Genomic DNA, 61,485 nt, shown 5'->3' on the forward strand with positions numbered 1-61,485 from the left:
TGCATGTGGGTGTGCATATACCTGTGTGTGTGCCTGTGTATGTGCATCTGCACATGCCTGTGCGTGTGCTTGTGTGTGTGCCTGTGTGTATGCCTCTGTGTGCATGTGCATGTACCTGTGAGTGTGCCTCTGTGTGTGCATGTGCGCATGCCTGTGAGTGTGCATGTTTGTGTGCCTGTGCATGTGCTTGTGTGTGTGCATGTGTGTGTGCATGTGTGTGTACCTGTGTGTGTGCCTCTGGGTGTGCCTGTGTGTGCCTGTGCGTATGTGTGTGTGCCTGTGTGTGTGTGCACATGTAGCTCACAGCCATTGCTGTGAATTCTGGACCTTGGTGACTTTGTCATGCCCTTTGCTGTGCCCAGCGGTGATCTCTGTCTCTGTTTTCCTAAATTTCATCTCTCACTAAGTTAGTAAGTGCTTCGAGTGCTTCTTTTCCATGTCTATGTGTTTTCATGCTCATTCTACCACCTGTTATCACTCCTCACTGCTCTCAGCAGATCCCAAATCGTCATCTTTTTCAGGAAATCCTAGATCTAGAAATTCCTAGAATGCACCATTTTAAACAATTCCAACAGTGCTCAAAATAGTTTCAGAGGCTTGCTTTCCAGTCAATACATGTGGATTTTTTGCTCTCATTGTTCATCCTGCTGAATAGACAAGAGCTTACAGCCAAGGAAGCTGCCAGCCTTAGCCATTCGAGAATGCCTTTGTTCACTTTATTTTTGAAAAGTTGAGCAACCCACGTATATAAATCCCACTCAAGAGCCCCATGTTGTGAAGGCAATGGAACAATTGACTACTTGAAGCACAGTTGCTTATCTTAGTTGAAAATGTCCTTTCCTGCCTCCTGTCACAGTAAAGAAAGAATGGGCTCTGCCAGCTGGATTGGAAGAGAGTGTGTGTCCAAAGAATAATCCCCATACAGGAGCAAATCCAGTCTTCATGGTGGAGAGGGATAAAGCCACTTTACTTGAAATGGGAGTAAGGATCCTTGTATTTTTGTGCAACCTCTGTTGTTCCTGGACCAAACTGAGGGTCGGGCTGCTATTTCTCGCTGCGCAATAACGAGATGCAGATGAACTGAGGAGGAAAAGAGTTTTTATTTCTGTAACTGGTTCCAGGGAGAAGTCCAGGAAAATATTACCAGACAAACTCAAAATTGCAAAGTTTCCCAGAGCTTATATGCCTTCTAAGTTATATGTCTATGTGTAAGTGTGCATTCATCTAAAGACATAGGTGATTCACTTCTTTTCATCTGTAACTAAGATCTGAGTCTTGAAGACCTTCCTCTGGAGCCTCAGTAAATTATACTTATTCTAAATGGGTCCAGGTGCTGGGGTGATTACCCTTATCTTGTCTCCTGCTAAGTCATAGAGGTTTGGGGAGTTCCTTAAAGATTGTTTGTGGAGACCTGGGGAGTTTCTTCAGACCCCCAATAAAACTTGTTTAATCCTAAGCAGGTCCTGTTAAGAATTCTTTCATTATCTTGTCATGCTTCAAGGCCCGGAAAAGACGGAGGCAAAACTCTTGGGGGGGCTTTTGTTACATTCCAGCCTTTGTATAAGGACACTGGTTCTTTCAGCTTTTAATATTTAACTTAACCACTCAGTCTGTGCTGAAACAATTGTGATGGAGGCCTGCATTAGTGAGACCTGGCCTGACAAACTGTCACATGGACCTTGGGTTAGATGCCTCCAACTCTCTAGGCCTGAATTTCCCCAGGTACAAGAAGAGAGCAACAATGCTGCCTGTCTGCACTTGAGGCCAGGTGGAGAGGAGGGAAAGATGCACGGGTATTTTCCAGGAATATTGTTTGGTCTTGAGCTGTCTGCTAGCAACTCAGTGTTTGAGCTTCTTTTGCCCGTGAGACTGAGATCCTGCTTTTCACAGGTAATTTATGTCTAAAGGCTTCCAAAACTCTACCATGTTTCTATCCGCCCCAAATAATTAGCCACCACTGGACAATCTGTGTTCTGATTCTGATGTCACTACCAACATGCTCTGCAATTCAGGTTTTTGGCTTCCAGACTTTGCATGCAACTTTATCAGCAGTGAACTGACACCTGTCTTCCCTGGCATGATTCTTAGGTGACTGAGCTCCCGGAAACATGTGGTATCTGTTAGGAAATGGGCAGGTAGGGGCACTTCAGAAAAGCACTGCATATATTACACATGTGAAGTCGTCATACGTTCTCAGAGATCATCCTCTCTAGTGGCTCCTCTTATAAATACCCGTCCTAAATGTTGCCATTCCACTTCTCCTTACTCATGGAAGACTAGTCTAATCATTCCTAACAGCCTTCCACTGCCCCTCCTCTAGTTTGAATCCTGGGACCTGCTTATTACCTGGAAAAAGAAATATAACATCTTTCAAACCACAGTTCTCTCTTCTGTAAATTGGAGTAGTAATACCCACATCCTAGAGTTGCTGTGAAGGTAAAATGAGTTGATACATGAGATGCAAGTCATCAGAGGGAGGGACAGACACATAAAAATGGCTCCACAAAGGATAGCTGTTATTTTTTATACTTTAAACTTCTTGAGATCTGGAATAGCATTTGTTTTTTTCTGGTTTGTAGTCTTACTACTGATGTCTTAATGAAGTTACAGATTTAAACAAGTTAAATATGCACTTTACCAAAGACTGTTTAATGACTGTCTTTCTCAGACACCAGAGGCCCAGACACTTGCTGTTTTGTTACTCAGCCATGCCTAGGGGGAGGCTGTGATGCCACTGGTTCAAGATGTTCAATTATTGCAGCAGAGGGCAGCATGGGGAAGAGTAGGCCCTGCCCCTTCCTTTTCAATGCACATCCCAGATAATATACACTTCATTTAGTGTACACTCAAGTGGCCACAACTCAGTCACATGACCACACTTAATTAATTGCAAAGTATCCAGAAAAATAGTCTTTATCCTGGTCATCTGGTTTAAAACACGTGTTCTATTACAAAATAAAGACGGTGAAAGTATATTTGGGAACAACTGACCATCCCTATCACAACCATACAGTAATGGCAAACACAGTGACACAGGTCAAGAGATACATGGTGGACACATTATTATTATTGTGTTTTTTTAAGATTAATATGTGATACTTGCAGATATTCTCTTATTTGAAATATCTCCATCTCATTAATCCAGCATTATCCAGGGTCAATGATTTTTTTAATTGGTAAATTCACAGTGTTGTAAAATTACCACCTCTATCTAGTTCCAAAATATTTCATCACCCAGCTGGGCACGGTGGCTCACGCCTGTAATCCCATCACTTTGGGAGGCTGAGGTGAGTGAATTACCTGAGGTCAGGAGTTTGAGACCAGCCTGGCCAACATAGTGAAACCCCATCTCTACTAAAAATGCAAAAATTAGCCAGGCATGGTGATGTGCACCAGTAATCCCAGCTACGTGGCAGGCTGAGGCCGGAGAATTGCTTGAACCTGGGAGGCAAAGGTTGCAGTGAGCTGGGATCATGCCACTGCATTTCAGGCTGGATGCAAGAGTGAGACTCTGTCTCAAAAAAAAAAAAAAAAAAAAAAAGAAGAGAAAAAGAAAAAAGTGCATCATCCAAAAGGAAACCCTGTTAACAGCCACTCCCCAACAAGCAGCTACTTGCGAATGACCTCTCCCCACAGCCCCTGATAATTAGGAATCTGCCTTTTTTTCTCTGCAGATATACCTATTCTGGATGTTTCATATAAATGAATCATAAATATGTGACATTTGGTGTCTGGGTTCTGTGTCTTAGCATAAAAATATATTTAAAAGCAAACAAAAAATTGTTACTACTCAGTAAGACAAATAACACAATTAAAAAGCAGATAAAAGACTTGAACAGATATTTCTCCAAACAAAATGACCAATGAGCATGGTAAAGAATGTTCAACATCTTTAGTCCTTAGGGAAATGCAAATCAAGACCAATGATTATTGGAATAAAGTGAGTCGTTGTGCTTCAAGGTTTGATTTGCAAATATAGGTAAAGAATGACCCTTGTTTCTGGACAGCTGCATCATGATTGCTTGGGCAGTGTTAAGAGACGGCTCTCCAAGACATGGTCCAATAGAACGAGCAGAGTTGGAAATGAGTTAATAGGATTTCATTGCGTAAGAACTCCCCCTCCTTACCCAGCCATTTTCACACACTCTCAACGTGGCTACCACTAGGCTATATTCCCCTATTCAAAAATGATGCAATTTCAGAAACCAACTAAGTACAACTCATTCAAGTTATTGAAAAAACTTTCTTCAAACTGCAAAACTGCAAGCAAGGAGGAAGTCAAACATGAAAGATGATGCATCACAGAACAAAAGAAGCAGCTGCAAATGTTCTAAGCCCTGGCTCCCATGTGACTTTCCTGTCAACTTTGCTTTCTTAAATGGTCAGGAAAGCTACTTCGTGGGGAAAAATGTATTTTCTGCAAATAATTTCATGCTTCTATGTGATTCATATTACTTTTTATTTTGTTATCAATGCAACATCTGTTTTTTCCATATTATTAATAGTGATGTCTCTAAGTTAAGAAAAATGAGTTTGAAAATTAGAGATAATATCTGGTGCAATATAGCACCATTTAAATGAGCATGAAATCATTCTTGTAAACAAAAATATCTGTCACTAGGTAACTGAATTGTTCATCTGTCACTCACATGTGATGCAGGCTCTGTTTATGCCTGTTGTGCCAGCTGATTATTTATAGCACTCTCCTATCACTCTTAGAAATGCCCTAATGTGGATAATACATTATTTTACCATTCTAATTAGAAACTTCTTTCAGGTCCTTTACTTTCTTGGTGTATTAATAAATCACTTAATTTAAGATGCTTTTCCGAGTCCTGTTGGCTGAAGAGGATAAGGACTGCATCTCCTGGCCATGTGCCCATGTTCCCATGGATTTGTGCTTGGGTGTAGAAGGGAGATGGGGCAAGGCTGGGATGGTGGTGCAATGGAGGCAGCACCCTTTAGGTCTGCAGTTCACATATGGGGCTAAGTGCTGGGGTGACTTCAAGCTGGCCAGGTCACTGTGCTTAGAGTCCTGGAAACACATAACATATGTTTTTATCCATGTCAATGTTCATATATAGTTTTCCATTTTTCTTAAAGAAAACAAACAATAACAACAAAGATGAATATTTTTATTCTTTAAAACCTGGGCAAGCTATTTGCTACCACTGCAAAATAACATATACCTTCAAGGATTTAGTGTTGAGATTCTGCTACCTCCTTAGCCACAGGAAGAAGGAAATCTCCTGGGCATTACAATTGAAGCCTGTTTAGAGCAGTTAAACTGCTTCCTGAAAGCCCAGGATCCCCCATCTCCACCAGTCCTTAAGGCAGAGGAAGCCCCTGTAAGAGTTAAAGAAAAAGGAAATAAACATGAAACGTGGCCTGGCGGTTAAATACAGGTTTACTTTAGGTAAAACCTGACAGGGGCTTCTGGATAATTTCAGTCAGGAGTGCTTTCTCTTGCAGACTAGTGTATATGTTGGTTTTAGGGTGAGGGGCTTACTACAAGCTTGGAATGTTCCTGCGTGAGGGAGAAGTTTTATGGTGGGGTTGTAATGTCTCTGGGAGGAAGGGAGTTTGTCTAGGGCAGACATCTTTTGGGCAGGAGGGAGATTATTTTGGGGCTGGCATCTTCCCGATCAGAGAGGGGTTATCTTGGGGCTAGCATGTCTTTGTTTGTGGGGGCAGTTTGGAATGTTTCTAGTCAGAGATGTTATTTGTGGATTATGGTGATGCTGACCTTAGCCATTAGGCTGATGCCCTTTGGATTTAGGTGGTTTTTTATTAAGGTGAACTTTAGAATGAGGTGCTTGTCCAAGATGGCAATGCTCCCACTCTGTCAGTCCCTAACCCTGCAGAAGCCCCAAAAGAAACAGATCTGCCTCTGTTGCCTCTGAGAGTGGAATGCCCTGCCTTAAGCACCACCCATCTGGGCAAGTCACATCAGCACCACTTCCCTCTAGGCCTCTTGAGGGTCACGGAGTCTGTGTTCCATGCCTGCTGCTCATGAGACATGGAGGACTCAACATAGTTGATGTTCTAGAGGGTCAACCCTGGAGGAACATGCGCAAGAAGGGAAAGAACAGCATCTGAAACTGGGCCAGTCTGTCTGCTCTGACTTTTGTCCTGTCCTATTCATTCCAGAGGCCTCTTAGAAAGAACCACGCAGACCCTGAGGTTCCCAGCTTAAAACCCTTCGGTGTTCTCCACCACCATTACTCTGTGTACCAGCCCTGCCCAACTCTCCAGCCACATGCCCACCCTCTGTCCCTCATCCCTTACCTGCCATGCTGGCCTTTCTCCTCTTCCTTAAACACATCAGGCTTTTACCTAATCCATACCCCCACTGATATGCCCTTCTCTTTGCTTGGAGAACCGTTTAATCCTCTGTCCTGTTTAACTTCTTTCACCTGGCTAACCCCTATTCATCTTTCTGGTCTCAGCTTAAGTGTTTCTTCCTTAGAGATCCCCTCCTTGACCATTCCTACCCTAAAAAGTGATCAAGTTGGTTGGGAGAGCACAAAGGGTGTTTAGGTCAGTGAAACCACAATGTGTGGCACTATCATGCTATATACATGGCACTCGACATTTGTCCCAACCCACAATGTACAACATCAAGAGTGAACCCTAATATATCAACAGTGGACTTTGGGTGACAGTGATGTCTTACTATAGGTTCATTCACTGTAACAAGTGTACTACCCTGGTGTGGATGTTGATAGCGGGGGAGGCGGTGCATATGTGGGGGCAGGGAGTATTGAAGAAATCTGTGTACCTTCATCTAAATTTTGCACTGAGCCTAAAACTGCTGTAAAAAAAAATTCTATTTCAATGAAATAAATAAACAAAAAATCCACCACCACCACCAACAAAAACTGGTCCAATCTGCTGTTTTGTTGGGGCAGGATGCTTTGTCATCAAATCACCCAGTGCTGGGCATAGAGTAGAAACCCATGGAGTTAGGCTTCAAAAGTGGCCACAAACTTTTACCCTCACTTAGTCACACTCCTTTGCAAATGATTTTCCCCTTCCTTCTAACCAAAGGGGAAATCTATTCATTCACATCTCCAGTCTCAAGTTGGAACTGGGAATAGATCTAGTCAATAGTAATTTAGTAAATGGATCTAGTCAATAGTAATTTAGTAAATGTCACTTAAATGGAGTTAAAAAAGTGCTTCCTTTTTGAAGCCTGCCCTCTCTTGCTGCTCTTGGGAAACCTGTGATGGCCACCTCTGAACAGGCTTCAGCTAACCTGTTGGGTGATGGACACATTTCCTGTGATCCCCTATTACCTCTGCCTGGAGCCAGTACCTACTGCCTGACACATAACTACACTTCTGAACCCCCAGTGACTGTAAACACATGAGTGAACCCATCTCAGCTGAAGCTAGACCAAATTCCCAACCTACAATATTGTGAGCAATCAAATAATTCTATTTAAAGCTACTTTGTTTGTACACAGGAAAACCTAACTGACATACACAATAAATGTTTGTGGAAAGAAAGAATGAATGAATAATGGTCTCTGAACTTACAAAAAACAAGACATCTGTGTCTGTGTATTTATTTTTACACATAAAAGGCAACATAGATATTTTACATATGCATTCCCTTCTGGTAAAAATTAAGAAAGTACCACTCTCTCTGTTAAAACACTCATTTTGTCAGTAGGTTTCTATAGCTGTTGCCTTACTAAAATTATTAGCATAGGTATTTCCAGTTGGAAAGAACCTGAAATATTGCCAACTCCAGCATCCAGAATTTAGTGGTGAAGAAACTGAGGCCAAGAAAGGATTGAAGACATGCCTTAGGTCATGCAGTCATCAGCAATCACTGGAGCTTAAATGCAGAGCCTGGAACATGCAGTCAGCAAGACTCCAAGAGTTGAGGAACTGGGTAACTTTCCAGAAGTCCATAGGATACAAAGTTAGCACAACTCATTCTTGCAGAAATGCATTTCTGGGTGACTTCAGGAAGCCTTGGAGGAAGTTTGCATACTAAAAGGGTGAATATGGTGGAAATAATTGTGGTGGTCTCAGTGAGGGTAGTGATGGTGACTTTGTTCATGCTCTTACCTGGAAACTTGTGGAACCCGGTGCAGCATGTGGTATTATTCAGGAGAGAGGAAATGGACATCTCTGCTGCCACTGGATTGCAGGCAAAGCCACTTATTCCATTTACCTGTATTCTTATCACCTTCTACAAATGTAGAGTTGATGTCAGGTGCAGATGAATCAATATCATTGCAAGAGAAAAAAAAGTATTATGATAAAAAGAAAAACAAATGGTCACTAGAACACAGTTGATTTCATGAGGTTTTTGTATACATGCAATATTATCAAGTCATGTAATGTTTTGTTAACTTCTTTCATCTGCCTTCATCTCATTCTCTAGAAGTTTTACATTTGATCTCCACTTTCTTTCAGGAGAAAGAATTCTGATAACTCATGTCCTGAAAAATAAAATTACAGAAGCATATGGTATGAAATTGGAATTTGTCCATGCGCATAATTTCCACAAGTTCTCTACTTAGATATATATTCTGTTAATAAAAATATTTTTTCTGCTCTTTACCCTCTTGATAGACTTTTACATTTCTAATTTTAATGTTTTATATAAAAGGCATAACAGAATATGGACATGGAAAAGTCAAACTATAACTACTCAAACATCAACATGTTTGTTTATAAGTTGTCACGATTTAAAAATAAAGATAAAAAACTTTTACAATAAACTAAAAATTTAATTAATATAAATTGCAGCCAGCTGCTTATTCGAATCCCTTCCTTCCAGAAATAGAGAGAGAGGAGGGAGTGGGAGAGAATGAGTGAGAGATTTAAACTTTTCTTTTCAAAAACGTTATCTTAATTTTTATTTCAATAGTTTCTTGGGAACAGGTGGTGTTTGGTTACATGGATAAGTTCTTTAGTGGTGATTTCTGAGATTTTGATGCACCCATCACCCAAGCAGTGTACACTGGCTAGAATGTGTAGTCCTTTATCTCCCACCTCCCCACACTCTTTCCCCCAAGTTCCCAAAGTCCATTGTATCATTCTTATGCCTTTGCATCCTCATAGCTTAGATCCCACTTAAGAGTGAAAACACACGATATTTGGTTTTCCATTCCTGAGTTACTTCACTTAGAATAATGTTCTCCAACTCCATCCAGGTTGCTGCAAATGCCATTATTTTGTTCATTTAAAAAATTTCCACAAGACACTTCCTTTGCGGGGGGGGATAAGTTGCTTTATATCCTTAGTTATTAAACATTTTACTCTCACTCCGGCCTGCCTGGCCCACCTTTTGTTTATTCAGCAAAAGGTCATCTTAAATTACCCATCTGGGTCAGATGCAGTGGCTCATGCTTGCAATCCCAGCACTTTGGGAGACTGAGTTGGGCGAATCACAAGGTCAGGAGATTGAGACCATCCTGGCTTACATGATGAAACCCCATCTCTACTAAAAATACAAAAAAATTAGCTGGATGTGGTGGCAGGCACATGTAATCACAACTACTCGGGAGACTGAGGCAGGCGAATCGCTTGAACCCGAGAGGCGGAGGTTGCAGTGAGCTGAGATCGCGCCATTGCACTCCAGCCTGGGAGGCAGAGCAAGACTCCATCTAAAAAGAAAAGAAAAGAAAAAAAAAATAGCCATCTGTAGGAGTCAGGAGGCATTGAGTCCTAAATAACAATGTAATGTCCAGATTGAAAGCAACTGCAGACTCTATGCGCTAATGGATTACTGGTCTCAACGGAAGAGTCAGATTTAGAAGATAAAGGTTTGGCCCGTGGAAATTTTTAAAGTGGCTTCTAAGGCTATATTAGAGAGAAAGAGCACCAGAAAGAGCCATATGCTGAATATTGCTTTCACTGGGACATGGCAGAGTGCAGGCACAAAAGGTATTAACAGGTGGCCACAGAGGCAAGTCTGTAATACAGAACAATGCCTTCAACTCCATCAGGAGTGGATCAGAGAAACCTTGTCTGACTCATTACTTTTGCATGTTATAGTTGGGCTGAAATTCTACATTTCTGTACCTGGCAAATGTTCTTTGAAATTAATTTTACATTTTTGTAAAATACAGGACAATGCCTTAAACTCTATCAGGAGTGAATCAGAGAAATCTTGTCTGACTCATTGCTTTTGCATGCTATAGTTAGGCTGAAATTTTACATTTCTGTATCTGGCAAATACTCTTTGAAATTAATTTTACATTTTTGAAATTTTACATATTTGTATCTGGCAAATATTCTTTGAAATTTCACATTTCTTAGAAACTAAAGGCATTGTTGTTGGAGAAAATACTATAGAACTCTGCATTGTTAGGTTTGTATTTGTTTGAGAAATGTTGCTTAAATGTAAACTGGTTTTGTCTCTTGATGGTAGGGGATATGGGTGACTGTATTTGGCCACTCTTGTTGCTATAAGAGAATACCTAAGGCTGGGTAATTTATGAAGCAAAGAGGTTTAATTGGCGCATGTTTCTTCAGGCTGTACAAGCATGGCACCAACATTTGTTCAGCTTCTGGGGAGGCATCAGGAAGCTTATGATCATGGTGGAAGGTAAAGCAGGAGCAGGCACATTGTATGGCAAGAGCAGAAACAAGAGAGTGAGGGGTGGGGATATCCCAGACTTTTTTTTTTTTTTTTTTTTTTTGAGACGGAGTCCCACTCTGTCGCCCAGGCTGGAGTGCAGTGGCGCGATCTTGGCTCACTGCAAGCTCCGCCTCCCGGGTTCCCGCCATTCTCCTGCCTCGGCCTCCCGAATAGCTGGGACTACAGGCCCCGCCACCACTCCCGGCTAATGTTTTTTGTATTTTTAGTAGAGACGGGGTTTCACTGTGTTCGCCAGGATGGTCTCCATCTCCTGACCTCGTGATCCGCCTGCCTCAGCCTCCCAAAGTGCTGGGATTACAGGCGTGAGCCACCGGGCCCGGCCATATCCCAGACTTTTAAACAACCAGATCTCACGTGAATTAATGGAGTGTGAACTCACTTATCACCAAGGGGATGGCGCTAAACTATTCATGAGGGATCGGGGCTCCATGATTCCATCACCTTCCAGTCCATGATTTGGGCCTCCACGATTCAGTCACCTCCAGATCTCATGCTGAAATGCCATTCCCAGGGTTGCAGGTTCAACATGAGATCTGGAGAGGACAGACATCCAAATCAAAACAGTGAGTTTAATTTTTATTTATGTTTTTAAAAATAATCTGTATGTTCTGATTATTTTAAAGTGATTGTACCAGTTCTGATGATTCTAAAGTGATTGTATGATTGTAGTTCGCATAATCAAGTACATCTATAACAAAAATGGAATGCTTTTAAAACGAAAAATGTCATTAGCTTGAAAATGGGGCTGCAGGGTTGTCCTCTGGCAGGGGAATGTTCTCACACATACCTTGTTACTGTGCTTGTTATCATGATTCGGTCTGATGGGAAAATGACGCGTTTCACTATGGTGATTAGCTCGTTGTTTTATCCTCACCCTGGCTCAGACACATAACTCACAGAGACATGTCTTTTTTTCCCCTTAAAATCACTGAAGGCGTGAATCATAGCTACGTACCTTCTTGATTTGGGGCATATTTGTAGCAGAAATGCATGAATGAATATGATGATTATTTACTTATGAACCTAATCAGAGATTCAGGCATCAGTCTTCCAGGATGAATTCAGATGGACTTGGTTCAGAAGGGATAAATTACAGGGCATGTCCATTTGTGATGCACCTGCATAATATGCAGATGTTGTTTTCACATGATTATGACTGCCATGATACATGCATTTTGCATGGTTCTATTTTAAAGGATATAGTTGTTAAATTGCCAAATTTATACTTTTAGATATTTTTCCAATTTTTGGTTTTGGTTTTGGTTTTGGTTTTGAGACAGAATTTCCCTCTATCACCCAGGCTGGAGTGCAGTGGTATGATCTCGACTCACTGCAACCTCTGCCTCCCGGGTTCAAGTGATTCTCCTGCCTCAGCCTCCCGCATAGCTGGGATTACAGGTACACCCCACTATGCTCAGCTAATTTTTGTATTTTTAGCAGAGACAGGGTTTCACCATGTTGACCAGGCTGGTCTTGAACTCCTGACCTCAAGTGATCCAACACCTCGGCCTCCCAAAATGTTGGGATGACAGGCGTGAGCCACGGTGCCCAGCTGTTTTTCCAATTTGAAACGACCACCTGAAACTTTTTTTAATGACTGCGAAATATGACTTGTCATTAAATGGTCAGATTTTAAAAGACCTAGAAAACTCAAAAGAGGTAACAATGAAGTAACTATTTTTAACATAAAATAATTTCCTCCTCACCCACCTTGCTCAGATTTCCTAGGTCAACTTGAAAGGATCTGTGCTTTAGAAGCAAACCTTAACAACAATGTTCCTATCATTTAACACTTTTAAAAACCTACCTTTTGATTCTAATGAACTGATGTATCTTTTTGATGGTTGTTTCTAACAGAGATGAGGAACTCTATTCTTCTGGCAAGATAAAATGCGGATAATTAACCTCTAGGAAAAATAGGGGCACAGTTTTAAAATGCATAAAAAACAATTCTTTTTTTTTTTTTTTTTTTTTGAGATAGGGTGTTACTGTGTTGCCCAGGTTGGAGTGCAGTGGTGTGATCTCTGCTCCCTGCAGTCTTGACCTCCTGTGCTCAAGTGATCCTCCCACCACAGCCTCCTCAGTAGCTGGAACTATAGGTGTGTACCACCATGCCCAGCTAATTTTTGTATTTTTGTAGAGATGGGGTCTTGCTATGTTGCCCAGGCTGGTCTCGAACTCCTGGGCTCAAGTGATTCACCCACTTTAGCCTCTCAAAGTGCTGGGACTACAGACGTGAGCCACAGTGGCCTAGCAATTATTCTTAACTGCAATGTACTTTCTTTTTGAGGGCAAAGTCAGTTTTGGGCTTACTTTATGTTTATTTAAAAAGGATATTTTTCTACTTTTTTCTTTCTCACCTTAAGTGCCAGCAAACTAGAGCTGAAAAGTCTTCAGATCTATTGCCCTCCTGTGTTTGTCACTGTTTATTGTCTCTTCAACAGGCACTCTCCCCCTTCTTTCTATGACAAGGACCCTGATTTGACACGGCTGCCCGTGTTCCCAGCGCCAGGGCATAAATGAAGTCAAACCTAAGCTACTCATGACGAATTTGTCTCCTATGTAATTGATCTAGGCACAAGCACATGAGCCATTTATAGACAATGAGACAGGACGGGAAGTCTTAAAGCACGGGAAATATTTTTTTCCTTGATACATAGAAAGTAGTCACACCTAGTAAAGACCTTCAACTGCGCTCACATTCCGTCCTGCTTTGTGGGGACCACATGATGGTGCCTGAATCTGAGGCAGCCACCTAGGGACCGTGAACGACTAAGCCTTAAATAAGCTAAGGCTCCGTCTCCAAAAAAAAAAAAAAAAGAAGGCAGGAGAGGATGGAAAAAGACCTCCAGGAATTTCCAAGTCAACCCTGGGAGTGCCCACCATGGTAGGCTAAACGATGGTCTATCAAAGATGCCTGTGTTCTAATTCCCAGAACTGCTAGGTCAGTCCCTCCATATAATTGAACCTCTGTGGAATTGAAGGATCCATGGAAGAAAGATGAAAACCGTTTGTAAAAGACAGAGCAAGTATATTAAAATCACAGAGCAGTCACTTAATAGTAGGTTTTGAAAAACTAATTTGCACGGGAAAATACTATACATAGTTTTAAAATCAAATTGATACTGTCTTGGTGCCATTTAAAAAAATCAGAACAGAATTCTAAATTTGCAGATCTGGTAACTCTGTAAGTATGGTTTTATGGTAGAGTATGGTATTTCTTTATTCCATACTTTTGAAGCAATAGATAAATACAGTTTCTGTAGTCTATATGGTGAATTATATTAATAGGCATGTATATGTTGTTTACATTATTATATTTCCCATATATTATGTCATTGAATCTTTACAAAAACCTGTGTTAAGTATTATATTTCCCAGTGAATTCTAATGCTTAAATGCTTAGTATCTAGAAAAGTTCAGGAAACTTTTTCCGTAAAGAGCCAGAGAGTAAATATTTTATGGTCTCTATTACGACTACTCAACTCTGCTCTTGTAGCAACAAGGCAGCCTAAAAAATATGTAAATGAATGAATGTGGCTGTGTTCTAATAAAAACTATATTTGTAAAAATAAGCAGCTCCCCTAGGCCATCGTTTGCCCAACTCTGACCGAGATAATTTATTCCACACTGATTTGTGTTTGGTGATCTTGTAGGTATGGTGATCTTGTATTCTGCCACCTTGCTGAACTCACTTAGTAGTTTTCATCTTTTTTTGTACATTTCTTGGGATTTTCTACATAGACAATTAAATACACACTCCTAAGTGAAATAAACCAAATTCAAAAGGTCAAATGCTGTGTGACTTCACTGCAAAAGGCAAAACTATGGGAACAGGAAATAGATTCGTGGTTGTCAGGAGGTAAAGTAGGGTATGCGGTAGATTACTAAGGGGGATGAGGGAGGTTTTGGAGGGATGAAACTAACCCCATGTCTTTGTAGAGGTGGTTAATTTACATATGGTGAAAATCACTGTTTTAATGTATGGTTCTGGAAAATATATCAAATTTGTCAAATTTTGTAGAACCAAACATTAAAACGATAAATTTCACCATATGTAAATTATATTCTGATTGAAAATTAATTCAAAAATCAGATCTCTTGACTTGTTCTGTTCTATTCTTGGATAAAATCACAGGCACAGTTCAGAGTCTTGTTGATTCTTTTTATTACATAAAAAATCTCATTGTAGTAATTGGAGTCTTGTGCAGTATAATACCAAAATTCTGCCTTTTCATTCAATTTAACGTTTCTTTTTTTTTTTTCCATTTCAGGCCCTTGTTGAATTAGAACACTGCTGCTAAAATCGAAAGCATGGTAAGTTTTTCTCTTTCTCATTCCTTCTCCATGTCCCCTTCCTATAAAATTGGATAAGAGGAGAGAAAAGGAGGTAAGTGACACCTCCTAGCTAAAGTGAACTCACCTTTTCTCTTGTTATATGCTTTTGTGAGTTTCTGGAAGAGCATTATGCAATCTGTGGACGTTTTGAGAAAAGTCAATCAACATGTGTTTAGGGGAATCCCACTGTGGTGGGTCATCCTCAAAGGCGGCTCCAACCTCTCCTCCTGCCATGTATGCTCACCCCGCTCCTCTGATCGAGAGAGGGAGTCTCGTTCCCCTCCCATAAAACTTATACTGTCAATCTTCAAATTTAAATTGTATTTAATTAGAGTTACAAATTAAGTGTCTCAATTGCACTAGCATCATTTCCAGTGCACCATTTCCGGTATTCAATCTACCTTATAAATATAGATGTTCAGTGTCTACGTTATTGAGGCAGATGTACCAACATCCTCCTGGAAGAGCAGGAACTCACAAAAGTAGTTTTGTGTCTAGGAGGATCACAAGTAATACCTTGGAGTTCCAGTAGAGAGGCTCCTTGGAGTTTCTAGTGTGGTGGCCACACACAGCATTCGACTAGCATTGTTGATGGAGGTTTTTCCATAAGGCAGTTCCTCTTCTTCAAACTCACTTCACAGAACTCCAGTTATTTTGAAAATTTCTGCAGCCCAGGGTTCAAGCTGGCTCTCTCTGATTTGGGGTCCTACCCCATAATACTTACTTGGCTTGTAAAATCCCTCGGTTCCTTGTCACCATCAAAGTGGAGTGGCTGCAGAGCAGTGACAGTTGTGAGACCTATGAATAGGGGCATTCTGTTGGCAAAGGCAAATGCTGTGTGGTGGAGATGAGCACAGGTTTCTCATGGAATCCAGATGTCCAGCCTCGCAGAGGGATGACTTCCCACAAGACTACCCTTGTAGGGTAGTCTATGTGCAAGGCTTGCTCTATCATCCTCTTCTCCCTGGACATTTGAGCCTTAACCACATCCTCCTTATGAACAGTTAAGTCCTGAGCTAACTTTAGAGAAACTTCATGCTTCTCTCCTGAGCAGCCCATGCCTGCCTTGCTCTGTGGACCCAGATGCATTATAGCACTTGGTACTCAAGGAGCACATTCTGGGCCACGGGCCGTGGGTCACTCATTCAGTTTCTCGGTTGCACTGGTATCATTTCCAACGCATTGCTTCTGGTGTGTTCAACATCTACGTTCTTGGACAACGCCTGGTTGGAGAGTCACTCATGCTTCTTACAAGTAATGCTATTTAGGTGCTTCCAAGACAGCCATGCCTTGGTCACTCTGCATGGGCTGAGGAGACAGGAGCCTGCCAATTACAGAGAGTTTACTTTTGGCAAAAGAAAGTCTATTTTTGTCTTTCCTCTTTCAGTGTGTCTCAGTGTTGACATTTGTTCACCCTAAATACATGTAATATGTAGGCAGTTTAGCTCATTTTCATCATTGTCTCATGATTTAAAATGCCTTCCTTGATTGACCAAGTTTGAAAGGGAGAGGCGAAGCAATGCTGTTTGTGTTTGGTTTGTTTTTAGCTCTGAGAAGTAGAACCTTTAGAAAGTTAGTGGGTGCTAAACCTTCATATGTTCATATTGTTTCTGTAAACTAAAAGTAAAATCCTAAGCCCTCAAACTGACCAAGCAGTCTTGGCCAAGAGGACCCCAGAGAAATCTGAAAAACATAGTTCTGTGTGTGTGATGGAGGGTCGGACACACCTCTCTATATCCCCTTTTGGAGTTTAGACAAAACTGACCAGCATTAATGTTAAAATAGAGATCATATGACCGACAAAACAGACTGTTTGTGGCAATAAGATACCAGATCATAAACAAGACGTAAGGCCCTGCAAAGTAAGAGTTAATTTGTGCCTGCAGACCATCAGTCTTGCTATGTATCATCTTTATCTTACAACATTTCCTCTTTGGGAGGCCAAGCGGTGGATGGGTTGAGCCTAGGAGTTTGAGACCAGTCTGAGCAACATAGTACAACCCTGTCTTTATAAAAAAAAAAAACTGGCTTGGGGTGGTGGCACATGCCTGTAGTCCTAGCTGCTTGGGAGGCGTAGGTGGGAGGATTCCTTCAGCCCAGGAGGTCAAGGCTGCCATGAACTGTGATTGCACCACTGCACTCCAGCCTGAGCGACATAGCAAGACCTTGTCTTAAAGACAAAATGAACAAACAACAACAAAAATCTTTTTTTCAGACCTCTCTTTCTAAAAAGAGCCTTACTCCTTTAACCCATTGCAAACTGAAGAATCTCTGAATCCACCCTATAACCTGTAACCACCCCCCACTTCAAGCTATCCTATCTTTTTGGGCAGAACAAATGTATACCTTCCAGGTATTGATTTATGTCTTTGCCTGTAACTCCTGCCTCCTTGAAATGTAAAAAATATACTGTAATCCAGGCAGGGCATTGTGGCTCATGCCTGTAATCCCAGCACTTTGGGAGGCTGAGGTGGTCAGATCACCTGAGGTATGGAGTTTGATACCAGCCTGGCCAACGTGGTGAAACTACTTCTCTACTAAAAATACAAAAATTAGCCAGGGGTGGTGGCACTCACCTGTAATCTCAGCTACTCAGAAGGCTGAGGATGAGAATAGCTTGAACCCAGGAAGCAGAGTTGCAGTGAGCCGAGAATGTGCCACTGCACTCCAGCCTGGGTGACAGAGCAAGACTCTGTAAAAGAACAAAAACAAAAACAAAAAAACTGTAAAATGACTGCCTCCATTGAGACTGTGGTTCCCAGGGCCATAGTCACTCATACTGGCTCAGAATAAACCTCTTTAAAACATTTTACAAAGTTTGTTTTTTCTTTAATATTTTCATTCTCAGAGGATCCCCAGGAGCCTATGTCAGTAATTCCCTGAAGCCTGTTCTGAAGTTTTATGGAATCACCCCTGCTGGGTCCATGTAGGAGAATGACACAAGGGCAACTACGTAAAACAGAGACATAGAGTCTTCTCTCTACCTGGGATGCAGCCCCACACCCATCAAGGCTCCCCTTGGGGAACGAAGCCAGGCAAATATGCAACAACCTGCTTTGTGAGTTTAGATGAATGACATAGGTCAGTCTCCTTCTGCCTGGCTAAAACCAGAGAGTCATTTACTTGTTTGGAGCAGTAGAAGCAAAGGCAATTTTGAGCTACTGGAGTGTGAGATTTTGACTTCCTGTTAACACCAATCTCTTCCCAAGTTGCATCCCCATGCTCCTGTTAAGATGCTTAGATTGATCTCTGAGAGGAAGGCACAGCAGGTCCTTCATTTCATTTTCGCAGAGCGACTTGAGAGCACTGTTGTGAGTGGATGAGGAGGTAAGAGTGAGTTTGGCTCTCATTCCCATGGGCTATGTTTGTGTGTGACTATAGAGGCTGGATGTGTGCAGTTGCCCTTGCTGGAACATAAACCTACCCAGGGGTGGTCAATTCTTCAAGTGCAATCAACTCAGACTGATCTGACACAGGGTTGTTAGAGTTCTAATTAAGAAAATGTATAAAGTGGAGAAACTTGGAAAACTGAATGTTTGAAACTAGATACATGTTGGTTTCATTGAATTTTCCTTTGCTCTTTTTTTTGGAGAAATTTAGATTTTTAAAGCAAAGCAGAACAGAAAATGGCTGTCATGGAGAAGAAAAATAAGAGAGAAGTTCAAAATAAAGTGATGGGGAAAGGGTCAACTTCTGCAGCACAATGGCCAGGATTATCACTGAGAGAAGGCAGTGAAGGTGGATGTGAAGGTCTCTCCCTTTGACCTCTATTACACAGACAGCATCCAGAGGGACAGTCAGTAAGGAAAGGTGAAAAGCTGAGAGACACGATTGGGCTAAGTACAACGATCTCTGCAACTGAAGGTTAGGAACACGATTTCACTGACACTCTTATGAGGACTGGAACAAGTAGATGAGGTACCACCATTTTGGAAAACTATGTGTCACTATTAACTAACAGCAAAGCAATATTATCCAACACCTGCAGTTAGAATCTATTCATCAGTACTACTCGCGATTATCGGCCAAGGAAAATGGGTGCATATGCCCATCAAAACGCATGCACAAAACATGTTTATAGCAGCCATATTCATAACACCTAAACCTAGAAATAATCCAAATCACCACTTAAAGTTGAATGGATAAAAAATGTTGTGGTGTAATACTATGGTGGAATACTGTGCTGGAATTAAAAGTAAAAAGTAAAAAATATGTTATTGATATACACATAGCAACACAGAAATAATGTGCAAAAGATGTCACCCAAGGGCCAGGATTTGTATTGTTTCATAAATAAGAGATTTAAGAACAGGTAACAATAGAAAACATGGCTATAGAAGTGAGTGCTGAGAAGATAGAGTGCTGAGTATTTAAAAGGGCAATAAGGAGCCTTCTGGGGTGTTTGTGTGTGTGGCTGTGTATATATATGTATGTGTGTATACATGTATGTATATGTATATATTTGTATATATGCATGTGTGTATATATGTGTGTATACATGTGCGCATGTGTACATATGTATGTGTGTGCATATATGCATGTGCACATGTGTATACATATGTGTGTATATGTATGTATATATGTGTATATGTATATGTGTGTATGTGTGCATATGTGTGCACATATGTACATGTTTTGTATTTGTGTACATATGTGTGTATGTATATGTGTATATATGCATATGTGTATTATGTATATGTACACGTCTATGTTTATACGTAAGTATATATAAATATATACATAATATATACACATATATTTAGAAATACACTTGAGATTCCACCATACATATATTATACTTTTATACATTAATAACTTTGTTAAATAGTGAATTTTCTTTTGAATTAGAAAAATAAGCAACAATAAAAATAGACCATAGCTAAGAATTATTGAACCTTTATGATGTCAGGCATTTTATATTTATTTGCTCATTTTCTCCAAACAATAAACTTATAATGTACTGAATTTTAATCCCTATTGTATAACAAGGAGACCATGGCTCATGAAGGCTAGTAAAGAATTTGTCCAAGACTCATCCACAGCAGATGAAGTAGCAATGTTGACACTTGAACTAGCACTTTACAGCAGAGTTTGAGAAGGAAAGAGACTGAAGCAGAGGGAATACTAGGAAGGATATTATATAGAGGAAAAAAGACGAAAAGGAAAGTGGAAGGAGGGTGTCAACTCTGCTCCCGTGTTTGCAAATCTCTTCTAAGGTGCTTTAAAAATCCCGTTCTAGGATGGCCAGCCATCAAGGTGCGGCATTGAAAGTTCTGCATTCTTGGAAATCCTCCTCAGGCTGTGAACAATCCTGAATTTTACTAATGGGTGTAAAAGACTTTGGAGGACAGTATAAGACTCATATGGCAGCCCCCAAACGGGTGAATGAACAGTACCGATTTGAGTATCAAAGGGTCTCAGCATGGCTTATCTACCTCTGCCCGTGGCTGTCTCTTTTCTTTCGCCAGACCACCTTGGATGCTGGCAACCATCATCTGAGGGTCACACTAAAGGATCACTCATTATTCCATTTCTCTCTCTCCCTGTGATGCAACTTCAGTGCATCAAAGTCGTCAGCACTAATGGTTCTCTTTAACTTTGCCTGTGGATTAACTACTGTGCTTTTTATAGAAATAGTGCTCATTTATTTTTTTAACATTGTGACTATTGTGACCATGTTTTGTAAAAGTACAGATCATAAAAATGAGAATGAGTATGATACTAACACCATCATGGCCCAGGCACAATGCTTTAAAAAGGTGCTATTTCAATGGCAGACACATAAAAATAGATAGGGAGATAAGTCACCAAAACAAAGCACCCTGTACATTATGCAGAAAAGGACTGGACATGGGCATTGTAGAAAAGAGGATGTGATCCCATATATGGAGACTGAGTCTCACAAGTCTTGGATGGGATAGGTAAGCACTTGTAAATCAATCACATTTTCTCATCTCCTCAAAAGACACTAATGTCAATTAAAAATAGTGGCTACTGAATGAGCCTGGCAGATGCCACAAATGAACATACCTGGTTTTATGGTTCCCTTGTCCTAAGAAACTGACTAATGTTCCATATCTCAATCCAATGGTTGAGACTACAATGGCTTACAGGCAAACGAACAGGGGAGTCTGATGACCAACGTATGGGCCCTCACCTATAGAGTCAATTCTGTCAGCTCTCATCAAAGGTCCTGCTTTCTAAGCTATGTCAAGAGATGTGGCCAATCACAAAGATGAAAAAATGTTCCCCTTAGCTCTTAGGTACATTGCTTTGAAAAATGGAAGCTCAGATGTCTTTTTGATTCCACAAAGATTTTTTTAAAACTGTGGAAGATATTAAATATATGTATTACATACATACATACACACATACATCATGTTCAGATGCAAACTAGAATTTCCTAACTTAACTACATATTTGCACAAGAGTGCAAATGTAAATCTTGGCGAATCCCATTCCATCTATAAAGATCTTACGGTAAATATCCAGTATGTTCCATGCACACTGATACGTAGGGATGTGCTTTGCCTACCTATAATATGAGGTTTCCAAAATGAAAGTGTCAGTCTATTTTTCTGTTTCTTTAAAATGTGCTGAAGGACTTAAGGAGCTTATTTGACTTTATAGAAACGGAAGGACACAGCCTTCTTAGATATTTACCTACAAGATGGCTATTAGGCTTGCTCTGGAAAAGGTGTGAAAATTTTGGCTTGCCATGAAATAATATTATCAAAATGTAGGAGAAAAAGTATGTTTTTCTCCAATGTGGAAATACGTAGGGATGAGAACAGAGAGAACTATCATTTAAACAATCTATATGTTGTTTCTCTAAAGCTGTTTGATGCGATTTAAGAAAGCCGTGGAAGCCTAGAAAAAATGAATTGATCCACCTGAAATATTTTTGTTCTATTTGTAGCTTGCAACAAAACTCATACAGTGAAATAAATGTCGCCTATTTTTGGAAATAAGCATGATTCAGAACTACAGATTAAATAAAAGAGCAAAGCATAAAAGGTCATCTGTAGTATACTACCATCATGTAAGAAGTGGATATAAGAAAATATGCAAGAATATGTCATTTGTACAAAAGAACTACAGGAAGGAACAACTCGAAATAAATGAGGTTGCCTGCAGCGTGAGGGTAGAAGCAGAACGTGATGAATGGAGGATGAGGATGAGATTGCAGGTATCAGGAGAAGTGGCGTTCCTCTGAGTACACTGTTTTTTAATTGCTGCCCTGTGGAACAATGGTCATGTTTTACGTACTTCCTAAATAAACAAAAAAATAAAATCAACCAAAATGTGTGTGGTTGGTGGGGAAGGGCAGAAAGAAAGGAATGCAAACAGTACATAGAGGCATCCATATTACAAATGAAAAACATCAACCTACTGAGAGTAAGAATGCAAAGAGCTAACCTAAGCAACCTGGAAAACAGCATTTTCGCAGTGCACTAAAAGGCTGAAGACTAAAAGAACTGTACACAGATGTTTTCATATAGCAGTACATTTGTTTCTTACAAAGGTGTAAGTTAGCAATTCTGAAAACTATGAATTCTGAAGCAACTTTATATGTATACTAGGATTGCACACACGTGTAAATATATGGTAGAGCCAGGTTTCTCAACAATGGAGGAAAACCACACATATGGAAATGGAGAAGGCTAGAGTGAACCCAGGCACGTTAGATCAGAATGTGAGGTATTAGAGCAATTGCCCTTGAACCTGTGTGGGTTCACTCATATGCAGAATTTTTTCAACCAAAGATAAAAACAATATTCATGGGATGTGAAATTCAGGTATGTGGAGGGTTGACTTTTCCTATATGTAGGTTTCATGGAGCCAATCGCAGGACTTGAGTATGTGGAAATGTAGTATATGCAGGAGTCCTGGATCCAATTCCTCACCTATATCTAAAGGCAACTGTATTAACTCACACACATACACACAAACACACACCCACGTGCAGATGAATAGATACATAAATAAAGATGCATATACACATGACTTAATATACACGCATATATTCCCTAGCCCTGTCTTTTAAGAGGACCTAAGAAATGGCACCCCAGTAACAATGAGACCTCCTATTTCCCAGATCTTGGTCTCTAATACCATATTCCAATAACAGAAATCAGAGTTTCCTGGAAAAAAAAAAAAAAAAAAAAAAAAGGTGATTATTGGGCTGAGACAGAGGAATTACTGGATGAGCCTAGAGCATCTTATGGTGCCCAAAAATAAGAAAAAACTCAACTGTGATGAAGGCCTATTGAAAGGTCATAGAAACCAAATTGGAGGAGATCAAGATATTCGAAGCTGGAACAATTTGAACAAAATGTGGTAGTATTGAATAACTCAAGAAGAAAATATGATATTAATGTTAATCAATAAATCAATAGTGGAGAAAATAGAGCTTTTTAAGGAGTAGTATTCACTATGAAAATGCAGAAAAAATATGTGAAATGGGAAATCATCTTGAGACCAATTCTACAGTAACAAAATTATTGGCTAATGCCAGTATACTTTTGACTTTTAAAGGTGAAAGTTTGAAGAGAAACGTAGTATTTGCCAAGGCTCAAAGTATCTGTCTACAAGACACTTATTCATTACAAAGAGAGGCCAGTAATTTCAAATGAAGACACTTGGCAGATACCAATTTAAGCAATACAACTTAGCATCACTGATAAAACAAAATATTGGCTGGGCATGATGGCTCAGGCCTATAATCCCAGCACTTTGGAAGGCTAAGGTGGGGCGGATCACTTGAGGTCAGAAGTTCAAGACCAGCCTGGCCAATATGGTGAAACCTCATCTCTACTAAAAATACAGAAATGAGCTGGGCATGGTGGTGGGTGCCTGTAATCCCATCTACTTGGGAGGCTGAGGCAGCAGCATTGCCTGGACCCGGGAGGTGGAGGTTGTAGTGAGCTGGGATCGTGCCACCGCTCTCCAGCCTGGGCGACAGAGAGAGACTCCGTCTAAAAAAAAAAAAAAATCAATGCCCTGCACCACCGGCTGTGATGCACTGAGAATGGCACAGCCTCTGTTACGTGGATTTATATCAAGTTAAACAAGACATGGGAAAAATGCAAATTGAGGGCCATTCTTCAAAGCAATTGACCAGTACTCTTCAATAGTGGCAGGTCAGGAAAGATAAAGCAGTGTGTGGAACTACCACAGATTGGATGAGACTAGGGAAATATCATAAACTTAGTCCAAAATGGATCCTGAACCAGAAAAAAAAAGCTGGTGTGGGAGGGAAAGTAAACTTGTGAAATTTTGATAAAGTTTACTGATTAGCTAATAGTATTGCATCAGTGTAAATTTCCTGATTCTAAGCAGCAAATATGATTATGTAAGTACCATCAGGAGAAATTGGATGAAGAATATTTTGGAACTCTCTGTACTAATTTTTAACCTTTTCTGGGAGTCTGAACTTCTTTAAAAAGTGATTGATGCTATTTGGTATGAGTTCTTCCAAAGATTCAATGCTCTTTAAAGTTGGTGTATCTCTGGGTGTCGAATAATTCAGTGGCTGGGTTTGAGTTACATTTTACCTGAATTTGCAAGAGCTATACGATTTTTAACACAGAATATGAAATGGGGTATGAATTTATGTTTTTGTTGCTATGGTGATTTATATTGTTACTATTTTAATAACCTCATCAAATGCAGGCAAATTCCATGGCAATATGGCACCTCTACATAATTTAACACCAAATCATGCATAACAAAGTGTGGCACCATTTGCAAGATAAAATGAGGAAATTAAAAGCAAAGAGAAGTATATTACCCAAGTCCAAAACCTATAAATAATGGAACAGTAAGTGTGAACACTCTATAAAGGAGATTTATTGATAGGAATTGATATGTATAGTAAATAGTGCAAAACTTTTATTACTAATAAAGGAAATACCTTTGAACACCCACTTTTCAAAATCTCTAACTCTCTACTAGAAAGAAAGGAACACATTTTGGCTAATTTTCAGGACATGTGGCAGGGAGAGGTTTTACACAGAGTTTAGTGATGAATGTTTAAATCATTGACTACTGGAGTATTAGCTTTTGGTAAGAATATTGTCATATAAATATTATCATTTACTGCAGACTGAATCTTTATCCAAAAAAATTCCAACTGGTTAAATCAGATGGTTGATGTAGCTTTCTTGTAATTTTCTTATTTTAGTTATTTTTCACTTAATTCAAATGTCTACTATTAAGAAAACTGCATCAACATTTTTCTCTGTTGTTTCATTAACACAGAGAATCATGGGGAAGTTGTTTTGCTTTTATTAATGAGGAATTTCCACTGCTATTGGTGCTTTTCTGGGTCAGGGGAGCTGCACTGATGTAACCAAGGGAAGTTTGTTTTCCCTGGAGCCCAATTTGAGGAGGAAATGTGGCCTGGAATGAATTTCAGAATTAGATCAGAAACCCGTTCTTTATCATTCCATGAACAAATGCTTTTCCAAATTGCACATCACAAGCCACATTCATATATCAGGCTGTCAGTCAGCTCCTTAATGGAAGTATTTCCTAGGAGAAGAAAGTTGTCAAGGGCAACAAACTTTCCATATGCAGACATTTCAAGGTAGGATTTTCTAATTGCCCTGTGGTACTGTGAGAATTGTCAGTGTTGGCATGCAAATTAAAGTACGAGTGACTTCCCATATTAATTCAACAAGCCTTTGTGGAATGTTACTAAATACAAGGCTGTAAACTTGGTGTTTTTGGATAAGCTCTTAATCTCTCTATACCTCATTTTTCTTACATATGAAATGATAATAGTAATACCCACCTTATTACAAATTAACTGCTTATAACAGTTCCTAGCACTGGAACTTCATGCATGGTGGGTTGTCATGCAGCAACAGAACATTAACACAATTATTAACTATTATTGTCATGATGATGATGATGATGTCTATACTCCCCTCCGTTTTCTATGTGGATGAAATTTGTTACCATATTTAACAAAAGGGAGATTATCCAGGTGGTCTAATCTAATTGCAGGAGCCCTTTAAAAGCAGAGAGTTTTCTCTAGCTGAGAGCAGAAGAGGAAGTCAGTGACTCCAAGCCCATGGGGGATTTGATGTGTCGTCTTTGTTCTGAAGGCCAAGAGGGGCCAAGGAATGTGAGCAGCCTTTAGAAATCGAGAGTGGTCCCTGGCTGATGGCTAAGAAAGAGACAGGGACCTCGGTCCTACATTTTCAAGGACAAGATTTTAACCAAGAACCTGAATGTCACTGCAAACATATTCAACCCCAGTGCCTCCAGAACAGAGCCCAAGTAACTGACCAGCATTTCGATTTTGGCCTTATGATTCCCTGGGATGGATCCAGTGGCGCCCCCTTCAGACTTGTAACCTACAGCACTGTGTCATCATAAATAAGTGTTGTTTAAACTACTGAATTTGAGGGAATTTGCTAGGTATCATTTAGAAAAATCATATAGTAATGATGCTACACGCTGCTTTAGGAGGGATTGAAATGACAGTTTATCACTGTGAACACATATTGAACATGTACATCTACCAGACACTGTGATAAGTGTTTTGCTTGAATTGTTTTATTTAATCTCTCCACAGTGGCATAGGGTGGGTTCTCTTACTAATACCATTTGAGGTAAGTGAGGCACAGATAGGTTGGGTCACATGAGGAACGTCATGTAACTAGCAGGAAGCTGAGCAGGAATGTGGATTCAAGAGTGCCTGGTCCGGGGCACACATTCTCAATCTCTGGGCAATATGGACCCATCTTTGTCTTTACTGGAATTTGAAGTCCAGAAGGCCAAACATGACAAGCACTATGTGGGGCATACAGGCAAAGTGAGGCAAGAATTCACAGGGGACTTGGGCTTTTCTTGGGGCACAAATAGGAAGATGCTGTTATTTTTGGAAAATGTTTGTAAGGCAGTATATTTCAAATTGCATTTTTTTGTTGTTGTTTTTTGAGAAGGAGTTTTGCTTTTGTTGCCCAGGCTAGAGTGCAGTGGCGCGATCTCGGCTCACCACAGTCTCCACCTCCTGGGTTCAAGCAATTCTTTTGCCTCAGCCTCCCAGGTAGCTGGGATGACAGGCATGAGCCACCACACCCAGATAACGTTGTATTTTTAGTAGACATGGGGTTTCTCCATGTTGGTCAGGCTGGTCTCAAACTCCCGACCTCAGGTGATCTGCCCGCCTCGGCCTCCCAAAATGCTGGGATTACAGGCGTGAGCCACCGCCCCCAGCTCAAATTGCATTTTAAAGACTGCAAGCAAAAATTGCTTTATTTGGGAGTTTCCATTTTGATGACACAGCAAAAATCTCAGTGTATCCCCTACCAGCTGGTTCAACACCACCTGACTGAGTCCAGCCCATTTTAGCATGGGGCATTGAGTGTGTTTTTATAACTGTTATCAAGAAGTATTTTTATATGCTTCACACTAATTAAAAAATGATAAAATTTGATATGAGACATTAAATGACATATTTGTGCTGGGTAATATTCCAGTGGCCTCTTGGCACATAATATGGCTAATATTTCATTGTGTTCAATTAGAGAAAGGGTGTAAGAGAGTTGAGTCACTAAAACATGCACAGGGCTCTAGACTAGCAGAACTAAAAATAGCAAACAAGCAGCATAATGGCCACAACCACAATCATATTGCAAGCAGTAGACAAGTTTCAGAAAAAGCAATACCATTATCACGTTTAAATTGAACTGAAATTGCTGTGCAGTTTGGTTTTGCATTTAATTTTTAAATACATCCTAGTTGTATACTTCTGTAAGGGCAATAAACATGAGATATCTACTCCCAATTATATGGGTATAAAGATTAGGTACTGTAACAATTTCAAGGCACAATTAGGGTCTACACAATTTTTTATTTTTGTAAATTCATGGGGTACACATGCAATGTTGTTACATGCATAGATTTCATAGTAGTCAAGTAAGGGTATTAAGGCATCCATCACTCAAATAACACACATTGTACCCACTGAGCAATTTCTCATCATCTTCCCTCCTCCCACCGCCTCATCCTTTCTAGTTTCATCTAGTCCATCATTCTTTACGTCCAACTGTGCACATTTTTTAGCACCCATTTATGAGTGAGAACCTGCAATATTTGACATTCTGTTTCTGGCTTGTTTCAGTTAAGATAGTGTCCTCCAGTTCCATCCATCTTGCTGTAAAAGACATAATTTAATAACATTCCAGTGTGTGCATATACTGCATTTTCTTTATCCATTTTCCCCTGGATGGACACTTACGTTGATTCTTGATCCCGTATCTTTGTTATTGTGAATAGTTTTGCAGCAAACATATGTGTGCAGGTATCTTTTTGATGTAATGATGTATAATTTGATACAATAATTTATTTTCCTTTGGATAGATATCTAGTAGTAGGATTGCTGGATGGAATGGTAGTTCTATTTTTAGTTCTCTGAAAAATCTTCATACTGTTTTTTGTGGAGTTTGTACTAATTTACATTCTGACCAATAGTGTACAAGGATTTCCTTTTGTCTGCATCTTCATCAATATCTGGTGTTTTTTGTCTTTTTAATAATCATCATCAGGGAAATGCAAATGAAAACAAAAAATGAGATATCATCTTATTACCTCTGTCAAAATGGCAACTAGAATTTTTTGAGGGGAGTACTGATGCATTTAAAAGAAGGATGAAGTAAACGGCTTTAGACACAGGTCCACGAAATCAGGTGCTTCTGAGCAGGGCCAGGACTGTGCCCATTTCTCATCTTGTCTCCTTCACTAGAAATACGCTTTCATCCTGCTTGATCAGGGGCCTGGGCTTGCCACAGATAAAACTGAAGTGATGTTAGGTTAGCAGCCAATTGAATGTAGGGCCCTCCAGGATAGACTACAGAGTGGGAGGCAGGAGAGGGGAATGGAAGTGGGTAGAATAGGGAGCTTAGAGTAAGGTGGCCTGATGAGTCACACCTGCAACTGACAAATCTCTTCACAGCCGTTCCCAAGATTTCCCGCAAGCTAAAATCACCCAGAAAGATTAAAGCAATCCCATAACCAAAGTTGTATCAGTCAGGGTTCTCTAGAGGGAAAGAACTAAGAAGATAGATGTACATATGAAAAAACGTTTATTAAGGAAAACTGACTCACGCAATCACAAGGTGAAATCCCACCATAGGCCATCTGTAAGTTGAGGAGCCAGGAAGCCAGTAGTGGATCTGTCCGAGTCCCAAAACCTTAAAAGTAAGGAAGCCAACAGTATAGCCTTCAGTCTGTGGCTGAAGGCCCCAGAGCCCTGGCAAACCACTAATATAAGTCCAAAAGCCCAAAAGCCAAAGAACGTGGAGTCTGATGTTGGAGGGCAGAGAGCATCCAGGAGAAAGATGAAGGCTGGAAGGCTCAGCAAGTCAAGTCCTTCCAGCTTCTTCCACCTGCTGTATTCTAGCTGCACTGGCAGCTGATTGAATGGTGCCCACGAGGGTGGGTCAGCCTCTCCTAGTCCACTGACTCAAATGTTAATCTCCTTTGGTAACACCCTCACACTAAATAGCACTTGAGCAGTGTGCTTGGGGGTCATTTATAACAGTAAAACCATCAACAGAAAGCATAAAAATGAAAAGAAAGTGACATTGGATAGATCACAAAAAGACATTTATGTACACTGTGAAAGCTTAAACAAGAAGGCTGAGTTTCACCTTATTCAAAGATAGTGATCTTGGGGTTACAAATAAATTTTAGCATGTAGGCAAATTTGCAAATGCAGAATCCATAAATAATGAGGATCAGTGGGTAGGCCAATTATAGGGAAAGCCAAAATGCAGTCTCCTGAGGACAGGAGCAGTAAGGAGCATTGTTGTCATCCCTAGTTCTAAAGGGACAAGGGCTCAGGGAAGTTTCTGGAACCAGGAGAAGAGGACCATAAAGACAGTGCTGTGTAGACAGGGCCACCTGGTGGGAGCTGGCCAGGATTCAGTCAGGAGATATAGTCAGCTTGGGTGACTAATCCCCCATGAAATATAAATGTTATTATGAATCCCATTCTACGTGTGAGTAATCAAGACGCAGAGAGATTGAATAAATTATCTAAGGTCTCACACTGAGCCAGGAAGTTACAGAATAAACATAGAAACCCAGGCAATCAGGCTCTGAAAAAAAACCTCTTAATAACTCTGTTGATAGAATTGTGCAGTCTCTGGGAAAACAAGAAATGGTGAGTGGAGACACACACACAAGACCCCTTTAAATGACCCATGGCAGCCACAGGAAGATGTCTGTTAGGTTTTGAAGGGAAGGTGGGGGTTAAAGAAAGGCACAGAGAGAGCTGGACGCTCTATGGAAAGTGCAGGTGCTATGTCCAGCATCAGACTGGCAGGGGTGGGGGACCAGCTTCATGCCCACTGCTGCTTACAGGCTGGGGCAATTACAGGCCTGGGTGAGAGGGGTCTCGGAGAGGAAGGGGCATGGTCTCCTGCCTGGAAAAACATTGATAATGAGTGCCCGTGATAAGGCGGTTTGGCCCCTGTTCTGACAGAATGTGATGTTCCTTGGACTTTTTCCCCCCAGAATGTGACAAAGTCAGGCAGTTGGGCAGGCTGTTATAGCCCGAACCCCTGTGGAATGTTTCACTTTGACCAAGGTCTGTGAAATGGTGGGGGTCGGGGGGTGCTTAGAAAATGGTGCAGCTTAGACTAAAAGTGTTTCCCTATTGGTTTGGGAGCAACGCATTGACACCCCCATTACAATTTATTGAGTATTTTGAATTGTTAATATCTAAGAAGGTAGAAAAAAAGCAAAACCAACAACATACGTTTTTTCTTCTCATCACAGGGGCTTTCATTTATGCATGGACACATTCATTATTGAATCCCACTTATGTGCCATGCACTTTGCCAGGCGCTCAGTAAACATGTTAATAAAGCAGGCATGGTTTATCCCCTCAGACCACGTGCACTGAGAAGAGGCTCGTATTTTCCAGCAGGAGCACAGTTCACCACAGCACTCGTTCAGCATGGGCCAATTCCATGCCCTGATATTGCAGGACACTGCAGGACATTGCAAAGCCTCCACCTGGGTCACAATGACCCTCGGTACCTGTTAATTTATGCACCTTCATCATGAACCCGGAGTATTAAACAACAAACGAGGCTTCCTGTAGTCATTAAGGATCACAATTCTAAATAAACCTGGGAAGCTCAGTAACAGAGGTCCCCCGCACCGGGAGGAGTCCTCGATGTCTGTAACAAGGCTTCACATCATCTGGCATTAAACTACGGGGCTGCTTGAAGGCAGAGTTTATCTTATTCTGACGTAGGATGACCAAAACATCTGGAGAAACAAATTGGGGTGAGCCCTCTCCAAGTGCGTTAACGAAATACTAGTTGTCAGGATAAGACAGGCAACAAGGGAAGGTCAGCAAGGCCTGGGGCTTAATTGATTTGTCTTCCAGGAAATTAAGGCAGTGAGCACAGGGACTCGCACCCAGATATCAGGTGGAGCAGTCATTAAAAGCCTATTAGAGGAAGAGACCCAGTCAAAAGACCCAAAATAAGCAAAGAGAGAGGATAAAATTGTTCCACCATAAGCTCTGTCTCAACCTACTTCCTCATACAAACATCTTTTTTGTTTTACTGTGCTTGAAATAATTAATAACTTGAAGTGCAAAAATTCCTGTGTCTGAAGCCAGAGGCTACTGTATAAATGACAGAAAATCAAGTTCTCAAACTCTAGATTCTAGAACCTAGAAGACTGAAAGGGATTTCTTCTCCAGGCACAAGATGTATTCCAGGTGAGATGTTAGAATTCATATGATTGCCTAGTGTGGAGGCTCACATCTGTAATCCCAGCATTTTGGGAGGCCGAGGCAGGAGGATTGCTTGAGCCCAGGAGTTCAAGACCAGCCTGAGCAACTTAGCAAGACCCTGTCTCTTAAAAAACATATTAAAAAGTAGCCTGGCAGAGTGATGCATGCCTGTGGTCCCATCTACTCAGGAGGTTGAGACGGGAGGATCATTTGAGCCCAAGAGGTAATGGTTGCAGTGAGCCGTAATCACACCATTGCACTCAGCCTGGGCAGTAGGGCAAGATCCTGTCTCAAAACAAACAAACAAACAAAAAAAATTAGAATGTGTTTTATAACGTCTCAATATCTGGAAATGTGTGGCAGAGATAGAAACATACACATATCAATGAGATCTGTATTTCTGAGATTCACCCACAGCTAAACTGGGGGTCATGTGACTCACTCTGGGAGAGCAAGTGACACCTACCACTTCTGGAATGAGGTATTTAAAAGCTGGTGTACTTTTTTCTCTCTCTCTCTTTTCCCTTGCTACAAAGACCCAGAAGCCACTTGCTCTATGTCTGCAGTTACAAGGCAGCACACAGTTGCCAGCACCAAGCTACAGGTACTACTATGAATTTAGTGTGTATTGGTAGTTAGTGATAAACACCCTGACTAATCCAAAATAGTCTTTCCAGATCCTTCTCAAAAGCCCAAACCAGTAATATAGAAATGGCTGTTTTTCCAGGTAACACAATCTAGAAATACAGTTTCTCTGTTTCGGCCCGAGGCTCCTGTATAGGTGGCAGAAATGTTTGTTACCAGATTCTAAAATAGTAACGATACATCCATGGTGGCACAATTCCCAAATCTGATGGGAAGTCGGAGCTCTCTGGGCTTGTAGTGATGAATTATGTTCACACGAGCTAAGCAGATTCAATAAATCACAAGAAGATTCTATTGACTATACTGTGAATAGAGCTTGAGCCAGAAGCCTGACATTCTATACAACTTAAACTAAGAATAATAGTTCCTTCTCTGGTCATTTATCTGATCGGTAGAATAAAACATCAGAGCTGAAGGAGCTTTCAAAAATGATCCTAATGAATCCCCTTGGTTTAGTCCAAAGATTTATTATGTTCCATGTGCTTTGATGGACACGGAGATAAAGGATACATGACATCCAACACCTTTCCGTAAGCTTATAGTTTACATAAAGCAAATTCAGAAACATTGACAGATGCATACATTAGGTTTATATAAAGGGTACTATGCAGATTTGGAAGAGGGGTACCTAGCTTAGCTTGGAGTTCAGATAAAATTTCCAGAAAAAATGAGAACCAAGTTAGATTATGAAGAACGTCAGGCAGAAAATATAGAGATTTTCCAAAAAGAGGAAATCCGTGAGTGAAGGAATAAAACTATGAAACAGCATGGCATAGAAACATCAAATGCATGCATGGCCCTTTCTGTGTTTCACAGGTTGATCTCAATTCTTTCTACATCATATATAGTTGGATATTGCTCAAGTGTAAAATGGAGAAATAGTGGTGTACAAAGTTGGATAATATAGACCAGAAGGGAAATCTACTTAATGAAGGTAGGCTATTAGTGAATGTTTTATTTGTTTAAAGGGCTTTAGAGGCATTAGTATGTGGTAATATAAGAAACCTAGTATAATTTTAAATAGGGTGTATTAAATTAGTAGGTTTAGGGGAAGACATCTTAGTAAGAAATTATATGAAAATACAGGCATGAAAATAAAGAAGCAACATTGGGGAGACTACATCCTTCTAAGGACAAAATTTACCGGATACAAGCATGTTAGTTGAGTCTAACCTGGTGGGTGAAGATACCTCAGGATGAGTAGTTACGTCTACATCAGCTTCACTTAAAAGATCCCCTCCTCGTGATCATGATATTACACATCAACCCCAATGCACAGGAAATAAATAAAAGTGAGTGGTGCCATGATACCTGGTGTTTCAGGTTCCACTTTGGAACAGGGTCTCAGCTAAAGTTTGAGAAGGGTTTTTGCAAAAGATAGAGAGTGAATTCCTATGAGAAAGAGCCTGGGTAGTCAAGGCATGAGATGCACCAAGCCTGTGAGCCTAGGAGCGTTTGGACCTGGCCTTTGGAAATCACAGGGGGATCCAGAGGTGTCAACCAAGGACAGGGAAGTCTACGAGGCTGAACCGCGAACTCTCACAGACAGAGTCCTGATGGAAAAATTTACCCAAAACTCTTAGTGACTTAGCAACAGCTCTTCAGTGACAGGCATCCCAGACTAGATATGTGTGTGACACCATTGGGCTCCACAAAGTAATTTCAAGGTGAGGAAGGCTCAGTTGTGCCCTGGGGAAAGTAAGATTTTAATCTGGTTTTGTATTTTCCTCATGCTTCCGTTTTATCCCTCTGACCTTGTTTTTCTTATCACTGAAATGAGATATATTCACCTTTCACAAGTAGCAATGTTGTATGTAAGAGCATCTCTGATCATCTACAGATGGCCTGATTCTCGAATTGCAGGCTTTAATTTTTGAATAAAATGTCATGCATTTCAAATCTTGGAACATTTTCAATAAAAAGAAAATCATTTTGAGAAATAGCGTGTGCATATGGTTAAATATTAAATCTATGTTAAGATGGGATTTTAGGTATTTTCAAATATGGTATAGAATAGCAATCTTTCAATAATATCCTAAAGATGTAAAGAACTCTTAGAAATGAAAAAGAAACAAACAAAACAAAGTTTAAAATGTGAGTAGGTATTTCTTCTTTATCAAAGAAGAAATAGAACTGAAAAATAAACCTCAACCTTTCCAATAACAAAACACATTAAAGATACACTTATAATATTTTTAAATTAGATATATAATTTTATGTACAGAATAATAATAATGCAAGCTTGAAAAATACATTGATTAGTAGTACAAACTGCTGGGGTGCATCAGTCTTTTCTCATGTCACTAATAAAGACATACACAAGACTGGGTAATTTATGAAGGAAAGAGGTTTAATTGACCTACAGTTCCACCTAGCTGGGGAGGCTTCACAATCATGGTGGAAGGCAGAGGAGGAGCAAAGGCATGTCTTACATGGCAGCAGGCAAGAGAGTCTGTGCAGGGGAACTGCCATTTATGAAACCATCAGATTTTGTGACACTTATTCACTGTCACAGGAATGGCATTGGAAAAACCCGCCCTCATGAATCAATTACCTCACACTAGGTCCCTCCCATGACACATGGGGATTACAGGAGCTACAATTCAAGATGAGATTTGGGTGGGGACACGGCCAAATCATAACATGGGGAGACTGTATAGTAGTCAAACTTTTCCTAAGGCACTTTTGCAATGTATTTCAAAAACTTGAACAATATATAACCTTTAATCTAACTGTCTTATATTTTTGATATTAACCCTAAGATTTTATTCACATATTTCAGCTCAAATATTCTCATTTTTACATTGCTTAAAATAATAAAAATTGGGAACAAACGAAATGTCTAAAATTCATGAAATAATTAAATTTGAGTTAAATTCATACGAGGGTTGCAAACTGGAAGTTAGGAGGACAACGCAGCCTAGAGGCATTTTTTCTGTGGCCAACTCAGTGATTTTTTTTTTTAAGTTCATTCACTTGCCAATATTTATAAATATACTTTTAAAATAAAACCTGGAATGTTGGTTTCCCTCGAAACACCAGAACATCCATAAACACTGCACCGTAACACGACAGAAATTGGCCACAGTAAAATAGGAACTGCTTTCCTTAGACTGTGTAAGCATTTTCCTGTTTATCCCAGTACCCATCACTCTATTGATCCATACTTAATCATTACTTCAATCATTTCCATCACATGTCTGAACATTGAAGTATTTAAGTTCATGGTTCCTGATGTATATAAAACATAGCTCATTTATATAATGTAATATTAGCCAGCCACTAAAAAGAAGGTACTGCTGAAAAATACTAATAGAAAAAGATATGCATGATATTAAAGAACAAATGTGTTATCAACTATTGTTTACAACAGAATTATTTTCTTGACTCCAAAAGACTAGAAGATTTGCATCCAAATCATAACAGAGGCTGTCTCCGACTGTTAGAACAGCTGGCAGTTTGTCTTTTCTTCCTTCTCCCTATCTGTGATTTCCAAATGTTCCACAATGTGTACCTTTGCCTTCATCTCCTTTTGCTCCTCATCTCCTGCCTCTATGCATTCACCCCAGGGCCGTGGCTGCTCCTTGGAGTGCTCTGCTACAGGTCTCTGTCTTGACCTGTCTTGGCTCCAGTGACATCCTACGTCTGACCCCATGGAAGCCAATAGTTAAGAGCAAAGGCTTGTTGGCAGTGTCCAGTTCTGCTCCTCCACCTTGGAGCTCAACTCTCTGAGTCTCCATTACTTAATTTTAGCTTGAGTATTGGGAAACCTTAATAATAGGCTGCAAGACTCAGAGATCTGAAATGTGTAACAAGATTATCTGTTGGGAAATAATTGTAATAGGACATGGAAGAGAGAGAAAGCGAGACTCAGAGAGAGAGAAAAATATATTGCTCTTACCATCTTCATTGTATCCATGACTGGCATACAATTTTGATTGATAAAAATCTTTCTGCAGGGAATTTCCCCCTGGCCTGCTGAGAGGATAAAGCACATGTGTCCTAGGTGTGTAAATAATTGCATTCTTCACTTCTCTAGAGAGTCAGCAATGTGGCATTTCATTTCTAATTATGGGCACTGAGGTCAGTCCTCCCTGGGTTTCCAAAACACCACCTCAGTGGGCTCCCAATGCTGGGATGAAAGCCCTGAAAAGAAAATTAATTCTCACATTTCCCCTTCTTGTTTGGGCTTATATTCTAATGACCTTAAAAAATAGAGGATGCTTTTACTAATCCTAATTTACATATGACTGTGAAAATGCACAGTTATCTTAGAGCAGCAAGGGAAAAAAAGAAAAGATTAAAATGAAGAAATTTTCCTCCTTTGCAGGGAAAACATTTTAAAATACCTCAGTGTCATGTTTTCTAACCATAAGCAAATACTCTATTTTAATTAAAACCACCACCATTTCTCCTCCCTCAAAAGTGCTTCTTCAAGAAGCAATGGCCTCTTTTCCACTCTAGCCTGCTGGAAGTGAACTCACCATTCTGCAAAGGTCTTTTCTCTACCTTGGCTTTTTCAGCAGACATCCCTGTTGCTATGTGTCTGAAGAGACACCACAGCTGCTGATATGCTAATTCCTGCTTACTTCCAAATAGGCCTGGGTTTGTTTTGTACTTCATCAGCTGTCAACAAAGACATTTGAGAAATAACTCCAGGACTTCACAAAGAGAAGACAGTAGCGTCTTACCGTGGGCTTTTGAAACGTCAGCCGAGAGAAGAGCTCTGTGGAGAGCACATGTCGCGCCCAGCCCTTGGGACTCCATTCCCGGGCTCAATGAAGATGGGTTACTTTTGCAATTAAAAAAAGACAAAAGAGGCAAAAGATTAATACATGTAAGCTCTTTAGCCTAGGAGGCAAAAAATTGTCGTTTGATGATTTTTATCCCATTGTTCTCACTTATGGAAAATAAGAGATACTAAGCCCACACACACAGACAGACACTCACAAATACATGGCTTCTTTTGAAATGCTGGAATATGGCAATACTAAGTTCACATTTCCTATGGGCACATCTATGGGAGCTGAGTAACAGGCATCCTTTCGGCGGCATGAATGTTCAGGTTCACCAGCATCCCCCGTTTAGAGGTCCATGTTGCTGCACCGGGTATTGCACTCATGTTATCTACTGAGCAATTGTAGACATTTGTCGTGTTGATTTTTTTTTTTTTTTTAGAAAGGATAGCCCACTGTCACTCAAGCTGGAGCGCAGTGGTGCGATCACAGCTCACTGCAGCCTCGACCTCCCAGGCTTAAGCTGATCCCCCTCAGCCTCCTGAGTAGCTGGGACCACAGGTGCATGCCACCCCTCCTGGATAATATTTTAATGATTTTAGTAGAGACAGGGTCTCCCTATGTTACTCAGGCTGATCTTGAGCTCCTGGACTCGAACAATCCTCCTCCCTGGCCTCTGTAGATATAAGAATGTCTACATTTTTGATAAATTTTTGAACATGTTTTGTTAATTTAATTAGAATAGAAAGTTAAGAAATTTGCAGAGCACAATAACTCTGGAACTAAAGACACCAAGCCGATACTCTATCTCTGATGATTGCCAGAAACTACCTTCTTAGTAATCATACCACAGTGCTATTTGCTCTTTTACTCTTTCTCCCATGAGTGTGCAGTGGAGTTTCTCAGAGGCTACAAGATACTGCAACAGAATGAACACACACACAGCTGCTTCCTATTAAGCTGGACAAAGACGAGAATAGCAAACATGCAAAATACTTCCATTCTCCTCCCTCATTTTTTGGAATAATATAGTTATTTCTGTAAAAATATGCTCTTTATAGTACCATGTAATGGATTTAGTATTTTTAAAAACAGGCATCAAAGGCATTTCTGTTTTAATTTCTAATATAATAAATATTGATGGATAGGACCATCAATAAATAAAAGTCCTTTAGAGGTATTAATAATATTTAACAGTATAAAGGGGTCCTGGGGCTCAAATAATTGACAATTACTGATTTACAGTCATATGAGAATGGTAACTACTTTCTTTCAATGCCTTTCTCTGAACTTAAGATTATCTGAACATTCCAAGCTATTTGCAATTTGCACATGTGCTAAGAATTTCTTATTTATTACACAAGCATTTTATTTTTTATTTTTATTTTAAGTTCAGCGGTACAAGTGCAAGTTTGTTACATAGATAAACTTGTGTCATGGGGATTTGTTGCACAGATTATTTTATTGCCCAGGTATTAAGCCTAGTACCCATTAGTTATTTTTCCTGATCCCCTCCTTCTCCCAACCCTTCACCCTCTGAAAGACACAAACATTTTAATAAGCAGGTTCTTATTGGGACAAATATGTATGTATGCATGTATGTGCATATGTGTATATATGTATATATGCATATGTGTATGTGTACTCACACACACATGCACACACACACACACACCCTTCTTTGCAATTCTGCAAACTTAGTTCTGGATTCATAAAGCCTGTTACTTTCTCTTTATGTTGCTCTTATTCAGTTCATCCTCCTCCCTGAAATTACAGATGTTAGAGATGGAAAGTAATGAATACAGTTCACCATAGTCTTTTATTTTACAGATAGGGAAGCTGAGGCCAGGAGTAACCAGTCATATTGCTTCCATGCTGGGAACTCTCCAGTGACATCTCACACAATACAGAGTCAACTTCGAGTCCCCCACCACAGACCACAAGGCCTTGCAAGTTCTAACCTTGCCCAATCTCCTTTATGCTCCCTCAGTCCAAGTGCCTCTGTGATGATGAATGAAGTCCTTCTTGGCTTCCTCCAAAGGGGCAGAACTGCTCTGGAAGGTTCCTCATGGCATTGGCAATGATCTTATTCTGTGCTTCTTAAAGAGGTTAAATTGATTTTACTTTTGTTATATAATTAATGGTTAAGAATAAAATTCTGAACATTTTCAAGGAAACTTTTAATCCTAAAGCAGGTTTTGTGTGCCTAAGCTTTGGTATGTTTTCCCACTCAACACTCAGAAATAAGCAGGGAACTTTCTAAAATAAATAACTGTGTTATTCTTTGTCTCCCCAGGACTTATATTTTATCTATAAATTCATTTGTATTTCAGATGAGTTTATTTAGGTAGAATTAAAGTAGTTTTAACTTAGTTTTCCCAATGAAATTAGAGTTTAGATACATGAGAAAAAGATTAGGAAATCAAAAAACTTTTAATTTCCATTGATAGAGGTGGTCATTATTGTCATCTACCCTCTCAGCCCACTTTGTCTTTATTTAATGGGTGTTGAATGAAATCTCTCAAACGTACAGGAAAGTCTTTTGATACTCATATCGTGTCTAATGAAACAATGCACTGGATCTTGGGTTCCCACAATGGCCTGGTTTGCATCTTAAATCCGGATTTACTGTACTCAGTGAAGAAGAAGAGCACATTCATTCACCCTCTGGTGCTTTTCTCTGCCCATTGTTTCTTCAGTTTATATTTTCCTGCCCACCCAGCAGAAAAGGCTACAGCAACTGCCCATCCTCTAAAGCACTGAATGCGTTTTCTCTGCCAGTCCCTGGATCGTGATAGATGCTCACACTCTAGCTCTGCTCACCTGTGCATCCAGATCCTGCAGCTTCTCATTGCAGGATATCTCGTTCTGTCACGCACACAGCTCAGGCCCCTTCTCCTGGGCTTCCCCAGCCCCATCACTGAGAGCCTGGCAAAAATAAACCAAAAAACAACAAACAAAAAACACCAAAAACAAACAAAATCAAAAGTAATAAAACATACAGGCACAATAATATTTGTGATATTTGTGAGAGCATCATTAACGTAGAAAACTAGGGAAAAAATCTATGCAAATGCAGTTGGGACTACCCGTATTTTCTCAAGGAGTCTACAGAGCCCAGGGTCCCAGGAGCAATCCCTTACTCAAAAGAGAGGAAGAAAGCTGCAAGACTGATGGACCGTAAGAGTTTTGTTTGAAACCCTGTTTTTCATTTTTGGGGGTACATACCTAGGAGTGGAATTGCTGGGCCATATGATAACTCTTATGTTGAGCTTATTGAGGAACCAACAGGATTCAATGTGATCAGGAGAGGATTCACTGACAAACAAACAGAAAAAAAATGCAAAGAAAGACAGACAGACAATAAACAACCCGTGGACAGTGGGGCTCTGATGCACTGTCTCCCCCAGACACGCAGGAATCAGGCAGAAATGAAGTTCCCTGCTCAAAAGGCCCTTTCCGTCTTCAACGCCATGCAGTCTCAATAGCAGAGGCAGCAACCTTACAGGGGCAAAATTCGCTGGTGGGGTTGGTAGGGAGCACAAAATAATACAAGCCTAGGTGCAGTATATAAACAGATATGCAATATATCTGCAGCATAAACATTTCATGGAGGGAGGGAAATGATTAGGAAATAGTCTTAAAAGTCTCCTCGGGTAAGAGAGGTCAGTAATGAAAAACACAGTTGAAACTGCCTTACACAACAGTCACACACACATACACACACACACACACACACACAATCGCAAAACAGAATAACAGCAAAAACATCTGGTTATAATAAAACAACTCGATAGACAGATCACACGTGAAAAGCCTGAAAAAGCAAGTCAGCAGTAATAAAAGAAAATGTGAAAATTAAACATTTGAGAAATAAATCAACAGCATTAGTAACAAAAAGAATCAAAATAAAATTACAAATTACTTTTTTTCACTGATCAAACTGAAAAATATTTTAAACGGTTGTGTTTTCGTTGTTGGCAGAAAATGTTGAAGTATGCACCTAACAGGTTTACTAGGAGGTCAAAAAATTACTGTAGGCTTTATGGAGGGTGATTTGACAATTGCCTTAGAAGTGAACATACCAGTTACCTCAATACTTTCTCTCCTGTGTATTTATCTTAAGCAAATAAACTAAAAAATTAGAGGCTTCTCTGAGACAGAAATTTCTATCTCAGAAAAAGTTCAAGCAGAAATAGGTGGCTGACTAGTGAGAATTTCGGTGACACTTTCTCATAAAGATAGTGGTAGGATGAAATGCAGCATCACATCTGAAATGTTATGAATTAACTGTATGTTGTAGAAACAGAACTACATAGCACTATGAAGACGTTCTAAGTCCTAATTATAGTAGCAATGATAATAAAATAAATGGCTCATATTTACTGAGCTCTCAGTGTGTGCTAAGCACTGAGCATATTTGCATGTTAACTCATTAATACTACAAAATGCCCCCGTAATGTGTGTGTGACAATTCTCATTCACCATGAGCAAAATAAGACACAGAGTTTCCAAGCACCCTGCTGCAAGGCAAACAGTGCATAAGTCACAGAACCAAGGTCTTAACCAGGCCACTGTGTCCACAGTCTTACCTCCTACTTTACATTGCCTTTCATGAAGTGGCTTCGCTTGAAGTCAGTACCTGAATGTTGTTTTTCTTTAACTCTCCTCTAGCAACTCACCAGATCTGTATGCCCTTCCCAAGTAACAAAACACTTTCAGCCACAGTTACATTATTTCATTTTCTCACCAAGCCTTTGGGAAGGGTGAGATAGCAATATTACCCATTTGTGTGGAAACTAAAGCTCAGCGGGGGTTGTTTTGTCTTAGAGACTTCACAGTGAAGCATGGGAGACACTCCTGCTATAACCTTCAATGGCTCACAACTGAATACAGGCTGCTAAGCTCAACTTGGACCTACCTGAGATGCCCTTTGATGATAGATGCATTATATTGCATCTGCAATATTTCTCAGTCAGACAGATGATATGATTCTCTGTGTCCAGCTTGTCTTGTGCACACCCCTTTTCTACTGTTTGAGTTCTAGAATGTAAAATGTTTGCTTCATTATTGTTTCAAGGATCTATCACAACATAATAAACTACTCCAAATTAGGAGCTTAAAGCAATCATTTATTTGCTCACCACTTTTGTAGCAGGAATGCAGACAAGCTAGGATGAGAGGGGCTTTCTCTGCTCCACGATGTTTGGATCCTTGGCTGGGATGTCACAAATCATGGTGGCTCGACTGGGATCACACACCTCAGGCCTCCGTGGTCACTGGCAGCCATAATTATGTTTACTTATAGTATAAACCTCTTCAATGACTAGAAGCAGTGAGAGACTTAGTATAAGTACTCAACACATGCTAAATGTCTCAGAAGTCATCTTAGAACATTAGTGTAATGTAATTTTTATAGTTTGCTTTTAAATTCACAAATAGTCATTGTATATATTTATGGCATACAATGTGATGTTTTGATACCTGTACACATGGCAGAATGATCCAATTAGGCAACTTAGCATATCATCACCTCAAATATGTATCATTTCTTTGTTATATGAACATTATGTGTTTTTGAACTAAGTGAAACGGAGACTGCTTGGAAAGCCATAGAAAGTAGCACCCTCTTTTTATCCTCATACCAAAGAAAAGCCGGCAACTTGCTAACCAGCCCACTTATTTCACCTTATAGTAAATTGAATCTGGAACCCTGAATCATTCTATGACATTTTCCAAAAATCTAGTGAAAGGCTGGGCACCATGGGTCACAGCTGTAATCCCAGCACTTTGGGAGGCCAAGGCACCTGAGGTCAGGAGTTCAAGACCAGCCTGGCCAACATGGTGAAACCCTGTCTCTACTAAAAATACAAAGATGAGCTGGGCGTGGTGGTGGGTGCCTGTAATCCCAGCTACTTGGGAGGCTGAGGCAGGAGAATAGTATGGACCCAGGAGGCAGAGGTCGCAGTGAGCTGAGATCCCACCGTTGCACTCAGCCTGGGTGGCTATAGTGAAACACCATCTCAAAATAATAATAATAATACAAATTAAAATCCAGTGAGAAAGCAAACTCAGGGAAGTCCTGGCTTCATGATTTTGCTTTGTTATTCCTAAGTACTGCCTCACCCGCTCTAGTGTGGGAGCTGAGTTGCCAAGGGGAAAGTCAATGAACTTGCTCTAAGTTGTCATCTCTCCAGGCACTGTTGTGTAATAACTGTCACCGCTAACAGAAGAGGCCACCCTCCTGCAGTGGGAATACCAGGGCACTGTCAAGATACCCAACTTTGACTTCAAATGCCACCCAGAGAGACAACTGCTCGCTTTCAGAGCAGGAGCAGGAGGCCAGCGGAGAGCTTGAGTGTAACATCTGCACAGCGAGAAGTCCGGAAGAAGCAAAAATGAGATCCAGGCTGGAGTGGCTGTGCTGGAGTAACTGTTCCAGTGCATGTTGGGGAGGGTCCTCCAAAAAGACTTTTGCCTGAACTGAATGGGAAATAATAGAAAATAGAAGCAAGAGACTGTCACTTTATAATAGGTTCTGTTATGACCTCCTACAATAATATGTTAGAAATTAGATACAGATAGACATATAGTTAGATAACTAGATAAAGAGATTTGAGGTAGCTATACTTATGGATACAGATATCGATATCATAGATAAACACATTCTTTATTTTTATATTGCCAATGTTTGTGTTGCTGGAAAAAGGGGTCCCTATGATCCAGACCTCAAGAGAGGGTTCCTTGGCCTTGCGCAGAAAGGGATTCATGGCGAGTCGTAGAGTGCAGTGAGAAGAGATCGTTTACTGAAAATTGTTCAGATTCAGAGTAGGGTGTCCTCAGAAAGCAAGAGGAGGAATGCCCTGTCTTTGGTTTAAACTATTCTTACACAGGGGTCTTATCTATGTAAAAGCTGAGCTATCTCTGTGTGGGGGTGTTCTGACAGTGTGACAAGATTTAGTACTTTGGCCATTTAAAGAAAGTTATCCTTGGTGTTTTAGTTTACAAGTACATGAAAGCATGATTATACATTTCTTTTTTTTTTTTTTTTTTTTTTTTGAGGCGGAGTCTCGCTCTGTCGCCCTGACTGGAGTGCAGTGGCCGGATCTCAGCTCACTGCAAGCTCCGCCTCCCGGGTTCACGCCATTCTCCTGCCTCAGCCTCCGGAGTAGCTGGGACTACAGGCGCCCGCCACCTCGCCCGGCTAGTTTTTGTATTTTTTTAGTAGAGACGGGGTTTCACCGTGTTATCCAGGATGGTCTCGATCTCCTGACCTCGCGATCCGCCCGTCTCGGCCTCCCAAAGTGCTGGGATTACAGGCTTGAGCCACCGCGCCCGGCCGATTATACATTTCTTAAAAGTGTGTGTTGTTACGTGATATTGGGACGTCTGGACTTTCTGCTGCAGTAGGAGTTTGTCCTTGCAGGCATTGCCAACCTGTTTCCTCAGCAGTAAATATTTTATGACCATGGATCATGATTGGCAAGGAATGTGTGTTGCAAGTTTAAAGATGGAGTTAATTTTAAAATGCTGACACCTGGCTCTCCTAGGCTTCCGCTTTTCTAACATTTCTATGGATAAACCTAATCTTTCTTGCTAGGTCACAACCTCCAATGATCTATTTTTCATCTGCAGTTGTCCCAAGCGCCAGCTTATTCTGCGAGTATCTCGTGGTCATGGAAAACTGATAAAGCAGAGCATGAGAGACTCAATGGATAAGAAATTATAAAGAATCACTAAGTTTGCATAAGTGCTTTGATTGTGACCTACCGAGGAAGCAAGCGAAGAGGGTGTGTGGGAGGGAGGACAGCAGACGTGTAGACACGGCTTCATTTGCCTCCCACTGGGAATTTTGCCTGAGACTTACGGAGAGAATGGCCATTGGCAGAAGCTGAAAGAGTTGATTTAACAAATGGTTCTATGAGGCCTGATGCACTTGCTGAATTGTTTTGGGGTCACTGTTGCATTAGATAGGGGCTTTTTTCCTTTTTTTTTTTTTTGGTCAAATGTCATGTTTCATGTTTCAACTAAGATTTTGGGAAACCAGGACTACCTGAAACCCTGATGGACTGCAGTGTTCAGAGAGGGAGGGAATAAAACCCTCTGGAAACCTCTGGAATTAGTGGCTGGGAAATAGCCCTCAGGTTGTTCTATGGACAGCCGATGTCCTGGACAGAGCCAGAGCCTAAGATCATGGGAAGTTTTTTCGTTGTCGTTTTTGTTTCTGTTCTGAGACAGGGTCTCACTCTGACACTCAGGCTGGAGCGCAATGGCATGATCTCGGCACATTGCAATCTCTACCTCCTAGGTTTCAGCGATTCTCATGCCTCAGCCTCGTGAGTAGCTGGGATTACAGGCGCCCACCACCACGCCCGGCTAATTTTTATTTTTTATAAAAATGGGGTTTCACCATGTTGGCTAGGCTGGTCTTAAACCCCTGACCTCAAGTGATCCACCTGCCTTGGCCTCCCAAAGTGCTGGGATTACAGAGCCGCTGCGCCCAGCCAACATGGGAGGTTTTTAAATGTCTGTGTTTCTACAATGAACCGGTGAGTCTTTGAAGGCCTTGTATGACCAGGACTGGACACAAGTCAACCAGAATAATTTGCAGACATGCAAGCTGTTTGTATGCAGTGGATCAATAGCAACCTGTTATAGCTTTCCATCTTTCTTTAAGGAAATGTCCTATCTCCAGTACTACTGTGAAATTCTAGAGCATAAGAAGAGAATAAAGTCTTGATGTAGGGTTTGGTTGGCAGGCAGAGCTCCACCCCACCACCTCCTTGGTGACAGAGACCCACTCGTGAGAAGGGTGCTATCTCTTCCCTGGTGTTAGTATTACCTCATGTAATGCCTACATTGACAAAGCTGAATTTCTACCCAATCCTAACTCTGTTACTTTTTAAGGATGCCTGCAATAAAAGGTTCCCTTGGTAACCAGACCAGCTGAAACTGGTTAGAGCCAAGAAAGCCAACCAAATGACTTCAAGATGACCTCAGGCTTCATTATCATCTCATTTCCATTCTAAAAATACCTAGAGCAATGGGAAATATTGGGCACTTCATCAGGCGACTTCAGGTGTATTTCTAGAGATTGTCCAGGTGAGTCAAAGAGCAAATGCCATGAAGTAGCCTCAGCCCTTTGGGTCATGAGCAACCATTTTTGAAATAATATTACCTAGTTGTCAGAGTTTGAGCTGGGCAAGGGATTAGCCTTTTCTCCAACTTCACAGTCAGATTAAGAGGAAACAAAGTGTTAGGACAAATTCTGCCATACGCGTGAGTATTTGATAATTAATACATATTATCAATCAGGAACATAGCGGTCCATACATTCTGTAAACTGTATGATACCCAGATCTGTATCCTTGTAAGTGATCCAACCACACATTCTGTAATGGTCTCTCAGGTTGCAATAACAAAATGACACAGCCTGGATGGATTAAACAACAGAAAGGTATTTCTCACAGTTGTGGAGGCTGGAGGTCAAAGACGAAGGTGTGGTGCTGGCTGGCTCAGTTTCTTCTGAGGTCCCTCTCCTTGGCGTGCAGATGCCACCTTCGCACTGTGTCCCCACTTGGTCTTTTTTCAGTGTGCACATCTCTCATGTCTCTTCCTCTTCTCCTAGGAACACAAATCAAACTGGATTAGGCTCAATTTTTACGACCTCAGTTAATCTTCATTAGTGCTTTAAAGGCCCTATATCCAAGTACAGTCACATTGGAGGTTCAGACTTCAAAACATGAGGTTTGGCGTGGTGGCTCACGTCTCTAATCCCAGCATTTTGGGAGGCCAAGGCAGGTGGATCACCTGAGGTCAAGAGCTCGAGACCAGCCTGGCCAACATGGTGAAACCCCGTTTCTACTAAAAATACAAAAATTAGCTGGGTGTGGCAACACATGCCTGCAATCCCAGCTACTTGGGAGGCTGAGGCCGGAGACTCGCTTGAACCTGGGAGGTGGAGGTTCCAATGAGGGAAGACTGCCTCACTGCACTCCAGCCTGGGCAACAGAGCAAAACTCCATCTCACACAACAACAACAACAACCACCACAACAACAAAACGAAGACTTCAACACATGAGTCTTGGGGAACACGATTCAGTCCACAACACATGCCCTAAAAGAGTCCCATGAGACAGCTATGACAACGTTCTAAAAGAAGAAACCCGTCACAGTTGGTATCTGGCGACCAGAATTTGCCATCTCAGTGACTGGATGGAGTGTCGTTTAGGCATCTGACTTCATGTGTACTCCCTACAAGTACAGAGTATGGGGCTTATGAGACGGTGAGACCTTGTTTTGCAGGTGTGGGGAGTGACTGATTCAGTTTATTCCATCTGCCTTTCTCGTCAGTGAAAGCCCATTTTCTACATCCATGTTGCTAGAGAACACACCACTAAACTTTCCAAGGAAAAAGCACTTCTAGACAAATTACACTAGCTAGTGAGACCTCCAGTGTTGAGCAGACATAGAAAATGACAGCTGACAGGCTTTAGTGAGAACTTCTGGAGTGTGGACTTTCTGATGACACATTTGCTAATCAATGCAGGAATGTGAGTGTTTGATTACTGAAACTGCTACCCCTAGGAGGTGGATTAAAACTAATCACCTTCATAGAAACAGAGAGTATAACGATGGTTGCTGGGCGCTGCAGGGAGAGGAAAATAGGGAGATATTAGTCAAAGGGTACAAAATCTCACTTTTGCAGGATAAGTAAGTTCGGGAGATCTATGTACTGCATTGTGACCATAGGTAATAGTGCTGTGTTATAGACTAGAAATTTGCTAAGGATTGAAATATTAAATGCTCTCACTAAACACATACACACACACACACACACAATGGTAATTATGTGAGATAGGATATGTTAAACAGCTCGATTGTGGTAATTACTCCACAATGTATATGTATATCCAAACATCATATTGTACACTTTAATTGTCTACAATTTTATTTATCAGTTGTAACTGATTAAAGATGGAAATTTAAATAAAATATATACTCTTTTATACCACATCGACAGAACTAAAGAAGAAAGGAGATTTCCAACATCACGACGTGAATTGTTTTCTGATGATGTCTAAATCTCCTCGCAATTCCAACATCATCAGTTCCACTTTCCTTGAGAAAAGTAAACCAGAATCTTTGTCTGGCTGTAACGTTTCTGACAGTCTGAAAAAGAAGGGACTATCTTATTAATAGCATCCAGAATTTTAGTTTTGCATATTAAGAAAGGCACTGAACATCCTAATCTCTCTTTTTATGTGGATGATGGACCCAGGGAATTTGATACCTATTCTGAGAATTTATGTAAAATCGAGTAATTTCAATTAGGTCTTTAAATTGAACAATGGTGTCAACACTAGCTCTTTCCCCCTAGTAAAATAAACAAAGGGATATTTAAAGAAGGAGGATGCTTTTGTGGTGGGAGTTTTTAAGAAATTATTTTAGGCAGATAGAGAGAAAAAGGGGTCCTTGGGAAATTTTCATTTTTAAAGACGTTTCTTGTCTAGCTGGAAAGCCCCAGCTCTTAGAGCCAAACAGGCAACCTTTGATATGCAAATGTGAGCCATTAGAAACTAGGTCCACCCAAATGTGGGGATCCCTCTGCCTTCTCGCCCTTGCCCCACGTGTTCCTGGCAACATGGCCACCCCACCCATCCCCAAGTGTGTGGAACATCATGGCGGCCTGCATTTGCATATTAAAAGACTAGGGTGGGAGGGTCAGTTTTTTCCAGGGCCATGTAAATGGCCTGCCTGGTCAAACCAATCCGCTAAGCAAATCAGACACCACCTCCTCCAGCCTCTACATATACCTGGCAGGTATCCATCCCACTTCGGGTTTCCTCTTTTGGCTTTGGAGACCCCCCTCCTGTCTGTCTCTGTACAGGGCAGCTTCTTCCTTTTGTCTTCTCCCTTCCTTCTTGCCTATTAAACGCTCTGCTCCTTAAAACTACTCCACGTGTGTCTGTGTCGTTTTTTTCTTTTTTTTTTTTTTTTTTTTTTTTTTTTTTTTGAGACAGAGTCTTGCTCTGCCACCCAGGCTGGAGTGCAGTGGCCGGATCTCAGCTCACTACAAGCTCCGCCTCCCGGGTTCACGCCATTCTCCTGCCTCAGCCTCCCGAGTAGCTGGGACTACAGGCACCCGCCTCGTCGCCCGGCTAATTTTTTTGTATTTTTAAGTAGAGACAGGGTTTCACCGTATTAGCCAGGATGGTCTCGATCTCCTGACCTCGTGATCCACCCGCCTCGGCCTCCCAAAGTGCTGGGATTACAGGCTTGAGCCACCGCGCCCGGCCCGTTTTTTTCTAATTGAACTTGAGATGAAGAACCTGGTGTTCCTCCACTAATTGGAGCTGTATCATTTTCATGGGCTGGTAACAAGAATAGAGAGCCATCCATAGCCACAAGACGCAGAACGTCTTCTGGCAAAACGGTCCTGACTTACCCAGAGGTAATTTTGTTGATGTTGTTCATGTCCCAACTCATTTGTTAGGCTCACAGTACCAAATTTCATTTGAATTTAGTTATTTTTCTTTTCTTTTTTTTTTTTTTTTTTTTTTTTTTTTTTGAGACGGAGTCTCGCTCTGTCGCCCAGGCTGGAGTGCAGTGGCCGGACCTCAGCTCACTGCAAGCTCCGCCTCCCGGGTTCCTGCCATTCTCCTGCCTCAGCCTCCGGAGTAGCTGGGACTACAGGGCCCGCCACCTCGCCCGGCTAGTTTTTTGTATTTTTTTTAGTAGAGACGGGGTTTCACCGTGTTAGCTAGGATGGTCTCGATCTCTTGACTCGTGATCCGCCCATCTCGGCCTCCCAAAGTGCTGGGATTACAGGTTTGAGCCACCGCGCCCAGCCTACCTGGGAATTTTAATGAGGTTTTTCCTTCTGACCAATTAGAGCATCAAAAACCCACCCTATTCCCTACTGCTGTCATTAGGAACCAGGAGGCACATGACTGGGGCTTCTCGAGTCCTCTTCACTCCATCCTTCTGAACATAGTGGCCACAGTTAAGTGTTGGGATTTTGAATAGGTTGAGCTAATTATTATGAATTTTCAAGAGGTGGAGCTGATTATTAGTGTGAGTTCTGGGACTCCTAAGAAATTATCAGATAAAGATGCTACATTTTTCCCTCAGGTATCAGTAACATATGGATCATAGAAGCCTGAGATGGTGAGTGGAATCTGAAAATGAAATCTAACATTTACCAAAGACACAGAGAAGGAGAGAGAGACTGGATTCATTATTCCGGCCCCTGAGTCTAGTCAGTCAGTTCTACTCTTGGGCTTCGTAGTTCTATTCATCAGTGACTTCTTCTGTTTTGTTGAAAGCAGATTGAGCAGGGCTTCCAGAAACGTGCACCCTAAGGAGCATCAGCTGGTACAGAGAACTCGGCCAAACCCACCGCTGTGTTTGACTGTGAATGAGAGGGGGCACACGGAGAGGGCAGCCCACCAGGCAGGTGTGTCTCACATCACTGAGGAGTCCTTTTCATTCAAAGATGATCAGCTTATAAAACACCAGTGATGGGAAGTCCCAGGCAGGTCCCCCAGGACCTACAGCAGGGGCCAGCCAAGAATGGCCAGCTGTCTCTCTACTGGGTCAGAAAGAAGTAACGAAAGGGGCTGAACTTGGCCGTGTGAGCTGTCAGCATGAACGCCAGACCAGACCAAAATCCAGATTCCGACGGCTGCTCCCTATAGCAGTGGAAACCCCAAACACAGAGAAGACAAAGCAACAGAGCAACTTCCTTACCCAGACCACTGGCAGCCCCATCCTTCTCCATCCCTCAGGTTGCTTGGTTACTGGACATTCGCTTTGACTATGCTCCATTCGAGAAAGTTAGAATGAAAATTTGGGTAAATGGTGAAGGAATTCAAGGAAAAGAAAATGCACCCACCATGTTTACGTTACAATACCAAGCTGGACCAGACATTTTCTCATTCAAGGATGAATGTGTTACTGGGGGGTCCTTGCTCCCAGAGCTCCCAACATGGTGCCGGCCACTTCCAAGATGGTGGCAAGCCTTGTGTTCTCTGAGCTGGGGTTCTTGGCCTCACAGATTCCAAGGAATGGAATCTTGGGCCATGCAGTGGGTGTTATAGCTCTGTGAGAAGCCGTGGGTCATGGAAGAGAACCATGAAACCAACTAACTAGTGTTTAGCTCGATTAGGACGAACCCGGGGAACTTGGCCCTGCGGGAAAAATGGCGAGACTTTACCCCAATCGGAAGTGGCAATGAGCACCTCGCTGGATCAGGAACACAGAGGACACTTGCTGGATCCAGAAGGATGGAAGTCAGCCAGGGGTATGCAATGGTGGCCAGCAGCAGTGGTGGACGGCGAGCAAAAGCTCAGTTCGAGCCATAACAAACACAGACCAGAAAAGTGCAGTTGCAAGATTTAATAGAGTGAAAACAGAGCTCCCATACAAAGGGAGGGGACCCCAAGGGGGTTGCCGTTGCCAGCTAGAATGCCTGGGTTTATATCCTGATCATTGTCCCTCCCGCTGTGCTCTCAGGCAGTAGACAATTGGTTATTTCTTTACCTCCTGTTTTTGCCTAATTCGCCTTTTAGTGAATTCTCTTTACTATCTGATTGGTCGGGTGTGAGCTAAGTTGCAAGCCCCATGTTTAAAGGTGAAAGGGTCACCTTCCCAGCTAGGCTTAGGGATTCTTAGTCGGCCTAGGAAATCCAGCTAGTCCTGTCTCTCATATGGATGTGGGCCATCAGAAAGTTTCACCAACATGACAGGAAGGAAAATATACAGCTTTAAGATGCAATGGGAGATGTTTTAACAAGGATTTTTACTAAAGGAAACTTCTTTTTTCCTTTTGTGTAAAATTTCTGTGAACCCAGAAAATCTGAGACAGGTCTCTGTTAATTTACACAGTTTATTTTGCCACAGTTTATTTATTACACCAAGACACGCTGGTGACAGCCTCAGGAGTCCTGATGACATGTGCCCAAGGTGGTCCGGACACAGCTTGGTTTTACACATTTTAGGGAGACATGAGCTGTCAATCAATATATGTAAGAAGTACATTAGATCCATCCAGAAAGACAGGGACAACTCAAAGCAAGCTTCCCCCTCCCCCACTGAGAGCTTTCAGGTCACAGGTAGGTGAGAGAAAAACGGTTGCATTCTTTTGGGTTTCTGAGAAGTTTTTCCAAAGGAGGCAATCAGATATGCATCTATTTCTGTGAGCAGAGGGGTGACTTTGAATAGAATGGGAGGCAGGTTTGCCTTAAGCCATTCCCAGCTTGAAAAGGCCCAAGATATTTTCCTTTCGCATTGCTTAGACAGCCCAGACTTTATATACAAACAGGCTGGCCCTGTGGGGAGAGCTAAGAGAGCTTTCATTCTTTTCGCTGAGGCACCTGAGCAGCTTCGCTGTAAATATAAATATCGTCTTTGGCCCACATCTATTTTGGAATTGAAGGAATTAAGGAGAAGAACCTGGGAAAAAATTTAAGAAGCTGAAAACAGTAAGTTGAGTGACAGTGCTCCATTTCTCCAGTCTCCTGCGTGTATTATTAAAGCAAAAGGTTGAGGTAGATGAAAGCATTCACGGTGGCCCAGAACTCTCGCTCTTGTGACAGTGAATAAGTCTCATGAGATCTATAGAGAGAGTTTTATAAAGGGGGGTTCCCCTGCGCATGCTTTCTCTTGCCTGCTGCCATGTAAGACATGCCTTTCGCCTTCTGCCATGACTGTGAGGCCTTCCAGCCACGTGGAACTGTGAGTCCGTTAGCCTCTTTTTCTTTATAAATTACCCAGTCTTGGGTATGTCTTTATTAGCAGCATGAGAAGAGACTAATACATCCCCTCCACCCCCTCTGCTGCCTGATTTTTCACCAATATCCTGTCTTGAAGGCTTCACAAAGCATAAAATGGATTCTTCCAAAGGCATGGGTTATATATACCATATGGTTAAGAGGAAAGAGAAGGTAGAGAGGAGAGCGTTTTCTCAAAAATTAGCACATCTCAGAAAACACGTGTAAGAAATGAATACAGAGATACCCAGAACATCTGCAGGGAAGCTTGTTCAGAAACTTAATCAGGAAAGTTCTCCGTGGAAAGAATTTCTGGAGTCAGGCAGGCATTTTTTTTTTCCCTCCCAATAATTGTGCCTCTTATTCCAGAGACAACTGGAATTTTTCTTTGGGGTTCGAAGTTCAAGGTGAACTCCATGCCTTAGGATCAGGCATTGCCATTCATGTCAGCAGCAAAGACGGATTTATTATTAATGCTTCCATAAATATTTAAAGTTCAGAAGTCAGACAACTAAGACGACCCTTAAAAAATCTCCATGCTGTCAAGCTAGCACTTAGACATTTTCCCTCTTTGGTTACCATCGTGAAAAAAAAAAAAAAAATCTCAAAATAGCTACAAAATAGCTACACCGGTGGAGTGCGATGGCTCCCGCCTATAATCCCAGCACTCAAAGTATCAATAATTAACATTAAAAATGGATTCCAGAAGTCAACTTCTGATTATTAAGGTGGCTTATTTAGCTGGCTTCTTTCATCCTGGTGTACCCATTCTCCCATTTTTTTTTTCTTCTTTTTTCTTTTCCTGCTCTCTTCAAGGCTGGCCACAATGCTCTGTCATAATCGGTAACTGTGTTTTGTGTGTGTACTTTAATCCTTTTCTGTGCAACCGCACTTAAGTCCTTGGCAGTTAATTAGCAATTCAGATGCAGACCACCTGTAATGAGCTCAGCACGGAACAGGTGCTCCATGAATATGAACTGTTATTACATACATATGCATGCTTCAAGAAATAGCCAGCTCTTGACCTGCATGGTGGCTCACGCCTGTAATCCCAGCACTTTGGGAGGCCTCAGGCTGTGGGTGGATCGCCTGAGTGAGACCAGCCTGGCCAACATGGTGAAATCCAGTCTCTACTAAAAATACAAAAAAGAAAAAAAAAAATAGCCAGGTGTGGTGGTGCGTGCCTGTAGTCCCAGCTACTCAGGAGGCTAGAGCAGGAGAATCACTTGAACCTGGGAGGTGGAAGTTGCAGTGAACTGAGATCACAGACTGGGTAACAGAGTAAGACTCCATCTCATAAAACTAAATGAATAAATAAAAAAGAAATAGCCAGTTTTAGTAAGAAAGTAGAACTTGTTCTTTCCCTTAAATCATTGTTGGTTATTCTCTGATGAAGAAATGTTGAAATTCAAAACATGGTTCACAGAAATCACAGTAAAAAAAATACAACTGCAATTCAGCCCACTCAAGTGGACATTTGAGGAGCTGAGATAATGCTGATGAGTTTCACAGGGCAAATTGTGAGCTCACATATTCTATAATGTCCAGTATGTTAGTTATTTGTTTCTGACGTTGGCTTGAAAGTAATAATGCCTCATTTTCAGTATTTCTCTATATTCTGTTTGCCACATGCATTGCCTTTTTCAAGAGGCTGTGTAGTGTAGTGAAGTGACTTTCCAGATCTGCCATTTACTGTCTGAGGGATCCTGGATAAAGCATACAGATCTTCTAAGCCTGGTTTTCTCACCTGCACCGTAAGAACTAGAACAGCACCAGCCGGGCTCGGTGGCTCACGCCTGTAATCCCAGCACTTTGAGAGGCCAAGATGGGTGGATCACATGGTCGATAGATTGAGACCATCCTGGCTAGCATGATGAAACCCTGCCTCTACTAAAAATGCAAAAATTAGCCGGGCGTGGTGGCTTGTGCCTGTAGTCCCAGCTCCTCGGGAGGCTGAGGCAGGAGAATTGCTTGAACCAGGGAGGTGGAGGTTGCCGTGAGCTGAGATTGCACCATTGCACTCCAGCCTGGGTGACAGAGTGAGACTCCATCTCAAAAATAAATAAATAAAATAAAGAACTAGAACAGCACCTATTCACAGGGTGAAACACACAAAGCACGGTGCCTATCCGGAGTCCACAGTTATGAGGCCCCGTTACTATTCTTCATGATAGTCATATCACCAGCTGATTTTTTAACCATGCTCAGAAACAAGTTGCCAGCTCTTTAGCGCAGCGGCAATACCCTCCGTGCTAACACCTGCCCATTTATCCATGAGTAGGTGCAACTCTTCTATTTTCCTGCTTACTCCTTTGAATCCCAACATTTGGTACCATTCCAGTACTGCCTGCGGCCACGCCATTCCATGCCTTGTCTGGAAGCCACTCCTACTGTTGTATTTGGGACACCATTACTCATCCTACAAGGCCTCAATCAAGAATCTTAGGAGGTCGTTGGTGCCTACCTGCCCAGGGCAGAGACCACTAACCCCTTCTGAGAGCTGCCACAATGCTGCTTTCTAACCTGTCTACGCTAGCTCCTCACAGTGTGCTGTGATTGTTGGGTGACAGCTCTGTTCCTCACAGTGAATGGGTGCCATCTGCAAGGAGTAGCCACATGCCTTTCTTGTCCTTGGATCCTTAGCGATCAGCAGTATCTGCCTGCCTCTGGTAGAAACTCAGAGGCCTATTGAGCGGACTTACATTGACATCTAATATTCTCCAACTTTCTGTTTGATCCTACTCCAAGGCTTTTTCCTCCTTTCTCTTAGCAGTGTTAGAAATGTTTGTTTCCTGATGTTGCAAAGAAGTAGCATTTGAACATAAATATAATTTTCTTAGCAAGACCGTTTTTTTACTTTCTGCAGAGAGTACACTCGCCAGCAATTTTGCCACGAGAGGACACTGAACACAGGAGACAGGGTCCTTTATAACCTGATGTGTCCACCCTGCTGCTGTGTCCATTTTCCATTGGCTGGAACGGGACCTCACATTCTGTGTCTGTCCCGATTGGCTAGCAACTTAGAACTTTTTAAAAGAGGCAAAAGCAGAGGAGAACAAAGGAAGGAGGAAGTAACTTGTGGAATGCTGAGAAAGGTAAAAACACCTCCAAATAAGGAAGAGGAACAGGCTATGACCTAATGCTTGCTTGGTCCAGTATAAGTATGCCAGGAGAAATATTTAGGCTAAATTGTGGGAGCTAAGAACGTAAAGTACACTGATTTCTTTATTACGGCTAGCAGATATTTAAGAATGTTAGCACAGGTCTTTGAATAAAGTTTGCTTCTAAGAGAAGTTACTATTTATTCCTAGTTAGATGGGGAGGAAAGTCTCTTTGAAGAGGAACCTCTACTTTAGTTTTTACAGCAGCGTGCACCCCATCCTTCCTCTGACCCCATGGAGGAACCCGGCTCAACCTGGACAATCTTAGCTGCCTATTCCCCCAGGATAGATTCGGGATAGGCATGGAAACCGATCCAGGCCTGCGACTCTCTCTAGATTTTTAAAGTTTAAAACTGGAGTGAAAGCCTTGCCACCAGAGACAAAGGCTGGAGAGAGAGATGGGTGCTGTTTAACCTTGTGGAGAAGACTTTGCTGTGGGAACAGAGGAGTCCAAACCAAGACCAGACAAGCTGAGATCAGCAGGAAGGAAGAGAAAGGCACTGGCTTCGTTCTAGTCCTTGGGACTCAGCTCCCTGCTTTCCCCACCTCCACCCCCAACACCCAGCGTCCCAGAAACAGCCCCAGACAACTTCTGCTCTCAGTTGGTTCCTGCTGCAATTCTGTCCTTAAGACGGAAAAAAAAAAAAAAAATCCTAAATAATAGGATAAAACTCAGCCACCAACTTTCAGTGTTTACAATCTTCAAGGCATTGTTCTTTATTACTATTTTCTTTATACTTCCTCCAGATCATGTATTTAGTAAATCTCCCCTCCTCTGAGCCCCACTGCTCATAAAAGCTGAACCTAGGATGTGGATCCAGCAGCAGTCTTTTCAATGCAGGGTGATTTTCTATTCACCAAGTTGACGCCCTTGTCACAATCTGAAGCCTGAAAGTAAAATGTAAAAAGTATTTGAAACTGACTTGTAGGAAGCTGAGGGAGACATTAATATACATCAGACTTATTTTTTTTATTTTTTATTTTTTTTTGAGATGGAGTCTTGCTCTGTCGCCCAGGCTGGAGTGCAGTGGCCGGATCTCAGCTCACTGCAAGCTCCGCCTCCCGGGTGTACACCATTCTCCTGCCTCAGCCTCCCGAGTAGCTGGGACTACAGGCGCCCGCCACCTCGCCCGGCTAGTTTTTTGTATTTTTTAGTAGAGACGGGATTTCACCGTGTTAGCCAGGATGGTCTCGATCTCCTGACCTCGTGATCCGCCCGTCTCGGCCTCCCAAAGTGCTGGGATTACAGGCTTGAGCCACCGCGCCCAGCCCAGACTTCTTAATATCTTCAAAATGTTTTAAGGGGGATTTTCTTTGTGATAAGCCAGAGGGATTATGTTTTTGTTGTAAAGAAGAATTAGATTAATGAAAGCATTTACACGAATGCTTTGAACTTTAAACAACCTGTGTTCAGTAAGCTGAAGTCATATCATAGTTGTATTTCTTAAAGAAAGTGATTCACACAGTATTTTGTAAGTATTTGTTAATAGGAGGAATGGAAACACAAGAAAATCACTAGTAATAGGTAGACTGAAGATGCAATTTATGGGATATCATTAAAATGCAATTATTCTGTCTTCCTGAGCCCTTCAATTTTCTCCAATGAGTTAATCCTTCCTGTAAATGGATGAAAATTTCAGCTAGCCCAGGACTTTCCACCACCTCTCTTAGGGTCAGTAGTAGTCCTGTGTTCCCCTAAAAGTTGCAAACAGTCTAAATTAGAATAATCGATTCAAAATATCACGGAAAATTTCAAGTACAATTCTACATTAAGTTATTTCCTTTCCCAGCTCAAGCTGGAAGACTTTGGCAGGCATGGTGGAAAAAGTTTCTCTTCTCTCTCCCCTCTCTTCTTTCCAGGGTTTCTAATCTTTCCAGGGCTGGTGAGGGGAAGGGGAAGGAAAGGGAAGAAAGGACACAAAAGAGATAGGAGAGATTGTGACATACTGTCTTCAGCTGGCTTGAGGTCTCTGGTCTGGTGGAAGTTTCAGTCTGATTCATTCTCTGGACTCCTGGAAGGTACCCTGTCGGGCAGTCAGATGGTGACCCCCTGAGCTATGCATAGTGTGCTTCTGCAGACCCCTCCTGAACCTCCACAACTGCTTTTGTTTGTTCATCCACCCAACTCTGACTCTGCCCAGGCTGCATTGCCCTCCAAGTGTGCCCTTTCAATGGCTCCAGGCTGGTTCTCTGCATGGCTAGAGGACCACAGAGTTCTGATTGCCTGGCTTAACTCCCAGCCTTGTCTATTTTTTATGCATAATTATCAATAGCAAACATGCTCATATTCAAACACATCTCTCTTTGGACAATAAATGCCAAATGTCACAGTCAGCTCGGGACTTACCCATTTCTGGTGCACAGGACATGAAGCCTCGTTCCTCCAGTGCCTTCTGAGAGCCCAGGTCCCTTCTAGGATTAGAAGCACCTCCCAGCTCTGATACCCAACAGGAAACCAGGCCTTCTGAGCCTCACACATCCTAAGCAGGACTCAGATCCCAGACCACAGTGCCCATGAGTTTCAAGATTGCCTTTAAACACAAAGATGACTCTTCACCATGCTCTGTCCAAAGACATTTTTTCTTGCTCACTTCTCTTGACACTTCTCTGTTCTAGAAAAGGGGGAGATCCTTTAAGCATTAAAGAACCACTTTTCAAAGGTTTTGTTTGAAAATCTGCCTTTTGATTTTGTACCTGATTTTGGAATTCTTGATGCTTTCAAAAAAACTTAGATGTTAATACCTTGCCTCACGTGGTTTTGTAGCATGAAAGGATAATTAAAGCACCAGCATTAAAACTCAATCCTTAGCAAGGTGTTGTCTATGATCTCCTTAATTGTCACAACAAGATGATCTAGGATTGTGTGCTGAGGTCAGCAGCGGAACCCAATGGAGTCAACCCTGCAGGCAAGAAGGAACACGTGTGGCTTCTCCAGTATGCCGGATCCATGATAAGGACTGGACAGCTTTCTGTGTGTTGTTTTCTCTTTCATTAAATTTTTGGTCTAACTCAGTGACTTTCAACACTTTGAGAGGCATAGTTATTACTTAAAAGGATTATATACACAAATACATGCATACTCTGTAATTTACAGTTGATTTAAAGGACTTTCAAGAGGAATTTTGACCTCAAATAATTTTCCTCTTATACGCTAAATGTGGAAATGAGATACGTATTTAACATATAATTACATTTTGCCAGATGTATGAAATCTTCTGTGAAAATATTCTAAAATAAATGAAATGCTATCCCTTCATTTGTACTAAAATGTATTTTAGTCTGATGAGAGTGAAGTTTATATAGACTGATGATTCAAAGGACTATGATTTTTACAATTATAATTTTAAAAGCAAATATCTATCAAACTATGATAATACATCGATTTTCTAACTTATTTGTCTATATGAGCTCACTTTTTAATAACTAGTTTTTGCTTTATTCTACAGTTTGCAGACAACTCCCAAACTCCACACTTGGATTTTCTCTTCTGCCTTTGTTATTCTTTAAATATCTACATTAACAGAGGCTATTTCTCCCTCAAAGAGACCATTTTTCCCAATGGTACATGCAGGTGGACCCTTACCTGGCACACACAGGCCCTCTGGCCCTCCAGCACTGGTACCTGGGCTCTACCATTTGACTGCACCCATGTCTGTCTGTGCTGGGGCTCTGTCCTGGTCGTGTCACCCCTGAGGTGTCCTTAGGGCACAGGGATGCCAAAGAGCCCCATGTGATCTGCCAACTCTGAGTAAACTCAAGAGGCTCCTTGGGGTTCTGAGCTGAGGGCCAAGGCAGCCCATGTCTGAGCTTCATTACAAAGAAAAGTGGCAATCAATGGGCAATGCCCATTAGTAGTTTTTGGAAGGTGGATCTAGGGGGACAAACCCAGAAAGGGACGAGGCACATGGTCCATCCCTGCCCTAGATGGCTGCTTTTCTATCAGGCTGCACTGTCTCACCGGCCAGGTGGCTGAGGAGGCCGTTGGAGGACCACAAAGCTGCAAGTGGCTTTCCTGGGGCCTGCAGGGAACAGCTGGAGGATGCTTGGAAGGGCACCCACATTGGGTCTCACAGGAGTCTGCACCCTGCAGGTCACGCTGGCATTAGCCCCTCATCCTCTGCGGTTCATCTCATCCTGGCGAAGACATCTGGCGGACCTCAGAGGGTGAGACACAGCTCGAAGGTAAAAACATTTTTACAAGACATGGACACAAAAGTGGCCTTTACTTCTGGATAAGCTTTTAAAACTTCCCATTTACCCAAAAAGGTGTACTTTCTGTGTGCCACCAAGAAACCTACACTGAGTAAAAGGACTGTTTCACTTTAATCAAGTTCCAGAATGAGGGTGCCCAGCTCTGAAAAGCACTGTTGCAGGAGGAGATTTGAGGGTGCAGCAAAACAATGTTTCTAGAAAATACCAAAGGAAACGGACATTACTCCAATGTGGACTCCCGCTCCCCAAAGCTGCTGCTCCATCCCCAGGGCGGAGGCCACGTGGTCCAGCTGGCTGCCAGAACCTTGTCATGCTCCTGGAGTGTGTGCAGCAGGTGTCAGCTGAAGTCCTCCACGCTCTGCCTGGAGGTTTTGGATGCTTTCTTCAGGATCCTCTCCATTTGTTCTGCAGATTCTTGAAGGCCACCTGGGCTGGGGTCCGCTTGTCCTGGCCACACTGCTTCTGCTCCTTCATCTTTTTGCTCATTCCGTCACTTCCTTGAGTTTCACCTTGTCTTGGTCTTTCTTTTTCTTCTTCTGCTTGGTTATGCTGAGCTCTGAGATGCTTTTAAGCTTCAGGGGTCTTTTTTGGGTCTGCTCGTGGGCCACCATGACATCGGCCTGCAGTTCTGTGGGTGGACTATGTATTAGCTCATTTAATCCTGCTAACAACATTATGGGGTAAGTGCTATTATGCTTTGTATAGGTGAGAAAACAGTACTACAGAAAGTGAGCACCTTGCCCAAAGTTATGCAGAAAGTGAAAAAACAAGAATTCTAACCCAGACAAGTAAGTTCTGTAAGCAAATGCAGCTAATAGAGATATCAACCAGGTGTTCAAAGGGTTCTAGTTACTTCTGGAATTGAGGTGAGTCTGTGTAATAGCTAAGAGGTGAACCTGGTTCTCCAGGGTAGAGACAAGAGGCAACAAGAGAAGGGATTCTGCAAAGAAACCAGCAATTGGTGGGGAACACGGTGATGGAGAGCAGCCATGAGTTTACGTAGGTTGAATTTGGAAAATCTGTGCATAGAAAGATGCAGGGCCCACTGGGCTCGGTGGCTCACACCTGTAATCCCAGCCGAGGCAGGCAGGTCACATGAGCCCAGGAGTTTGAGACCAGCCTGGGCAACACGGTGAGAACCCATATCTACAAAAGCTACAAAAATTAGCTGGGCATGGTGGCATGCACCTGTGGTCCCAGCTACTTGGGAGGCTGAGGTGGA

The 61,485-nt window shown here is 41.6% G+C and overlaps 1 protein-coding gene and 1 long non-coding RNA gene across 2 annotated transcripts; both read left to right on the forward strand.

Annotated features, from left to right (window-relative positions):
• Window positions 1-31,221: 31,221 nt before the first annotated feature.
• Window positions 31,222-39,299, forward strand: LOC111522979. Its single transcript, XR_002725392.1, has 3 exons — window positions 31,222-31,278; window positions 32,272-32,339; window positions 38,947-39,299. It is a non-coding gene; the product is annotated as an uncharacterized LOC111522979 (long non-coding RNA).
• Window positions 39,300-45,279: 5,980 nt separating this feature from the next.
• LOC111522960 lies at window positions 45,280-60,682 on the forward strand. The gene is given in 6 exon segments (XM_023187240.1): window positions 45,280-45,316; window positions 46,156-46,218; window positions 49,489-49,571; window positions 60,017-60,133; window positions 60,135-60,233; window positions 60,515-60,682. Coding segments are annotated over 6 exon segments (567 nt in total).
• Window positions 60,683-61,485: the final 803 nt, after the last annotated feature.

Source organism: Piliocolobus tephrosceles, chromosome 10 (genome assembly GCF_002776525.5).
Source record: "Piliocolobus tephrosceles isolate RC106 chromosome 10, ASM277652v3, whole genome shotgun sequence".
Lineage (NCBI taxonomy): Eukaryota > Metazoa > Chordata > Mammalia > Primates > Cercopithecidae > Piliocolobus > Piliocolobus tephrosceles.